Here is a 69,157-nt window from a genome sequence, read left to right on the forward strand (position 1 = left end):
TTATAACCTTCAAGGTTCTCCATTAATGAAAGAAATAAACTTACACAAACCAGGAAACTTACAAGGTACTCAAATCTCAACAACTATGGTACAATTAGCTAAAAAAACTGAAACTTTACAATATAATCAGACTATTAGCAACATAAATTAACCTCAAATGCTGCATACATCCATATTCCTACTAAATTCACCCAAAAAAATCACTAATTTGCATTTAATCAAACAGACATATAATGAGAGATCATACATAAAGGAGAAAAAAATACTCACAGTTGCGATAAAAAGATACGTGCACCATGTTTGTTCGTCTCCTTCAATGTACAGAGATTTCTGAGAAGGTAAAGGATACTGCTATATACTCATCAAACCCTAATAGGCCTTTAATGGATTCTAAAAAATTTGGGCCCAAACTTTGTTTGGGTAGTAAATTTAAATTTTGACCCAAAAGCTGGACCCATGGGTCAATATTTTCTCAAATTCATTTTCACACATATTTTATTGGAAAATTACTGAAATACACATTTTATGTTGTTTTTTTTATTTTTAATATCCTTTTCCATTTCTAAAAACCTCTAAAATATCTTATTTTTTTAATGTATTCGAGTTACATATCAATGTATTCGAACCAGTATTAATGTATCTGAGCTACATATTACGTATCTAGTTTATTTTATAATGTATTCGAGCTAGTTTTTGATGTACCCAAGCTATATATTATGTATTCGGGCTAGTCTTTAATGTATCCAAGCTACATATTATGGTTTATGTTATAATGTATTCAAGGGACTCTTTAATATATTCGAATTATATATTAATGTATTCGATTTGTGTTAATTTATAAGGAATTAAAGAGTGATAAATTATAATTTCATATTAAAATTACGTAATTTCTGTAAAATCTACTTTTTTATTTGGACATTGCTATTTAACATGTAAATTTTTTATGAAGGCATGTTATTTGGTAGTCTCCATTTGATCTTATATCTATCGGGAAAAAAATATTCAATGGATATTCAATATTAAATAATTTTGTACTAACTTGTCTTTTATTTTGATTCTTTTAAATTGGTGTATAATACTAGTATTTGATGAAGATTTTTTTGTTTTTAGAAAGGAATAGATTACTCATTCAAAATATAAGAGCAAGAGTTTAAGTTTTCATATTTCAATTCTCGAGTGTATATTTCTTGATCTTTTAATAGGTGAAAAAATCTGTTGAAATTTTTTTTTAAAGATAATTTGAATTTTTAATTTTTTTTGAAGATCATTTGAATTTTTGAGAGAAAGAAAGAGATATTTCAAATAAAATTTAAATTTATGGAAGAGTAAGTTGAATGAGTATAAGTTTCATGTATATCAGAGTTCAAATCTCACATTTTAATTGTGATGTATGAGATTTTACTTAACGTACGTGTTTGCAAATCACAGGTTATAATTGCGACATATGTATCTTATTTGTCTAGCAGTATTTTAATTACGTCCTTTCCAAAAAAAAAAAACTCTTCCTCTCACATTCAAATAGATAAATTCTATACTAAATAATAACTTATTTTAAAGACTAATAGTCGCTTAACAAGCGTTTTGATTTAATGTTACAATACAATGCAAAGTACCTTGTCCTTTGCCCTTGAGCAACATAACGAGGTATTAATTTTGTTTTCATAAATCATAGGAGATGATATTTACTTGAACATGTCAAATGTTCTTCTACTTACATTGTTTTAAATTTTTTTTAACGCAGATCCACTTAAATTCAGAAGGATAAAATTGTGTATCACTTTAAAAATTTAACGTAGAAAAATGCTTGATGTGGCATTTCAAGAATCAATCGCAATACTTGAGTTCGACATCCTCAACTTCCTATATCATGACTACTTCTCGATTTGTGCGTGTCATCCTTGCACAGGGGCCATGCTAATCTTCTCTGTATCGTTTCAATTTCATTCTCACATTTTTCTTCATGAATAACAAAAAGTTTGATTTACTAGTTGTGTTTTTTGCTATCTTCTCATAGTTTTTCATTATATATTATAAGACGTGATCTCTCTCTATCTCCACAACAAACTGTCGCTCTAAGTTTTTATGTGAATGTCATGAAACGTGACACTGATCATTCTTTTCGCCTTTTCATCTCCCTCAAATATAATTTGATCGATGTGATTTATCTTTGTCTTCACAAAATTATTCGCTTTTATAATTTTTGAATTAGTATTTGACGCCGTGAGAGCGGACATCCTTTTTCTCAATTTTGCATACTAGTGCATTTGTCAAAACTCAAAAATACAACTTAGAAATTAGTTAAGATTAATAAAAAGATAACAACTAAAATAATTTTCTCAAAATATTGTAATATCGCTTTAACCTTCGTAAATTCAAACAATTCTAATTAAGCTTTTATTAAGTAAAAGTAATTTAACTTAAATTGTATGTTACAAATAGAAAATCTTGAATGAAAAATTGTTCTAAGAAAACTAATCATACTTTTTTGTAAAAAAAATAAACGTTAAAAAAGAAGAAGAAGAAGTTATCCAAATAAATAATACTAAAACAAATTGTTTTAATAAATGCACAAATATAAGAATGTAAAATGTTCTAATAACAATAAGAACAATCGATCAAATTCTAGGGTTCCAAATTTCCAATTAGGTCTTATAATCTCAGAAATTCACTCAGAGTCCGAGATTCAGAGAGAGTTCTGCCGCCGGTTGACGCCGGTTGACGCCTGTCGCTGCTCTTATTCAGGTAAGTTCACTCTTCCTCGTCTAGTTGTTGTCAAATACCAGAAAATTGCTGATAAGCTTCTCTGTTCACCTGTTATGTGATGTATTAAGTGAGCTGAGATTAGCGGTTGAAGTTAAATTTTCATGAGAAGAGAGATTTTGTGTTCATATCTGTAAATTTGTTGAGATCTTTTCAGTTATGTGATGTACTTGAAGAGCTGACATTAGCTGCTGAAGTTCCATTTTTCATGAGAAATGAGATTTTGTATTCATATCTGTAAATTTGTTGAGATATTTTCAGTTATCTGATGTATTTAAAGAGCTGACACTAGCTATTGAAGTTCCATTTTCATGGGGCTTACCCGAGGGGAAAATTATTAAGATATAAATAAGCTTTTTTTTTCCTTCAATCATTCGTTCTCAATGCTATGTGCCACAAATGAATTGTTTTTTTGATAATAGAATTTGCTGCAACATGCAGGAATAGAAATGTTTGGCACCACAACGATATTGCCCCTTCCGGCACCGCCGTTGGATGGGAATCTGGGACCAATACCTCCTGCTCAGGTGGTAGAGGAACCAGAGGATGATAGGATGGAAGAGAATGAAGAGGACAACAATAAAGGCAACAAGGTTCCAACATCTGTTGCTACACATACGAGAACTATTGGTATCATTTACCCTCCTCCAGATATTAGGAGTATTGTTGATAAGACTTCGCAGTTTGTTGCGAAGAATGGTCCGGAATTTGAGAAGAGAATTGTTCTAAATAATGCTGGCAATGCGAAATTTAACTTCTTGAATGCCTCTGATCCTTACCATGCCTATTATCAGCACCGTTTGGCTGATGCTCGCACACAGAATCAGGCTTCTGGAGAGCAGCCTACTCAGCCAGATGACAATGAAGCAGCCCCTGCTCCTCCTACTGCTGATGGTGCTGAGGCAACTGCTAAACCTGATCCGTCAGCTCAGTTTAGACCTGTAAGAAAGGTTCTCGAGCCACCTGAGGCAGAGCAATATACTGTAAGACTCCCTGAAGGGATCACAGGTGAAGAACTGGATATTATTAAGCTTACAGCACAATTTGTGGCCAGAAATGGGAAGTCTTTCTTAACAGGGTTAACAAGCAGGGAGATTAATAATCCCCAATTTCATTTTCTAAAGCCTACTCACAGCATGTTCATGTTTTTCACTTCACTTGCTGATGCGTATTCAAAAGTTCTGATGCCTCCGAAAGGCTTGACGGACAAGCTGCAGAAGAGTGCTGCTGACATGACAACAGTCCTAGAGCGATGTCTGCATCGGTTGGAATGGGAAAGGTCACAGGAGCAGGCTCGGCAAAAAGCTGAAGATGAGATAGAACAAGAGAGGGTGCAGATGGCTATGATTGATTGGCATGATTTTGTCGTTGTTGAGACTATAGATTTTGCTGATGACGAGGATCAGGATTTACCTCCACCTATGACCCTAGAGGAGGTTATAAGGAGGAGCAAGATGCCTACATTGGAGGAAGAAGAGTATGTTGAGCCTGGAAAAGAGGTGGAAATGGAGATGGATGAAGAAGAGGTGCAGCTAGTTGAAGAAGGTATGCGAGCTGCGACTCTTGAAGAGAATGGTGGTATCAAGAGTGCTGAAGCCATGGCAATTTCAGAGGAACAGGACCCACCAATGCGGATTGTGAAGAACTGGAAGAGGCCTGAAGAGAGGATCCTGGCAGAAAGGGACCCAACTAAGTATGTTGTCTCACCTATAACCGGTGAGCTCATACCTATTAATGAGATGTCTGAACATATGAGAATCTCTCTCATTGATCCAAAGTACAAGGAACAGAAGGACAGGATGTTTGCGAAGATTAAGGAGACGACTCTTGCGCAGGATGATGAGATTTCTAGGAACATTGTTGGACTTGCAAGAACCCGTCCGGATATATTTGGTACCACAGAAGAAGAAGTTTCAAACGCGGTCAAGGCTGAGATTGAGAAAAAGAAGGAAGAGCCGAAGCAAGTCATATGGGATGGTCACACAGGTAGCATTGGTCGCACTGCAAACCAGGCAATGTCTCAGAACAGTGATGATCAGAATGATGCTGCAAATGATGCAAGAAACCTTCCTGGACCACAGGCTCCTCCACCTCCCAGACCTGGTTTTCCATCTATTAGGCCACTACCTCCACCTGGGCTTGCACTGAATATTCCTAGGCCTCCTAATACAGTCCAGTATTCTACTCCTGGGGTTGCTGCTCCGCCTCCACCTCGACCTCCTATGGTTAACATGATTCCTCAGGTTCGGCCCCCACCTCCTCCCATGCCACAGATGCCAGGTCAGCAAAATCTCATGGTGAATCGCCCTCCAATGCCTCCATCGATGGGTATGAATTCTCATAACATTCCCATTCCACCACCTCCTGGATCACAATTTACTCCTTTGGGAGCACCTCGACCCTTTGTTCCCCACCCGATGTCCCAGCCCGGAATGTCTATGGTCCCGCCGCCTCCTATGCCCCAAGGAATGCCGCCACCCCCTCCACCAGAGGAAGCGCCTCCTCTCCCTGAAGAGCCAGAGCCAAAGAGGCAAAAGCTTGAAGAGTCTATTCTCATTCCTGAAGACCAGTTTTTGGCTCAGCACTCGGTATGGATAGCTTCTTTTTTTTTCTTTTTCCCCCCAACTTTTACATAATTGTCTGGGTCTCTGAGAATTTTGCTTAATGCCTCAATTTTCTTACATCCATGGAAATTATGTTGCCTGCTGGGATTTTATTGCAGGGACCTGCAAGAATCAATATATCTGTGCCGAATACCGATGAAGGGAATCTCAAAGGACAAATTCTGGAAATTACAGTGCAATCTCTGTCCGAAACCATTGCCAGTCTAAAAGAGAAGATTTCTGGGGAGATTCAGCTGCCTGCAAACAAACAAAAACTGAGTGGAAAGGCTGGTTTTCTCAAGGACAACTTGTCTCTTGCGTACTATAATGTTGCATCTGGAGAAACACTTGGTCTCTCACTAAGAGAACGTGGTGGGAGAAAGAGATGAATGGGGAGTTATTTGGCATGGTCTTCAAAGGTTTATTTTGCTACTGTTCGGCATATCTAATCCTTGTTATGAATTTTAAGAATTCTCTATACTTCTTTCATGTTATTTGGGAGATAATACTGGTCTTGTACTTTAGTTTTTCTTTCTGCATTTAATCATCTTTATTTTTCAAGCTGATGGCTGAGTATCTACTACAGATTTTGGCATGTTGGTGATCATCCATGAGGACAACAGGAAGTTTACTAGTTCTATGTCTATAAAGATGCCATGACTGTGGGTTCACGAGTTTTGTTTATGTTACTAATTTTGTGTTTGTCTCACCACCTGCAGTTGCTGCACCCTAACTACAGCTCAGTTGTTATTTCTTTCTGTCTTCTGAGTCCAAGGCACATTCTGGAATTATAACTTTTCTGATGTCTTCTTTGCAAACATTTCTTATAATTTTGGAGGTTTCCCTTAGCAATTAATATCTCAAATTCTTCTGTGGACTTTAGGACCTATTTCTGTAGAAGATGTGCTTGTCGTGGTGGGAGACGCTTGTCCCAATCACACCTGCCTCTTTTGTGGTGCGTTTTTTGGGGCACTTGAGTCTCTACATACAAGTTACATGTAGTTTCTTTCTTTTTTTGACAATGGTAACTGTTATATGTAGATTCATTCATTTGGTTTGTTTTGATGGAGTCTGCTGTATCCCCGTGGCTCCTCTGATGTGCCTTTATTTTATCAACACAGCTTTATACCCCTGTTAGGAGATGTGATGTGTGCTGCATTTGTTGGTTGTGTTGCGAGGTCCAATCTCGATAACAAAAGCAGGTAGAGTTATTGCTCTTTTCACTGGTGTGTTCATTTTAGTGTTTGATGAGATCATGTTGGCAGATATCAAGATTCAACACTTCACTTTTTGCAGGCTTTCGAAGGATGTTGCAGACGATTGATACGTCTTTCTTCTGTAATCGTTGGAAATTCCTTATTTTCTGGTAGATAATGTGCCATCTTAGTATTCTTCTGCTATGATTCTTATAAGTTATTGGTTGATCAGTTTATATATGTTTATGCTTTTGTGCATGATATTAGCTCTAGTGACATATACATAACATATTCATCAAAAACATCACTTATTCCACATGCTGGCTAGAACTAGCCAAATATTCATCACACCAACACATCACATAATGTGTATGTACATAGTCACATATACATTATATTATTTATTATTCCACATGCTAGCTAGAACTAGCAAATTATTCATCACACACACACACACATTATTTCTTGAGAAGGTGACTTTCTATATCCTTGGTCATGGCAAGGATAACACCCAAGTGAAGGAGGGGTTCTGGGGTATCTTCAGTTTTCTTTTCGTAGTCAATTGTCCAAGTAGTCCACTGGCCATCACAAGATGTTGTAAAATTACAGTATTTATACAACTTTAATAAATCTCCTTCGATAACTTTCCATTTGATTAATTTCTGCTGAGGATCGGCCGCTTCGATTAGGTGCTTCATATACATTTCTTGTCCAGCTACAATCATATTATAAACAGAAAATACAAGAGATCGTTAGCACTAGTTCAACTGTTAAATGGAGAATTTAAACATTTACAAAATATTATTAGGTGAGAAAATTATATTTGTGATGTTATTACTACTTTCATGAGTTTTTTTTAATATTATTATTAAAGATTAGTGAGTGATGAGTAGTTATATTCCTTTGTTGAAAAGCAAAAGGATTTACTTGTACTATATTTATGAAAATTAAACACCATCGAATATATTTTCATGAAGATTATTTTCTTAGAAATAAACTTTCTTATTAGTTATTGTCAAATACCCTTAAATAGAGAAAATTTATGCAAGTAAATCATATTAAGAGAGAGATAGGGTACCAAAAAAAGGTGAGTTACCTTCATTGTATTTCCAACTAACAATCGAACCAGTCTTAACGCTTTCACCTTCGTGAATTCCAAAATGGACGATATTTTTAGGACTTATATTGGGTACCTGATTAGTATTGATGTGAAAAATATCGAAAAACGAGCCTTCTCCACACTTCATCTCCATTGAAGCTATCAACTTACCTTTTAAACCCATATTTTTTATTTTTTAAGAATAGCAATACGTTGTGAAAGAAAGTGGTGAGAAAATATTTAGAACTTGTAGTCTTTATATAGATTTTAATTAAATGTGAAATGCTAGCTAGTAAAAACATTATCCACCACATATCTACGAGTTAATACCAGTTTACACCTTAACCTATTTTTTTTTTAAAAATAATTTGTTACCTAACCTATTTTTTTTAAAAATAATTTGTTACCTAACTTTTTACTTTTATAGTAAGATTACCATTAAAAAGAACTTACAAGTTATCGTACATATTCATTTAAAGTGTTATATGTGAAACTTTCAATGTTGTATGATAGAATAAACAAATATTTTTATAAGAACAAATAATTGCCGAACGGCGAAATTAGAAATTTTATTAAAAAATGTTCAAAATTGAATATATATAACATAATTATAAACTTATTTACTTAATATAACTTTTTATAAATATAATATAATTTTCATTGTAGCACATGCCTAATGCAGAAAATAAATCATATCTATTTGTTTAATTTTCTTTTCCTAATACGGGTATTACCTATTGGCACATGTCTATTGAGTAGTGCCGTTAATATGGGTTAGGTCTGTTGGCCGGCCTGCTCTAGCCCGAGATTTAATAGGGATGAGCTACGATTTTTGAAGTCCATTTGAGAAAAGGATTTTTTTAGCCCGGTCTGAATAAGCCTGTTGATTTGTGGGGCTTGAGAAATATCGGTAGGGCCGGCCCGTGGGCCAATAAAAATTAATTAAAAAAATATAATATAATATTAAAATTTAAAATTAAAGAGAATACAAACTCAAAACAATTACGTTAATATTTCTATTTAAATATTTATACTTTTACTTGAAAAAAAACTTAATAAATATTACAAAGATAATTTTATTTGTGGATTTGATTATAAACTAGTAACATTAACATCATGTAATATTGTTTTGTCGATATTTATGATAATATTTTTAAATTATAATTTATAATTTAACTTAATAATTTTAAATATAATATAACTTTTAAATAAAGTGGGCTGGCCCGGCAAGCCTGTAGCCCACGTACTTGTGGGTTTGGCCGGCCGTTTTCTGGCTCACACCAAAAATGGACTAGCCCGGCCTGACCCGTAAAATGTCGAAGCCTGTAAGGATTAACCCAGATGGGGTGGGTTAGCCCATATTGACAGCTCTAATATTGAGTATTGAGTGAGATATAAAATTACAAATGAAGTATGTGATATCTCAACCACAAAATAATATCTTTTTAGACTTGCAAAGTATGAAATAAAATAACAAATAAACTAACACACATCTTATAATAATGGAAAAAGGGTCTGAAAAATACTTTCAACTTTGGTTGAAATTGTTGTTACGATACCAAACTTTATGGACAACCTTTTACCCCCTACACTATTTTAAAATGTATTTTAAAGGTATATATATGCCCACATGGACACATTACTATTTATAATGACGCAATATTTATGATGTCCACGTGGGCACATTTATACCTTCAAAAGACATTATTAAATAGTGTAAAGGGGTAAAAAGGTCATTTCAAAACTTAGTATCGTGATAATAATTTCGATCAAAGTTTAAATATATTTCAGATCTTTTTCCCTATAATAATAAAAATAATGGAATATTAGAATTATGGTGGTCGGTAAATGTCCATAAATGTATCCAAATATTTTATTTGTGTTGAGTAAATGTTATACTAACGGATGTCTCATGAAAGTACTCAAGTTCATAATTTCTCTCCTCTTTATATTTGTGTTTTTATTTAGATATGACCAAACCAAAAAGTGGTCAATTGAATTCAAAAATCTAAGAATGCAATAATGAAAACCATTCAAGTTCATCATTAAGACATTTGGCTCTAGGGTTGAATATATTCTCCATTGAAATATAATTACTCTTATCATATGATTCTAAAAGTTATATATATGCTATATCATCACATGTCATTTGAGAGAGCATAATTTTTCAACACCACATACGCTCCCATATAGATATATAAAATAAAATAAAATAAAGTGATAGGTAAGAAAGATCTAGATATAAATATTAATACATAGAACTTAGAATGACATAATATATACTTAAATATGTCTTTTAATTTAGCTTCAGCTGACATTTATATATGATCTCCAACTTTGGATGTACATAAATAGGTACTTAAACTTATATAAAATTGGACAAGTAGACACATATATTCTATGTGACATAATACACGTAGGACGCCATATATTCTACGCTTCTTTAATTTTTTAACAGTTTAAATGTCTAATTGTGCACATCGATAGTTAGAAGACATAGATATCAGTTAAGACTAAATTAAATAACACATTTATGTATTATGCCGTACTTTGAATTCATTTTTCCAACTTAGAAACTTTTACCTAGGGTTCCATATGTTCCTTTTACATGCAACTATAGATTCCCTCTCTAGAAAGCTCTTTTCTTGAAAATATTGGATTAGTATATCCTTTTGACTTATTAGAACTTGAAAGATAGTACATGAAAGTTTATGGGTTGATTTTACGGATGATCACTCAATTTTTTATTTCGTTTTACTAAAATTATTGAATTATCTCTTATAATATTAAAGTCACCCGATTTATTTAAGTATCATATAAAATCATTGTATAATTTATTTTTTTATAACCAAAGGTGGCTCAGTATTACCTAAAGATCATAAATAAAACATTATTAAGAAATCAATGAAGTAGGGAGTAATATTTTTTCTAATTTTGGAATTCATTATGCATAGAATTCCAATAGTATAAACTAGTGAATCCAAGGTGAAAGGTATCCAAGTAGTGTAACACTATTTCCCCCTTTTTGTCCCCTAAGCCATTTCTATATAAATCAATTATTCATCCAAAAGGCTCTTTTGTAACATAACAATCTAGTTATTATAAGTTGTGAAAAATGAAGAAGACTAAAGGAAATAATTGTGATGGAGCCAAACCAAAAGAAAGACATATTGTGTCTTGGTCACAAGAGGTACTAATTATTATTATTATTATGGTTATTTGACACTAATTAATTTGTAATTAAGACATGATTGATTGGTTGGTTATTGTTTTATTTGTTTTGGTCCTTTTTGAGTTGATTGTGTTTGTTCCATCGCATATTTGGTCACCTGATGCTAAGGAGGCCGGTCCCACTTTAGTATTCACTTTGATTCATGCAGCTACATCTTGTATTGATGTTTGTTTTGTGTTGCAGGAGGACGATATACTACGAGAGCAAATTCGTATTCATGGAATTGATGACAAGTAATGTCACTTATCCTTTCGATTTTTTTTTAGAGTTAATTTCTCGAATGATCACTCGACTAACAGTTATTATAGAAAGTCATTTTCGTTAATGACAAATTGAAATCAAGAAAGAAATATGACTTTTCAAGATAATAACTACTATTAGTTAAATTACCAGCTAAGAAATCAACCTTTGAAAATTTTCAATGATCTTAAAAAAAGGGCCATATATTTTTGGTATCTAATAAGACCAAAAAAGTTTGTCCATATGGCTATTGAAGGCTGCCACGATAACATAGTCAAAATTTTCATTAAGAGGGTTCAGAATATGAAGATGTAAACACGTGATTAAGTCGAATGGGGTTCAATATCTAAAACATATACGTAACAAATAATTTTAACCATATATATACAGTGTAGTTTTCCGCGTCCCTTACTAGCTCCGCCCTTTGAATCTAAATGATTTTTTTTTCTTCATGATGTATGATGTAGTTGGACTATCATAGCTTCAAACTTCAAGGATAAAACAACTAGGCAATGCAAAAGAAGGTTTGTTCCAAAATATTCTCTCTGTATTTGACATTTTCCATTATTCATTTACTGTTTTTTATTTGTGTCTTTTGGTTAACTAATGTGATTGTGTTTTTTTAAAAAATCTGCAGATGGTTCACTTATTTGAACTCCGATTTCAAAAGGGGAGGATGGTCACCCGAAGAAGATATGCTTTTATGCGCGGTAAAAATGATGTTATGTTGATTGTAACATTGTACATTAAGTCGCGTTTCTATTTGGGAGGTTTGGTTTTGTAATCATTTACAAACTTGTTCTACTTACGTGAATAAGGCCTCATTTGTTTCCATTGAAATTAAGACGTCTGAATCTGAATAAGTATTTGATGATGATAAATTGTGATTACAATGTACATATCTTATAGAAAAAGATTGCTTGCGCGTTTGCAGGCTCAAAAGATTTTTGGAAACAGATGGACTGAAATTGCCAAAGTGGTATCAGGCAGGTAAAACAGCATTGTATTTTGGTACTAATTGTTAGAAATTTCAGTTTTTTGTTAGGAATGTTTAGTGTTCTGAACTTTTTTTTTTTCGCGTTGATACAGAACGGATAATGCTGTGAAGAACAGGTTCACTACAATCTGCAAAAAGAAAGCAAAACATGAAGCAATGGCTGAAGAAAACAGGGTTACGTTATCAAATAAGCTCGATACTGACAGAATATGTGATGTTTCCGCTAAGAAGCTGAGGTAAAATGAATATAGCTTGGTTCAATTATGTCGCGGAGATACAAAAGGTATGTATTATATAACATACAATCGTCGTGATGCAGGAGGAGCCATACTATACAAAGCTCGGTTGATGATTGTCCGAATAATAATCAACCGGTTAGACATCCATTTGCAGTGCTTGCTCAGAATGTCAATAACCTGAAAGAGACACATGAAAATGGTAACAATGTTTGACAGTAAACGTTGTAAAGGGATAGTCGAATATTAGATGAGAGAACATATCATTGATTATGTAACGGACTTTCTATGGATTTTCCAGGAACGGTCCTTAAGAAGAATGATCGAAATATGTTGATGCAACAAGAAGAAATACTGAGCTCACTGGCACTCAAAGTTAATTCGCAAAACAGTAACCAGAGACTTGAAAATGCTTGGATGGTAAGCTATTATTTACATTACTGGTTGCAGAAGTTGTAATCTCGTTAAGGATGCAACAAGCTGTAAAAGGCGTGCTTAAGCCTTGACACGAGGCTCAAAACACATTGAGCTCTTCACTTCGCTTAACGTGTACTTCAGTGTCATCATCAAGGCTTTAAGACAAACTTTTCTTTGTGAATGAGCTTGTCCTAAAGAGGCGACACTAAACAATTGAAATTTTACTTTATATCCGAAAATAATTCTGTTTCTTTGTCCGTATGTTTGTTATTCATGCTTATAGTTGTATTCGTATGTTTTCTCCACTGTGCCTTTTGCACTTTATTTGCGTTTAAAGCCTCAAATGACCTTAAAGCCTTTTTGTGCTTTTTGGTATAGATAACACTGTCTCTGATGGGATGATCTGACTATTTTGCAGGTAGTCGATGATTTTCTTCATCGTATGAAGGAAAGTGATATGCTCAAGTTCCGGCATACAGAGATGAATTCTGTACACAATACTCATAAGAATCTGATAACAAACTCAAGTAGTAACGAAAGGAACCGATCATCTAAAAGGTATTGACTAGCACAAGCTAATTTTTCCTAGTGCAGACTAGTCTAAAATCTAGATGTACATACAGGCAACTTGCTTTATCTCAAGAGTCTGGTGACAGTTCAGAGTACAATACCGGATCAACTCAGCTGTCGCGTGCATTGAGTAATAAAACAGAAGAAAGTCAAGTTAAGACGTGTACGCGTGATCAGGAGATTCAATCTGGTTTGCAAAACTTTCAAATAGGTGATCAAACTGGAGTACAAGAGTTGGAAAATGGAATTTTCTGTGATCTATCATTCCCTCATGGTACGACGAAGAATTTCATATTACATAATACATAGTGACTATTCTAAATAGCTAAAGCTGAAATCTGAATTGCTTTATTCTCATAAAAATGATAATTTTGAACGTCAGATACTCGGTCTGTTTGTGATGAAATGAAGCACGATGATGTATCAGCAACAGATGGATGTGAATATCCTTCTCCTCTCCAAGTAACTCCGCAATTCAGATCATTAGCTGAAGCAATTCCCAGCCCAAAATTCTCCGAAAGTGTAAGCAATCATTGCTTTATGTAATGCTTCGGAACTACATCCAGCATAGCTGTGCTTTTTCATTTGAATCATATTAACTTTGGTGCAAAACTAACTGAATTTCGTATAATTTTTCAGGAGAGACAATTCCTATTGAAGACACTTGGAGTTGAGTCTACATCTCCTCATCGAACCACGAAACCTCCATCTTGCAAAAGGGCGCTCCTTCAAAGTCTATGATCAATACGCATCCTTTCTCATGACACATAGAAAAATGCAGGGCACGAGCACGAACAAACACAAACTCACAGAAATGAACATGTACCTAGTCTGTTTTCTTAATGTGTCTCATTTCTTGTGTCATCGTGGAACTCGAATGGAGGTATTCGATGTTTCCATAAGTTTTTGACATTTATTGTAGATAACATAATAGTGTAGTAGTTACAAATTGGCAACTCACCAGAGTTCACAGAGTATGTAAAAGAAGATAGTTATTTGTAGAACTTCTTCCAAAGGCTTTTTGGTGGCTAAGTTGCTCGGATCCTGTAAAAGATATTGTCGTATCTTTGTCAGATTCTTTAAAAGCTATGCGTGTTTGAAGGATTTGACACACACTCGTAAGGAATTTTTGAAGAGTCTGACCAACATAATCTGGTGTAGTTGGTAGTAGTGTTAGTCAAGTGTGATCATTATTAAATAGTAAAAAGCAGAAGGATGAAGGGAATTCAATATGAATTAAAGCTTAGTATTCAAATTTAAAGCATTCAATGTATTATTATGTACTTCGTATGTATATCATGCCTAGAATATTTACAATTGTTTTTAATGGATTAAAATTTGTGATGTAGTTTCAATTTCATTGTTCCTCTATATTGAATATCTTGAAATTACGAGGTATAATAATTGGGCCTTTGGTCATGTTTCACTGCGAAATTTGGAAATTTTTTTTTTTTTATTTTAAAGTGAAAATTGAAATTATGTTTGACCAGTATTACTACTAATTGAAGTTGTTTTTAACTTTTGTGTGTAATCTGGAGTGAAAAAATGAAAATACATTTTTTTGTTTTTCAAATTCCGTCCAAACGTATTTTTCGGAGTTCAACTGTGGAAAAAAAACTCATGGTTGACACTAAATTCTTGTTTGATAGTGTATCCGGTAAATATGAACATGCAAGCAACTGGCCCATTAGCTCAGTTGGTTAGAGCGTCGTGCTAATAACGCGAAGGTCGCAGGTTCGAGACCTGCATGGGCCACCTCTTTTTAGAATTTTCAGACCTTTTTGGAAAATCGTTTATTCTTGCAAATTACATGATTTTAAAATTTCGTCTTTTTTGTTATGGGCCACTTCTTTTTAAATTTTTCAATGCTAAAAATCGTGTATTCTTTCAAATTATGTGATTCTAAAATTTCGTCTATCATAGAGTCTCTTAATAAAGGACAAAAAACAAAAAATGATTCACGTGTGTAATAATTAGAGACAAAATTTTCACACAAAGCTCCTCGATTTATTTATTTTCAGTAATTTAAGGAGACTACAAATGCATAAAAATAAAAACATAGCATTATAACAACAATAGCATTAACAACATAATACAATAACTTAATTAATATATAGTGGAACTATAGAATCCACTATTTTGAAGCATGCTCCTTTGCTATTTGCTCAAAAAGACTTCCATCATACAGAGCTTTTACAGTTTCTTTTGTCAATTTTTCATTCTTATTTTTGCCTAAATCATATAAAGAATGCCAATCTACAAAAGCATTTGCCCTACACATATAAAAAAATTGTGTTATAATCAAATTTTAAAAAATAAGGAAAACAATCTAACAAAACAAAAAAAAAAAGGTATAATTGCACTTTGTATAGAGGTTTAATGCTCAAAAATATTGTTTGAGATCGTATATTATTATTATTATTATCTTTAAGCCATGTATTTGGTCTGATATATCACGAAAATTGAGACGGAGAGAGTAACAACAAAGAAGAAAATAAGAAACAAAGAAAGAGAGGATACCATCCATAGTAGTCCTTTGGTTTTCTATTGGTTTTGAGCATTTCTTTCACTTCATTGTAGGTCAAAGAATCTGCATTTTCATTTGCATGCTTCTTAAAGATCTCCTCAAACTTCTCTGGCACAAACCTTGAACAATAGTAAGTTAAATCAATAGACGGTGGCAGAGTCAGAATTTTCAATAAAATGAATTTAATTAAATATGAAGAAGTAAACACACGAAAAAGTCGAAAAAGGTTCAACTATATATATATATAACCAATGTAATTTTCTGTTGAAAAAAGTTCGAATGAAACCTCTAACATCTAAACCCTAGCTCCTCTCCTGACTGGACCAAGTGTAACTATACTTAGTCACTTTGGTCCACATGAGCGGATCCAGCATGTTATGTTTGAATTTACGAAAACTCATTAATTTTTACTCAATTTTTTTTTATATATTAAAATATCGATTAGATATCTATACATAACCAGAATTTAATTATTTATAAGCTAGTTATGAATTTACCTCCCTTCAGAGTCATAGGCACCAGAATCACTACCATGTATGGCATATTTAATATTTTCTACCACAATAGGGAAGAGTAAAGATGGACATTTTCCCTGTGACACACACACAAAAGAAAGCATATAAAAAATTAGAATAAATTATATTGTTGAGAACATTAGTACAAATCATATCCAAAGATGACTTATTTGTGATCCACTTTCAATTCCCTAAGTTTACTTTGAAAAATATCAATTCTAAATTACATTAGGAAATTCGTAAAAAGAAGGTACTCTGTCTGTTCATTTCATTTTACTCGACTCTTATATTAAAAATAAATTATTATTTTTATGTATTTTTTAACAAATCGAGATAAATTTTGCCTTTTTATCAAATGTGCATGTTCCTAATCTAATTACTAAGTCAATAGAGAAATTCACATTGACAACTCATATCAAATTTTTTAAAGAAGTACCAAAATTATACTATGGAACCATATATAGAAGAAATAACAATATATACTCAGTGAAATTCCATAAAGTGGGGTCTAGGAAGAACAAACTATTTCGTAAAGATAAAAATATTATTTCCAAAATACGCTCGATATATAGATAAAATAAATAAATATATATATATGAAAATTACCGGTCGAGTCTTGTAACTGAGATTAAAATGAATGAGAATAGCAGAAAACGTAGAACGGAAAATACCACGCCCCATCTTTCTAAAAGCTGAAAAAAATAATTATAAATCAGAAAATAATTAGGTCAAGTCAAAGAAAATATATATTAGTGTATTAAATAAAAGAAAAAAAAAAGAACTCTATATTTATTAAATTCACTAATAGAAACAAATATTTTTTTTCACCACAAATCAATGAAAAACTTACGCTAGAGAACATCATTTTTCATTCATTTTGAATCGAAAAATGCATGGTGAAAAATAGAGACTATGTTCTCACAATAATAATGAAATTTTTTTTAATTTTTTCATGTAAAAAAAACATATTTTTTTAATGTTGACTAGCTAAGAAAGAAAAGAAGGAAAAACCTTTGTACGTTTCTGAAGGATAAATTATTCTATCATTATTGATATCGAAGAACATAACATGCTTTTCCAAAGGAGTGAGCTCATGATTATTTGCAATTATTCCTGCACGAATTGAATATACGCAGATTTTCTATAAAATCGCTATTTGATCATTTAAAAAAAAAAGTAACTTTGATATACGTACCGTCAGCTTGACTGCAACTGGTTGAGCTAGCCATGGAAACTATATAATATGCAACGAAAATATAAGAAGAATGTGCAATAAATAGAAAATAAAGGGAGAATTCAAGCTTTTGTTGGAGAACATGATGTATAATTAATTAAATACGTAACATGTATTTTGAAGTATTTTTAAAATGTACTCTTTAATTTAGTTTTATTTGATATCCACATTTTCTAAATTTAGGTGTACATAAGTAAACATTTAGATATAAAATTGAACAAATATACTTCTTACGTAACGTAATACACGTAGGACGTGAATTGTCATGTAGAACGTCACGTAGCATACATGTCTGTTTGATCAACTTTATACAAAATTAAGTATTTACTTATGCATTGAAAGACATGAATATCAACTGAAATCAGATTAAAAAAATACGTTTACGTATGTGAGAAGAGAGGGAGAAGGAGAGAGATATAATGCACACCTTAAAAAATGATTTCATTTGATCTCAAAAAAGTATTGGATATTTATAGCCAATTTCTGTTCTGGTTAACCAACTTCTAATTTAATGCAACTTCGTGTACGCAATATGTGAAGACGATAACGACGGGTATATTGGATGGGTTTGCTCTTTTTTTAATCAAAAATTTTAGATTTGAATCTTTTTGAACGAGAACATTTTTACTCGAATATGACATTATGAATTCAAAAAAGTCGAGCTCTCAATAAAAGCAAAGTAGTTTTATTAATTTAAAATAAAATTAATTTTTTTCACTAAATAAACGTTTAGTAACATATTAATATATTAACTCTAACTTTGAACGTAAAAAGTACTAACAAACTATAATAATCAACAATAGAATAAAATAAAATTATCCAGCTATTAGGCTGACAGAACATTATTTATATTTGAAGTCTTAAGCTTTTACAAGAAATCAGCATCATATATTTTTATTTTAATTTCTTTATCTAATTTTATCCTGATACTTAATTTCAAAAAGAAATTCTTTGATTCATCATTTTAAATTAAAAATATATAAAAATATTATGATTTTGAGACATGTTATTTAAAATATATATAAAATAATATTTTTAGAAACAGACTAAAAAAAGTAATACGAATAATTAAATTGAAACATACAATAAGTCCACGTTCTATATATTTGCCTATACGCAATGTCACAAAGAAGCTACCTATATTGTTTAATTTCTTTTAATTTAAGGTTTTAATAGTTTAATTAGAACCGAAATTTACGCCCTAAGATAGGTTAGACAGAATTAGCCAAAGGTATTAGGATGCGTTAAATAGACTTATGATTTAGTTTGTCTTTTATGTTTGGACATGTGTAATTGAATATATTTTTAAATATTGTGTTTTCCGTTTTACTTGTGATTTATGTTACAAAGTATATTTAAGAGATTCAACATTATTACTCCTCCTCGTATATATGGATTATATATTTTTTAAATTGCAAATATACCGTTGATTATGTTTTTAATTATTGACAAAACCAAATAATTAAATCAGACCGAATGTATTTCGATTTGAATTGGGTTACACTTCTTCAAAATCAAATATCAAAAGTCTCAAACCGAATAGTACAAAGCCAAACCGAGAAATCGAATAAACACTCCTAAAGAAATGTAATTGATAAATCATAAGTATAATTTATTTCAAATTTTAAGTTCTTTAATTCGGTGTGTCGAGAATGTGGATCATTTTCGAGCAAATTGTTTATCAAGATACTCGAAATAACAAGAGGATTTTATATCCAAATTTTAAGATTGCTTAGCGGTGATTTTGAGTTGATCGAAATTGAATTCGCTAATTCAGATGTATAATTAGTGTATCGTTCATGTTTAGTTAAATCATATTCAACTTTTTGAACATATCATCATATATATATATTATATATATAAAATATATTGTATAGTTAGTATATAACTTGTGCACAGATAAGATATATTGTATGGTCTGTCTATATTGTCTATGACTTTTAACAAGTTATATAGTCTATTTATATTTTCTTTGACTTTTGCTTAGTTTTTATGTATATAAAAACATTATTATATTTGTCGTAAACCAAATAATTTATTATATATATTTGAAATTAGCCCAATTTTGTTATTACATTAAATATCATCTAGTAAAGAAATAAAAGGAAAAAGCACATAATAAGACATACTTCACTATTATTTATATTATTATATAATACCTAAACTTTTGAAATACTATGTTTCTTACCACTAATTAATTTTTTCTTATACATCTTACACTTGAATATATGTATTTGAGCGAAATTTTGGAGGGAAGCATGTGAGATTCGTATGTATCTAAAATACATGCGAATATGTAGGCATCTAAAGTGATTCACATGTAACTGAAATACTAGATGCATGAAAGAGCGGCGAACGAGATGGGAGAGAGGCGAGCGAGATTTGTTATGCATCTTGATAAACGTGAATCCACTTGAAAACAATGTATTTAGAACAAATTACACCAAAATTTGACTCTATGTATCTAGAGGCACCAAAATTTGGTATGAATATATAATATCGCAAACTAGAGTTTATCTAAGTGATTAACTCTTAAACTAGTGCGATTTATGTAAGTTCCCCGAAATAACCGAAATAAAATGGATAAATTGTTAGTGTTAAACTTGGGCTTTTGACCCTAATTCTACACTGAGCCCATTTCCTTTTTAGTCCATCTGACGGGTTGGTCCATCATATAAATGTGGTGAGGAAAAATCAATATCTGGTCCCTAATTATAAACTGAGCGCGAGCGAATAATTAAAAAAGGAAACCATATTTCATTTTTCTTCTGAAATTAAAAACCCTATTTTCATTTTCTTCAGAGATCTGCTGATAATCGTTTTCCGGCGACGGCGACGGCTACTCTCAACGTTAAGTTCCTGAACTGTGCAATCGTTTCTCTGGCGAAATCGAAAACTGAATGAGAAACTCTGGTAAGTTTTTGACATTATGAAAAAAAAGCAGCAGCAGAATAAACTCTTCTGTGATTGGTGAAAATCCTCATGATTTTTTTAATATGAATTCATTGTGAAGGACGTTGATTTTAGTGTTTGTTACAGTACAGTAGTTTTTTCACCTTTTTTGAACAATAACACCTAGTTGATTGTTTAAGTGTGTTGCATTTTTTTAACTTTTGCTTTTTGAAATAGAAGAATTTGCTTGAGCTTGGTGATATTCTGTTACAGATTAATTGGTGAACTTGGTGGCTGTTTTACTATGAAATTTTTTATGCATGTAGTTGAAATTAGCTGACTTAGAATGATTTAGATTGTAGAAATGTTACTGGAGAGATTTTACTTATTTGTGGTTGAGTGAGTGATTGAGTTTTCTGTCTGTTGCTTGTATGTATATATTCCTATATTGAGAAACATAAAATATGTTGGTAGGTTTTTATCTTATATTATACTTTATTGGTTTTGAAGGTGGAGTAATGCATGTATTGTTGGAGTTTCTTCTTATTTATGAAAGTTGATGTACTAAAATGATTGTAGGGATACTTGTGTCTTCTCTGCATCAATTACTAAAGTAACCAACAAGTATATAGAGAGATCATGGTTGACATTAAGATTGTAAGATGAGTTACTTGAGATGAACAGAAGATGCTATCAATGTAATTGATTGACCTCTGTTAGCTGTCACTTATGTCTCTGCACACAATGACTCAATGTTTCCAAAATACTTGGTCATCACTGCTGAAATCATTTGCACATGAAGCAGATAAAGTCTGTCCTACGTGTAGTGTGATTTGGGGATTGATTTTTTTGTGTATGGTCAGATATCTAAAGTTGTCTTGGATGACTTTGCTTTGGTTCATTCTGGTCTGATGGCTCCAGCTTGATCTTATTGTGATGTCTTCTACCCTCTTTAAAGTTGCTTTGGTTACAAAGTACAAGTTCGTGTTTGCAGAGGTGAAGATTTTCTCCATAAACATTTAGAGTCGCAACCAGTGTTTTTAGTTTATGCATTCTGGATAATTATCCTTTTTTATTTGTTGTGTTCTGCCAGTTCTGGATAGATTATTTGTAAATATTAAATAAAAATTTTAATACAAATACAAAATTTAGTTTAAGTTACTGGGTTATGCTGAACCCGAAGCTTTAATGGTGGCTCCGCTCCTAACCCATTGTAATAATTACCTCGTTAGCTTTAGTTTATGAAATATCCTTAGTCAATTATTATAAATCTTAACCTATTTCTCAAATATCTCAACTTCTTGTGTGTATAGAAACTTAATGTTTACGATTTATTCAGTTTTTGTAGTAATTTACAGATATACATTAGTTTTAGTTTCTATAACGTCATTAGTAAATAGTTGTTAGCCTAGTTCATTTTCTCGAAATCTCAGCTTCTTGTGGCTAAACTTTTGTAGCTTCTTGCAAGCTCAACACACCTGGCTCCTTGAATTATCTCTCTTATATTTCGGGTATATAATTTTTCTTAGAAGTTATATGCATCTTAGTACTTTCCTTTAGCATGCTTTATATTTTTCTAATTTAATCTTTATGCATCCCCAAGGTGATGACACCTAATAAGAGACCGAAGAAACTTGTTGATAATGGACCTGATGAAGCCTCCAAGGTTATGACACCTAATAAGAGACAGAAGCAACTTGTTGATAATGGACCTAATGAAGCCTCCAAGGTTATGACACCTAATAAGAGACAGAAGCAACTTGTTGATAATGGACCTGATGAAGCCTCCAAGGTTATGGCACCTAATAATAGACAGAAGCAACTTGTTGATAATGGACCTGATGAAGCCTACTTAATCGGGATGCAAAAGTTTTTGGATTATGCTTTTGGAAGAACAGAAGAACTATATGAAATACGATGTCCATGTGTCAAATGTTGCTACACAACTGTAGGAACACGCGAAACAATCGAGTCACATTTGAAGGTTTATGGAATAATTCAAAAGTATACTTTAGGGGTGTCTGGAAATGATTCACCAGGTGCTATAAGTGAGGGACGAGGCAAAGAACAGGATGTTAGATCTATGCGCTCTTTGTGGGCATCTGGAAATGATGTAGGATCCTTCCATCAAAATTCTCTTTACTCTGGTCAAAATATGGCAACGCCTTCTAATAGTACTAGTTCAGATGCTACCATATCTGATTATTCTGGTGAAAGTATGCCATCTCATTCTACTGGTACAAGTTCAGATCCTACCACATCTACTGGTCAAGGAATGCAGAGAACCAATAAACACCCCTTGGTTCATGACAAAGAACAAATGCAAATTGAGATTACATCGTCTCCGTCTACCAATCAAATTATGCAAGACACTCTAAATGTTGAAACAAGTATGATCTTGCAATTCTACTGTGTTACGAATTTGCATGACTGAATTATAATACTAAAGTATTTACTAAACATGAATTCAAGTATGAAGTTGGAAAGAATATATGGTATAATCATAAATTTATGTATATGGCTTTTATATTTTTGCATAACATTTCAGACATTTCTAAATTATATGCAAATGTAGGTTCATGTACTACTGGAAAGGTAAGAAGAGGTCGAGGACAGAACAAGTGCCAAGAAGTTGCATTACTTCAAGCCGGACAGAAGCTGAAAGTGACATTTTATAATAATTGAACTGTTGGAAGGAATAGCAATCTATTTTCCAGGCACTTGGGAAAATTAGTTCGTGATCATAGCATGTGTCCATTAGGAGTCTCATCATGGGATGAAATTGAGGAAGAAAAGTTAAATTACATGTGGGCAGCTGTTGAGGTAACACGTGTTCAATTTGCTTATCTGCTCTTTGCTACCTTAAAAACACTGTTTGCTTATGTGGACAACATAATTGTCAATTTGTAGGTTTATGTTAGCCAAATTGGTGTAATAGATGTGATGGTGTCATGGAGTAGGTTTAGGGCTTTATTAAGAAAGCTTTGAGGACTCTGTAGTTTGGTAGAGGCTTAGAGCAGAGTGTGCAATTGATCTTGATCTGGACCTCAATTTTGTGTTTGCATTTTGACAAATGTCCTTTAAATTTGTACTAGCCTTCTTGTTAGTGGCATTGTACGGGTTGCTACTTGGAAAAAAATAAACTAATATTTCTTACTTGGTATCAATATGCAACTATCAGATACAGTAAACAAGAATTCACCATGTTTCTTTAAAGAATATCCTGGTTGTACCACTTTTGACTGGTTAAAAGCTGCTTTACCTTTTTTTCATTTTAATAGTTACAGACTTACAGTTTCTTAAAACAAAAAGGGAGCTGATCCAGTACACGGTCTCTCTTTCTCATCTCATAAAAAAGGGGGTATAACAAGGAGCTCATCGATTGTCTTATTGCCCATATTCTTGGTTCAATCACCTTCCTAAACTGGTTATGCTTGAAGCAGGACCCTCCCCTTAATATGGAGCAGTAAGCCCAAAAATGGCAATACACATGTTTTTTCTTGTGAGGGAAGTGATTGGGCGTGATAATTTACAGTAGAGATTATTCTAAGTGAAAAAGGGATGATGCCCAATAGTCTTGATCCCTGAAAAGGTTCTTTTTTGTACTTTTTGCAAGTAGAGGTTCAGCTATTGATTTTGGCTTATTCTAATCTGGTGTTCCGGAAACAGATATCTGCTATTGATAATCTGGTTTTTGGAGTAATGCATAGATAAAATTTTAAAAACTTGTTACGTAGCAGAAAACTGGACTCTTCGCTAGATGGCACATTAGAGATACAGTCAATCTTTTTGGAATTGTGCATGTATCATATATGACACTAGTCTACATATCATCTATGTTGAACCTATGAGTGAAACAGCGGGGGATCCTCTGCTGTGTGCATCAATAATCTTGTAATTTCATCATACTTGGTATTGGCAGGAAGATGATCTCTGCAGTTCTGTTTTCATATGCAGCAAATATTTTTTTGTGTATGGATTATTTGTTTACTAAAATATGACGTTTATCTTAACCAAAACATTTGATTTATTGTAGGATAAATTTGAGAGTGATGATATGGATAGTCACCGGGGTCACATTTTGGGATGGATGAAAGAATTGTGGAACAAATGGAGAGGACAATTACATTTTAAGTATGTGAAAGGTAAGCCAATCCTAGAGGCTCTTAAGAATACACCAAAGGGCGTTGACAAGAAACAATGGGATTGGTTGATTAAAGAACATTTTTCTTCAGAAACTTTTCAGGTTTGACATAATGCCTAGTGGTGGTGTAATTTCATTGTCATTGTCTATCAATTGAGATTCTATTCATGATATTTATATGTAATGTTCCACAAATATAGGTGAGAAGCAACAGGAACTCAGCAAACAGAGCTAAGTTGAAGATGCCTCATCATACCGGTAGCAAGCCTATTAGAGAAATTATTTATCAAGAGGTGTTGTCATAATTTCCTATCCCTTTTCTCTTTTTCTTTTTGAAATATTGAGAGGTGTTATTTGAAATGAAGGGCGGGAAAAATGGCAACCCACCAGATTTAGCAACTATTTTCTTCGAGACTCGGAAGAAGGATAACAAGCTTGTCGAATGTGAGGCAGTTGAAAAACATGTATGTTCCATTTATTGAACAATGTAAGCTTACTTTTAGTTATTATGGTTCTGACAGAAATGTTTCTCTATTTATGTGTAGGCTCAACTCCAAGAATTGGTGCAATCTAAACCATCTCTTCCTAGCATAGAGATAGTGGAACAATGCTTTGGACCTCAAATTCGTAGCCATGTATTTGGATTTGGGGGTGGAGTAAAAGCGAAAGACTTGAAAGGTCCCCCTACCTCAAAGGCTGAATTACTATCTGAGTTACGTTCAATTCGAGAGGAAAACCAATCTTTGAAAGGGGGCGCTTCCTCAAAGGTTGAATTACTTCCCGAGTTACATTCAACTAAAGACGACAACCGATCTATGATGGATCGCTTGTGTGCCCTAGAAAATGAGGTGAAAGAACTGAAATTATTTTTCGCTCAACACCTTAATATCCAATTTACAACATCAGCTATTTCAGGAGAACGATAATTTGAACATACCAAAACTTTGTAACATATTAGTAAATCTCTAACTAGTCTTGTAGCATATCACTTTTCTTTCCGTTATTTTTCGAGATTTCAATTATTTGTATTTTAAAAAATGTATTTTTTGTCATATTTATTCGAGTAAAATTATAATTTACAGTAGTTTCCAAATATTAAAAGACCTAATTAGGAAAACAATAACTTTATTGGCAAGTAACAAATCCTTGTCCTATCAAATATAGGTTTCCATAATTGTAATAGTAACAAATAGTGCCAAATTATAGACTTTCGAATTGAAATTATAGTTGGTTATGGATTTGATTGTCAAATTAGTATAAATAAATCACACGACCCCTTAGAGTTTTATTATAACGTTTACTTGAGTTCTACTTTAAAGTTTTACAATATGGTGCCCGAAAACTTCGTATCCCATAGTAGGTCAACAAATTCATTCATCAAAGCAAAGCCAATTTCCAAAAAAAATAATTTGATCGGTATTCCTCCAATTGTTGATTCATATTCGTCTTCTTCACCTTATTTAAGCGTTCACTTTAACTTTAATATTCATACGAAGTTTTGGGATATACAATCCAATAATCGAACCGTACTCATACATAGTACATTTGAAGATTCAACTGGATCGTCCCAAGTCATTCTCAATCATTCTGATATTATGCTCTATAAGAGACTCGATCACGCTATATCAAATATGCTTACGCATGAGTTTGAAGATCAACGTGGTTCTATACTTGATCGTACAACTCGACAATTGACAAGACTGATGACTATAACAAAATCTAATTATAAATGTCGTCGTAAAGTGTTGGGGGCATGTGTTGATGTAACATTAGTGATTAATCACTTTTGCGATAGAGCTTTACATGAATCAGAAGAGTTATTCAACGGGATGGTGCCGGCTAGTAAATCATCAATAAACTTGCTAAATAAGATAGAAGTCGATGAAAGAGATATCAAAAATGAGTGTATAGTTTGTCTAAGTGAAATCAACAAGGAGAGTGAAGCACTATGCATGCCTTGTTCGCATATATTTCATGGAGAATGTATTATTAAGTGGTTAGAAAAAAGTCATTATTGTCCGCTTTGTCGCTTTGCGATGCCAACGGAGTAATAATTTAATGTCAACACAATTTTGTACTTTTGTCATTATTAAAGTACTATTTAGAGATTATTTAATTTATTTTCGATATTCCTTTTTCTTTTTAATTAAGATCAAGTTTTTTTTTCTTTCAAGTTTGTGTAATACTTTACTTAAAAAATAATAATAGAATTAATTATGAAACTTGTTTACTATTAAAGATCATAAACGGAGTAATTAAATTTGTCTTACAATTTCGAAAAGATAATACAAAGTAACATAAAATAACAACAACAGAATATGACTTTAGTTTGATTCGAACATTGGTCACGCAGGTACTCCTAGGTTTCTCATAGGTGCTCTGTTAATTACTCCATATCCTAATTTCTTTCAGTTTTCTGAAGTTAATGGCTACACGTGCATCCCCAACTTTGCATGTGGGTTTGACTATGCTGATGACATGGCTAAACTCAAAATGTGTATTCACTTAGGAATTGTTTTACGTGAGGTAAAATATAGGATTATCTTGTCCCACGTTTGGTTGAAGGTATTAGGTTGTTCTTGGATTATCCTGAGATAGCTTATCGCATAAGTATTTATCCTCGATAACTTGTTTCCAACCAAATGACCTTTACAGAGCGTTTGTAGCTATGCATAGGGAAGTGTCTTGTGGAAATTATGGTCTTATTAGCCTGGAAGAGTCATAGTGAGAAGAGCATTGGTAAGTAACAGTCTGCAAAAAAAATTTAATTACTTTTCCATAAATAAAAATTCAAATAATATATAAGTTTCCAATTTATGTACTACTTTCCAAAACGTGTTCTTTTCCATAAATAAAAATTCAAAATATTAGTTACCAAAAAAAAATAAAAAGGTATTTAAAGTTTCCAATTTATAAAATATTTCCAAAACGTATTCTCTTTTCCATAAATAAAACTACAAATAATATTAGAAGTTTCCAATTTATGTAGTATTCCCCTAAAAACGTGTACTTCTCTAAATTCCCCCCCACGTATTTCCTTTTTTATTATATAAACTCACTAATCCTATTCCTAATCAGTGTAGGTTTGATAGTAATATTATAAATAGACTTGAAATGGAGTAAGTTTCCCATTAGTAAAAAAAATATTGATTTCTTCTCTCAAAAATTGCAATATGTTTCCAACAGAGTTTGTATGCCATGACTGCTCCAACAACTCTTTTGTTAGGGTTGAACCAATTGTTTCTTCTTCTTCTTCGTCGTTACCCTATTTAACCATTCACTTTAATTTCAGTGTACTACACCAATGTTGGTATATAAGACCTAATGATCATGAATTCGTACACCTAGGTGGAACGTGGGACCCTTCAACCAAGTCGACCCAAATTATTATTCATCTTTCCGATATCATGTTCTATGAGAAACTCCATCACGCTATATCACAACTGTTAATGGACAAGTTTGAAGATCAACAACACGTTATAGTTGAACAAACAATTCGTAAGTTGCAAGGGATTGTTATTACTTCTGAGATGTCAGAGGTATGTGTGGATGTGAACTTACAGATTGATCATTACTGCGATGGTAGAATTTTGTCAGCATTGGAAGAATCATCGTCCGAGGATGGAATGGTACCGGCTAGTGAATCATCAATAGAGTTGCTAGAGCCAATGGAAGCTGATGAAAGAAATAGCAACGATGAGTGTTTGGTATGTCTAGATGAGCTAGGGGAGGAAACTGATGTACTGCGGTTGCCTTGCTCTCACATGTTTCACGCTGAGTGTATTACCAAGTGGTTACAGAATAGCCATTACTGTCCGCTTTGCCGCTTTGAGATGCCAACAGATTAGACAACACTGCCTAAAGGATCAACTATCTAAATCCAAAAACAATTTGTTGATATTCTTTCATATATAATGTATGCAGTAGTACTACACTGAACCAAAAAAATGGTGTATAATGAATATTTGTTGGAATAATCTGTTATTTTGTTTGAATGGTTTCAAATTGTGTAATTAATTAGTCCTTTAATGTTAGTTAGTATTGTTTCTATTTTATAATTATTACTTAAAGTTACATTATTATCTCGTCGCATTAAATTATTGGAGAAATAATACGATTATTTTATGAGTGTATTTTTTTTTAATCCAATCGACAACCAAATTATTATGAATCAAAAGTAAAAGGAAAATCAAAAATCGATAAAAGTATCTTATTCAGTATAAATATTGATTGAATGTATTTCAAAATCAAAATAAATAAATCAAATGAATAATACATAAAATCGAAATACACCCTTACTCTATAGGCCTATACTATTAAACCATTGATAATAAGTTAACAACCATCTAAATGTTAACCATTCAACTAAACACCTAATTTGCTTAATTAGATAATGAATGAATTGAGGGCTTCTATGCAAGTGTGGAGCTACTCGGAATTCCGGTAGAGATGGCTTCGTCGGCGAGTGCTACGGTGGCTCCAAAATTGACCCTTATTTTGTCAGTTATCAGTTTCGTTGGGGTTAGCAGGTTTCATCTTCGCCGTTGCAATAGTGAAAACAGGCTTAGAAGCCCCAGATCGAGCCGGTTGAAGCTTGTATGAGATTTACCAGAAGAAGCAAATGAAGTTCCGGCCACATCTAGTACAATGTAAGACATTCTTCATTTTTAGTTCATTAGCTACAACGGTTTTTCAGTAGAGAAAGGAAAAAACTATCCATGCAAAAGAATGATAAATAGGAATGTAGTAAATTGCCTTCCCTGAAATCTTATAACTATTGGTAGCGGTATCGAATGAGTCGATTGAACTGAATTTGGGCTAGTAAAATTGAATTCAGCTGATAAATCGACACTTTATTGACCCGTCCTAAAGCTACTTGGGCTAAAATAGGTTTGGCTGAAATAGTGTAATATATTGCCTGAAAGAACAGTCATTTATCCCTTGATGTATTTGTTTTGCTATGAGTAGGGAAGGGGTGTGGGCAACTCAGTTGTAGCAAACAATAAAATGGTTATAGTGATTTCCTCAACTCAACAATAAACAACAGAGAACAAACTAATAAGTTTTGATTCATACATAAATGAGCAATTACAATATGAAGAACACGAAAAATAACAGTAACTATAAAGGAGAAGGATATGAGGGGACTAAGAGAGAATTGGGGATGACAGGCACAATCTTTGTCTAAGCACAATCATAATTCACATAAACCTATTTTGCTCTCCCAAATCTCTATTTATCAACCCGGATCCCACACATAACCACTTAATTCGGTGTTGGGCTGCTTTGCCAGTACTGATCTAGGCCCATTCATAGCATCAATTTACTTATGGAGGTGTCTTGAGGGCGTGCACTAATGTGTAGATGAAATAATTTATTTACAAAAAAAGTAGAAAAGCTAAGGGAAAATCCATGTGGGTATAGTTAGATGTGTCTTGTGCATGTTATGATTATCATAGTTTGTGTATGCATGCTGGATGTCAATGCAACTTCCCTCTACTTTTGTTTACGTTGTATCTTTCACTTACTTTAACTTCTGCAGGGACAAAAAGAAAAAGTTTGCGGCAAATTATTATTATTATTTAAGAGAACAATTTTCTATTTTTTGGCATATCATAAGTTAAATAAAGCTCTACTTCAGAAGTAGAAAAAACATGACTACAAGCAAGCATTGCTAACCAACGAGATTTGTGATCTGTTACTACTTTGAGTTATTAGCATTTCTAACAGAGTTCCAAATTTGGACTACCGATTCTGCAACACTATGGAGAACTTGAAGAAGGCCACCAGAGGAGGTTAGCCTGGCTTGGAGTCAACTTTCATGTCAAGGCTGAGCAGTCAAGCTCTGATAACGTCGACTTTTCTAGAGGTTTCAGACGACACATTCCTATTATTGTTGCGAGTCTTGTCATTTCGAGAAGTGTTGATCACCCTGGAGATCCTCAATGACCTTAAAGGAAGCTTCTTGGAAGTCCATGCCTTGTGATTCATTGTGTGATACAAGCTCTCTCTTGCGTGCTTGACATCTTTCTCGTCACCTTCTTTTTGCTGCTCTCATTATTATTACTGGTTGTTTCAGTATCAATCTATTTTATCTCATCCTTCCCATTTTGAATTTGTTGTGGTGGTTTCCCCATTACCTCTTTATGTTTTCCCTTGGGTTCTCTCTGATTTCCACAGTTTCAGATTAAGCCTGCCAAGACAATTGCCAAAAAATTGGCTGGAGATTTTGTGACTGTAGCATTTGCAGCAAATTAGGCTGCATATTATCCTTTTGGTGTTGATGGAACTTCCTTTCATTGAACACTCTGGGACACTTCCACCCATTCTTGTAGTGAATATTCAGGTTCCTTTTAGTTTAGCTTTAAGCGAATAAGTGTATTCAGGTACCATACAAGCTCTGGCTCATTTTATATTAAAATATTCACTCATTTGAGTAGCTAAGATGCTGTTTTCTCTTTCTTTTTTACAAGTACCATTATATCCTACTGCAATTTTTCAGTGTGAAACTGATGGTTAAGGAATGAGTTTTGTCTTGTACTTTAAGCTTTCCAAAAGTTGTGCAAAAGAACTTCCTCCTCATTTTCAAAAGAACATCAGAGTTAGTTCTAGACTTCTAGTTACCATGTCATTGGTTCCTTGTTTCTTTTTTAAATAACCTGTTTGTAGTTGTATATATCTCATGTTGCTTCTTAATTGCTTAATCATGTTTCTTCATGTTCATCTTTTTTATTATGCCTCTTGTAACATTTGTTTCTCTTTTGGTGTTTACATTTTTCGCATTCTGTTAGTTTTTGTATACATTCTTTTGTAGTATTGTGCTTGTTTCCCATTATTATTCAGGGTGTATTCACCTCTTGTTTGTTTCTTGGTAAACTCTTAGAATCAGATTTCTTACTGAACAATTTTTTCTCACTCTTTCCTATTGATCAGAGAGTAAGGGATAATGAAACGGATGAAGTATAGGCTTTTCAAATGGACGGTATTTTTCCCTTTTGGGAAAGGTTGAAGATATTAGGTCGCTAGCAAATGTGGAGGACCTCCAGTTAAATGCAGTAGAGACGAAGCTTATGCAGGTATACAATGAAATACCTGTTCCTTCACATCCTCAACATGAGTTCTATAAGGTATGATTTCCAGATTTGGTTATCGTTACATTTGAACTTGAATTTGATAAGCAACTTATATTTTATGTTTGTGTGGTCGTTAGTATGAGTTGCTTCTCTTCTTAGAATAGAATAGAATGCACACTTCGTTTTATAGCTTATGCTTGTTACCCGCTTAATCGCTTATGCTTGTTACCCACCTAATCGCTTATGCTTCTTACATGTCTTGCCCTGTCAATTTTACTCAAGCTGTCGAATTTGTGATTTAGTTTTGGAGATAAAATGAAAAAGGCGTGCCTTGTCTTTTAAAAAAAAGGGATAATTGTATATAACAACAAACTAATAACCTAAAATAAATGGAGTAGCTACTGTTTGATTTAATTGTGCCCCATAGCAAACGTTTGCCAAAGTTTGTCAGTCGCCTCTCTCCCAAAACTCTCGCTCGCCACTCTCCCTCCGCTTGCCTCTCTCGCTTTATACAAAAGAAGTGTATAAATTGTTGTATAAAGCGAGAGAAAATTGTATATACCAATGCAAAAACATATATCTTCGTGCTATAAACTTAATTATACAATTTACAAATATTTTATTTCGATTCAATTATATACAAATGCAAATTTTATACAAATATTGTAGCAAAAAAGGTCAGCGAATTATACAATTGCAGTGAAATACAATTTTTTCTCGCTTTATACAATAGAAGTGTATAAATTGTGTTTCTGTTTTTGTATAAAGCGAGAGAAAAACATATATCTTCTTTCTATACACTTATAATTATACAGTATACACACATTTTACTTCGATTCAATTGTATGCAAAGCAAATTTTATACCCATATTGCAGCGAAATAGGCCAGCGAATTATACAATTGCTCATTATACAATTGCAGCGAAATAGGTCAGCGAATTATACAATTTAGGCCAACGAATCATACAATTGTATATGTATAGTGAAGTCAGCGAATTATACAGTTGTATATGTATAGCGAATTATACAGTTATATGTTTGTTATGGGGCGCAATTATGCAAACTTTGCTATAACATACAAATATGAAATTTTTTGTTTGATATATGTGAAAATTACCTAAAAAAAAAAGTTTTTGATGTAACTATATCTTTGAGACTTTGACTTGCTATATTTAGCTATGTGCGTGTAAGTTGACCTCAGACATCGCAGTTATAACAATGCAACTTCTTTTAAGATTTCAGTAATGAAATTATGGTCTTATTAGCCTGGAAGTCACAGTGAGAGCATTGGTAAGTTCAATCAACAATTTCTTTTTTATTACTTTTCCATAAATAAAACATACAAATAATATTTGAAGTTTCCAATTTATGGAGTATTTCCTAAAATGTATCCTTTTCCATAAATAAAAATACAAATAATATTCGAACTTCCCAATTTATAAAATATTTCCAAAACGTGTTCTCTTTTCCATATATAAAACTACAAATAATATGTAGTATTCCCCTAAAAACGTGTACTTCTCTAAATTTCCCCCCCACGTATTTCCTTTTTTAATATAGAAACTCACTAATCCTATTCCTAATCAGTTTAGGTTTGATAGTAATATTATAAATAAACTTGAAATGGGGTAAGTCTCCCATTAGTAAAAAAAATATTGATTTCTTCTCTCAAAAATTGCAATATGCTTCCAACAGAGTTTGTATGCCATGACTGCTTCAAGAAATCTTTTGTTAGCGTTGAACCAATTGTTTCTTCTTCTTCGTCTTTTTCTTTACCCTATTTAACCATTCACTTCAATTTCAGTATACTACAACAATTTTGGTATATAAGACCCAATGATCAAGCATCTGTATATCTGGGTAGAGTACGGGAGGACTGTTCCACCAAGTCGACCCAAATTATTAATCATCTTTCAAATACCATGCTCTATGAGAAATTTGATCACGCTCTATCACAAGTGTTTATGCAATTCAAAGACGAGTTTGAAGATCAAAAACATGCTATAGTCGAACTAACAACTCGTAAGTTGCTAAGCATCACGACTACTGAGATGTCAGAGGTATGTGTGAATGTGGAATTACAGATTGATCTCTACTGCGATGGTAGAATATTGTCAGCATTGGAAGAATCATCGTCTGTGGATGGAATGGTACCGGCTAGTGAATCATCAATAGAGTTGCTAGAACCGATGGAAGCTGATGAAAGAAATAGCAACGATGAGTGTTTGGTATGTCTAGATGAGCTAGGTGAGGAAACTGATGTACTGCGGTTGCCTTGCTCTCATATGTTTCATGCTGAGTGTATTACAAAGTGGTTACAGAATAGCCATTACTGTCCGCTTTGCCGCTTTGAGATGCCAACCGATTAGACAAAACTACCTACGGGATCAACAATCTAAAGTCAAAAACAATTTTGTAGTAGATTATGTTGCTGCTGTTACTAATATATGATATATGGTAGTTTGTTTGAATGATTTCAAATTGTGTAATGAGTTATATGGTTTTATATCTTATGAAGTTTATAAATATTTGTTTATTAGCATTCAATTCGTTCTAGTTCGTTTATTTGTGGGGCATATTATAGAGTACTTTTCATGTTAGTACTCTTTCTATTTTATGATCATTAAGGTAAGTCACATTGTTACGTTGTTCCGTCAAATTATTGGAAAAGTCATATAATTATTTTATGAGTTTTGTATTTATGATTCTTAAAATCGAACGGTTAGAAATCAAAAGTCAATAAAAATATCTTATCGATTTAGTTATCGATCTTAATATATTTCAACATCGAAAATTAATAAAGTAAATCGATAATACATAAAATCGAAACAATACAAATAATATTTTAAAAATATTTATTTGAAGTTTCCAATTTATATTTCCCCAAAACGTGTACTTTTCCTTCTCCTATTCTAATTTAAAGTACTTGTATTACTTTTCATAATTTTCCCCCCACTTATAATAATTCCTTTTTCTCAATCAAATTAGGCTTCCCACTCACTAATCCTTTCCTTAATAAGTTTTGGTTTGCTAATATATTATAAATATACTTGAAGGTTCTAATTTTTTAAAAAATAATTAATTTCTCCTCTTAATACTTGCAATATGTTGACCTTTGTATGTCATAGCTGTGTCAAGACCTCTCTTGTTAAAATTAAACCAATTCCCAAGCAAAAAAAATTGATTATCCCTCCAATTACTTCTTCATATACTTCTTTTTTACCCTATTTAAACATTGAATTTAGATTCATCATAATGAAACGATATTGGTATATAAGACCCAATGATCAAGCATCCGAACGTGTGGGTAGAACATTGGAATGTAAGGCCAGTTTATCTCCAATCGTTATTCATCTTTCTGATATCAAGCTCTATGATAGACTCGATTCCATTATATCAAAATTGTTAAGGGATTCTAAGAACGAGTTTGAAGATCAACATCACAATATAGTTGAACAAACAAGTCGTAAGTTGGAAAGCATCATGAGTACTAATGAGATGTCAAAGGTACGTGTGGTAATAGCATTAACGATTGATCAATATTGCGATGGTAGAATTTTGTTAGCATTGCAAGAATCATCATCTGTGGTTGGAATGGTAGCGGCTAGTAAATCATCAATAGAGTTACTAGAGACGATTGAAAATGATGAAAGAAGCAACAACGATGATTGTATGGTATGTCTAGATGAGATAGGGGACGAAACTCAAGTACTGCGTTTGCCTTGCTCGCATATGTTTCATGCACATTGCATTACAAAGTGGTTACAGAATAGCCATTACTGTCCGCTTTGCCGCTTTGAGATGCCCATAGATTAGATAAGATCAACAATCAAATGCCAAAACTATAACTAGGTGACATATAATTATTTTTTTTATCGTATACGTTTTTCATGTAATTATAGCTTTAATGTATAAATTGAATTAGTTATTAATACGAATTTATTTTAGGGAAACTTTCCCATTAGTCATTCGAAAATAGTTTGATTATGCTTCATAACTATAATTTGATAACTATGATTTGTAGCTACATGTTATAGGAAGGAGAGTTACGAGCGAGATTGAGAGAGGTAAATTATATATGTATGTCGATTAGACAATTGTATATATGTAACTGATATACATATTGTATTTGTATATCTGACGAACGAGATTGGGAGAGGGATAAGAGACGCGAGCGAGATTGAGAGAGGAGAGAGGCGAGCCGGAGTTGGTAATAATTTGATAATCCGCATCTCGTTTATCTGGAATTATACAAATATGATAAATTCAAAATAACAAATTGTTACAAACATAAACATTATGAACTTTAAACAATTATACAAAATTCAAAAATCACAGATTTATACAAACTTTAAATAGATATATACAAAAATAATGAACGAACATGGTGATAAAACTGAAAATCAAACGAAATCATCCCTTATGAAGGGAACAATCCATGAAGATTCAAATAGCAAAATTGGTAGCCAATGGACTTTACAAAGAAGCCATTAACTTGTATTCCCAACTCCATTACTCTTCTTTATCTCCCACCAAATTCACCTTCCCTTGTCTCTTCAAAGCTTGTGCAAAGCTAAAATTTATACCACAAGGTCAAATTCTTCATAGCCATTTGATTAAACACGGGTTTAACACTGATGTATATGCAGCTACATCGCTTACTGACATGTACATGAAATTTGGCTCAGTGGATAGTGCCCTGAAGGTGTTCGATGATATTCCTCAACCAAATATTGCTTCGTTAAATGCAATCATTTCTGGGGTTTCACAAAATGGGTATCATGTTGATGCTTTTAAGATGTTTGGGTTGTTTAGTGGTTTATTGATTAGGCCGGATTCAGTTACTATAGCTAGTGTTTTGTCAGGGTGTGTGAGTATTGATCATGGTGTTCAAATGCATTGTTGGGGTATAAAGATTGGTGTGGAAATGGATGTATATGTAGTTACGTCGATTTTGAGTATGTATTTGAATTGTGTTGATTGTGTTTCTGCGACGAGGTTGTTTGGATTGGTTAAGAATAAGAATGTGGTGTGCTGGAATGCGTTTATTTCAGGGATGTTGCGAAATGGGGAGGAGGAAGTGGTTTTGGATGTGTTTAAGAAGATGTTACTAGACGAAGAACCGAATGAAGTGACTTTAGTATTGGTTCTCTCTGCTACTGCTAATCTTAAGAATGTGAAGTTTGGTAGGCAAGTTCATGGACTTATTGCGAAAACTGAGTTACAATCGCGTACAATGGTGGGAACTGCACTTGTAGATATGTATTCGAAATGCTGTTGCTGGTTATGTGCATATGAAATCTTCAAAGAGCTGGGTGGCAACGGGAATTTGATAACATGGAATTCGATGATTGCCGGTATGATGTTGAATGAGCAAACGGAGAAAGCAGTTGAGCTGTTGGTGGAATTAGAATCGGAAGGATTGGAACCAGATTCAGCAACATGGAATTCAATGATCACTGGGTTTTCGCTGCTGCGAAAAGAGAATGAAGCTCTTAAGTTCTTTAGGAAAATGCTTTCTGCCGGTGTCGTTCCCAGTGTGAAGACTGTTACTAGTCTTCTGATGGTGTGCTCATCTCTGTCCTCACTCCGTTTCGGCCAAGAGATTCACGGATATATTTTTAGAACGGATAACATTGTTGATGAATTTATTGTTACCGCAATCATTGATATGTACATGAAGTGTGGACAATTTCCTTTGGCCCGTAAGGTTTTTGATCAGTTGGAAGTAAAATATGATGATCCTGCTATCTGGAATGTAATGATTTCAGGGTATGGAAGGAACGGGGAAGGTGAAGCTGCTTTTGAGATGTTCTCTTTGATGCTAATGGAGAAAGTACAACCAAATTCCGCAACTTTGAATTGCATGTTGTCTGTGTGCAGCCATATCGGAAAATTGGAGAAAGCGTGGCAAGTTTTTAGCTTGATGATCACAGATTTTGGCTTAATCCCAACTCTAAAGCAGCTTAATATTATGGTTGATCTACTTGCTCGATCTGGTCGTCTGGATGAAGCTAGAGAACTACTACAGCTCATTCCCGAGCCTTCTGCATCTGTTTTTGCTTCTTTACTAGCAGCTTCTGAGCAATTCTCTAATGCTAAGATGGGAGAAGAAATGACCAGAAAGCTCTCAGAATTGGAGCCAGAAAACCCTGTTCCTTTCGTGATTTTGTCCAACCTTTATGCTAGACAAGGAAGATGGGACGATGCTGAAAGAATCAGAGAAACAATTGATGAAAGGGGACTCGATAAACTACCAGGATACAGTACTGTAGGAGTGACATCCTGTATATGTTAAAACTGGTAGAACAGACTACTATTGCATCTTATGCCTAGTCTGCATGAACTGGCTCTCGTTGCACGAGAAAATCCAAAATCGATGTTAAAGAAGTTGGTGGTCCAAAGATGAAGCAACGAATGAGATCTCTGAGTGCAAGCATACAATTGACTTCATTAACCTTGCCACTTATCGCAGATCCTGTGAACTAACTTGAAAGCCATGCAGTACGAAGAGTTATTTCAAGCTCGCGTGTGACAATCTTCACGGTCCATCTGTTCCCTAAGCAGTTGTCTGTGAAGTCCTTTCAGGTCAGCTTCCTTCAATTAAGATGGTCAAATTTGAATACTGACACAGAAACTAAAGTGTTGGACAAATCGATTTTACTGTCTTTGTTTTCGTATAACAGCCAGTGTTGTTAAAAGTCATCGCGTTGTCACTTAAAGCAATGAAGCTATGTGAAGGAAGGGGCACCTCATAGCCCATAGGTGAAGCCATGGGCTTGAAGAAGCATGTTCTTCAAATAATGACGCAAAATCATCCAGACAAAAAGGTTAGTTCTTTAAATCTCAATTTTGAGGAGTTGGATTAATATTGGCCTTATTCTATATTGCATGTTGAATTTAGTTATCCTAATTACAATTTGATTATCTTAGTACTAAATCCATATACGTTAAAGTATTTTTTTGTTCTTAAATTTTGCATCTCACTTTAAGCCTCATCAACATTGTTACCTTTTTGTGTGCTTCACTTTTAAATACTAGGTTGTGTTCTAATCAATTTGCGTGCGCTTTAACTTTTCCTCGGGATACTCATTCTCTACCACCAGGGAATTCTGTCAAACGAGGTTTAGACAGATAAAAAGAAACCACGTAGCTTTGTGGCTTTTGTGAAATTTGAATTCACACATACGTATAAATTTTTTGTAATTACTTTTCCCTAAATAAAAATACACTTAATATTTGTAAAATAGGTATTTGAAAGATAATTAATTTGGGCCTCAATGACGTGGGAAAAAAAGAAAACAAAATTTTTATGAAATCATTCACCGTCATAGAAAAAAATTTCAATCTTGATGGATTTATATCAAACTAATCTGATCATCTATGCTCTTTTGATAATTTTTTTTGCCATTATTAAACTCCTTCAATTTGATATATTTGCATTTGACTATGAAAAAATTCTGAAGAATATATATATGATCTGGTCAAATATATCGTCACATCATCTTTCCTATATCCTCTCCAATCGATGAAAAATGAAAGAATGAATATTTTCATCCAATTTGTTCAAACTTGACAAAATTTAGTGAATAATATTATATTTTTCTAGAATTAAATTTTTATACCCTTGTAACTATCTTTAAAATAATATAAACAGTATAGTAATGCTTCTCTCTTCATGATGAGCATGAAATAATAAGCTCTACGTAAATAATTGTCAAGTCTCTGCTAGGGAAACTTTAATTACTAAAAATTAGCAAAAAAGTTGCAATTAATTATCGGTTTAAAATTGCAGAAGGAAAGGTTTTTCTATTTTAGGAAGTTGTTGAATGTTACATAAAATAAAATTAAAAGGGTGCAACTAATTAAGTTTGCTTGCAACTTATTAGTGGTCAATTAATAGAACGTAACGTAATATTATAGAATAAAGTGTATTAGTAATACTGAAATTATTTTTTAGTCGGAGTTTGATTTGGTGTATTAAGAATAATTTTATCTTTAATCATTTTTATTCATTTATGAATTATTCTTGTATTTATGAATTATTTGGTAGCTGAATAGAATATGTAGATATTAGTAATATATGAATTAGTTTCGATCAATTTTTTTATATTAGTTTATGCCGTGATCAGAGGATTTAGTTATTTATGTATTAATTATTTTAGTTTTTACCCTATATCAAATTATACATAAATTCTCTAATAACTTATACATGTATTGATTATTCAGATTTCTAAATTGTATATCAAAAACTATATTAATATTATACATATATAATCCTAACCAATTATCAAACATGATATTACTTATGCAGAATCTAATACTCGTATAATATTTCTCCTAACTACTATGTTAAAAAATACTACCTCACAAATACTCCTTTTATTTCGTATATGCGATTTTGTGAGGTAATACAGAATTAAGAAAAAATATTCAAACAATAATTTGAATCATATTTTTCATTATCCCAAATCAAACACCATATTAATTTTACAGACAATTTTAAGCACTTATCAAATATAATATTACACATACATAATATATTTCCTAACCAATAATCAAACGATCCCTAATTGTACTTTAGTTAAAATTACAACCAAACAAATAAATATAGTAATTTGTCTAAAGATAAAACCATAAAACAAGAATTTCTTAAATATACGTGGCATTATTACCAATCTAATTTATTTATTTTTTTGTGCTTCTTTCAATTATTTATATGATACATGACAATATTAACAATCCCTAAATTCATGGAGAGAAATAAAATTGAGAAATTTTCGTTTAGTTTTTAACAAATTCATGCTAAATTTTCTTTGCGTCTATTACTCCATTTATTTAGTTAAAAACTCAAACTAATCAGCGTAACAACTGCTAAAATAAAATACTCATAACTCTGTTTTGCTCTGTTTTATTCTGTATTGCTCTGTTTTACTCTGTATTGCTCTGTTTTGATCTTCATCAATTCAATGGAATTGATCAAGATTCAATCTTTTTCATTTCTATTCACAATCTTGATTCTTTCATCATCTTCATTGCCTCACCGTCATCGTCACAATCGTCGTCATCATCGTAGAAACTCACAGCTTATTCCGACTATATTTCATCCACCTTTTATACCATCAAATGTAAATGGTGAATGGGTACTTCTACATGAATCAATTGGTGTCTCCGCAATGCATATGCAGCTTCTCTACAACAACAAAGTGATCATTTTCGATAGAACGGATTTCGGAGCTTCTAATCTCTCACTTCCACAAGGAAAATGTCGTTTCGATGATGAAGTTCTTGATGTTGATTGCTCTGCTCATTCTGTTCTTTATGACATTTTATCAAACACTTACCGTCCACTCATGGTTCAAACTGATGTTTGGTGTTCCTCTGGTGCACTCAACTCCGATGGTACATTAATTCAAACCGGTGGATATCATACCGGGGATCGTAAAATCCGGCTGTTTTCGCCGTGTGATGGTGATGTTGATTGTGATTGGACTGAATTACCGCAAAATTTAACGGTTCAGAGATGGTATGCTTCTGATCATATACTCCCTGATGGACGTGTAATCATTGTTGGTGGAAGAAAAGCTTTCAGCTATGAATTTTTCCCCAAAACAATGGACGAAAATGGTGGGGTTTTTCAGCTTCCATTCTTAGTGGAAACTACAGACCCAATTGAAGAAAACAATCTTTACCCATTCTTGTACATTTTACCCAACGGAAATCTCTACATATTCTCAAATCAACGATCAATTGAACTAGATTATGTTAATCACAATGTTCTCAGGGAATTCCCCATGATTCCCGGCGAGAAACGGAGTTATCCGGCAACTGGGTCTTCGGTAATGCTTCCGTTACGTTTACTTCAGGGTCAGGAACCGGTGGTGGAGGTGATGATCTGCGGCGGCGCGTGGGGTGGCGCGTATGTTAAGGCATTGGAAGGGGAGTTTTGGCGGGGTTCAAGTTCATGTGGGCGAATGAGAATAACGGATCCGGATCCGAAATGGGTCATGGAGGAAATGCCTTCGGGTCGGGTCATGCCGGATATGTTGTTGTTACCTACAGGAAATGTGCTTATACTAAACGGGGCGGCGAATGGAGCAGCCGGGTGGGAGAACGCGATTGACCCGGTATTAAACCCGGTTCTTTACCGACCCGATGAACCCGACCCGAGGAGAAGATTCACTGTGCTCAACCCTACTAAAATTGCAAGAATGTACCATTCATCAGCAATTTTACTGCCAGATGGGAGGATATTAGTGGGTGGTAGTAATCCGCATTCAACGTACAACTTTACGGGCGTAAAGTACCCGACAGAATTAAGCTTAGAGGCGTTTTCACCACCTTATTTGGCTACACAATACGCGCATCTAAGACCTTTAAACCAAGCCGTTGATGTGGGGCAAGTTATATCGTACGGTCAACAGTTCTCGATCACGTTCACTCTACCGTTCCCGCAGCCCGATGCAGAGTTCATGGTGAGCATGATTCCACCTTCATTTACTACACACTCATTTGGGATGAATCAAAGGTTGTTGTTTTTGGAAATTGTGAGAGTAGAAAGGTTTTTTATGTTTGGTTATAGAGTTATAGTGTTTGCACCTCCAACAAGGAATATTGCACCTCCAGGATATTATATGGTATTTGTAGTTCATCAAGGTGTTCCTAGTCATAGTGTTTGGGTGAAAATACAGTGACCATTATAGCAATTTTTTACTATATTGTTTTTGAATTTAGATCATATGTGAGATATTTTGCTAGGTGCATCATATTTTTTTGTATGGAGTTGGAATAAAAAAAAAAAAAAGGATTTGAGTAGTTGATTATTTATATCACCATGTTTAGAGTGATTGTGTAGAGTGGAATGTCTTATTCCTTGTGGCAGGCTAATATTTTACGGTATATAACATAAACGTTTCTTTTATTTTGACATTAATTAGCATCTATGCGTTTTAATTTAGATCTGTATAAGTAGGAATTAAATCTCGTATTGAAAAAGTAAATATATATATATCCTATGTGGTAATTTCACACTCTATGATAACATGTCACATAAGATATGTGTGTTTACTTATTTAACTTTACACAAGCTTAAATGTCTTCTTGTACATATTTAATACCTTTTGCGTAGACTTATAAACTTCAAATTGTGAATTTATCTCTCGTGTCTTCGATCTTAATTGCAGTTGTCCATAGTTAGCAGAATTATGATCTAGCAGTTCATCAGTCAAACAAATCGACATCAGAATGTTATTATAGTTACTGTACTCCACAAGTGTGTTACTATTTACTATTTTATGGAATAGGTTATTAGATATGTATCTACCACTTAAGGAGTTTGCTTTCTTATTTATCTAGTTTGGTTTAGTTCCACGGTAGAAAGTACTCTCTGATAGAGATTTCATATTATCAAAATATTCATGAATACACATATGAAAAATTGATAAAATCACCTAATTTCTTTAAATTGGCTAGTAAACGGCAAAAATAAAACTCTAAAATGGTGAGATTACATACATTGCTTCTCCAACTCCCTACAGAGGGTTCGGTTCAGGTTTCACAAGAAATCATCCGAAAGTCATATTATTAAAATATTTATAGGTTAATATACACAAAATTGATAAAATCGCCTAATTCTTGTAAATTGGCCCCTAAATGACCAAAATGGACTCTTAAAATGGTGAGACTATACGTATTGCTCCCCAAACTCCCTACGAAGGGTTCCACAAAGGTTTCGCAAGGAAATCATATGAAAGTCATGTCACTAAAATTTTCATAGGCTAACACACACGAAAATTTAAAAAATCACATAAAATTTTAAATTAGCTCTTAATTACTCAAAATACACTCAAAAAAAGGTGAGACTGTATGTATTGCTCCCTTAACTCCCTACAAAAGGTTCCATAAAGGTTTGCAAAGAAACCATCTAGAAGTTATGTCACCGAAATATTCATGGGCTAACACACGAAAAACTGAGAAAATTGCATGTTTTCTATAAAATTGACCACTAAATGCCCAAAATGGACTTTGAAAATGGTAAAACTATATACACATTGCTTCCCGACTCCCTACAAAATATTCCATAAAGATTTCACAAAGAAATTGTTCCATTGTCACCAAAATATGTAGGTCTAACACAAAAATTTGAGAAAATCACCTAATTCGTGTAAATTGACCCCTAAATGTTCAAAATGGACTTTGAAAATTATGAATTGTACGTACTGCTTCCCCAATTCCCTACGGAGGGTTAAATGTTATACGAGGGAATCGTCTATAAGAGATAGCACCAAAATATTCATGGATTAACACACACGAAAAACTTAGAAAATTGCTCAATATCTTTAAATTGGCTATTAATGTCAAAAACGGACTTTGAAAATGGTGATACTTCATTTATTGCTTCCCCAACTCCTTGCGGAGAGTTCCTAAAAGATTTCACAAAGAAATCATCATGAAGTCATATCACTAAGATATTAATAGACTAACACACAAGAAAAAAAAATTAAGAAAATCGCTTAATTCGTGTAAATTAGTTCCTAAATGCCCAAAATTAACTCTGAAAATGACGAGATTTTACATACCACTTCTCCAAAAAAAAATTATTTATTTTGTTCATATATATAAACTTGCTCAAATTACTTATAAGAGACATTTGTTGAGCATTGATAACCTTAAGCTTGTTATTTGAAGATGTGAAACAACAAAAAAACCTATGAATACAAACTGAAATCAACTCTTTATCAATTGATCAAAACCGGATAGATATCCCCTTTTCTTCGTCTAGCTAGCCCTTTTTGGCTGTTGCGTGGACAACGCCCACGCAACTCATCAGACGTATTTACAGTACAAGGATACATCAGTCTGTATAGTTTAATCTACATACATATATATATATATATCCGCGCTGTCACTTGTTATCCTTGAGAGGATACTGATGTGTACTTGTATTTTCTTGCCCAATACAAATAATGTACGAAATTCAACGCGCTGAGTATGCACATTAACCAGTAGAATCTCTCCAAATGGAAATGATTCAAGTTTTCGCCGGTTAGCCATGGTTGATGCTTTGAATCTCCTGTAACATTATTGACAATGGATACTATCACTGTGCTTAGATAGTATCCAATTGCTAATGAAGCCCAAGAGAGTGATGTTGCTAATGATCTCATACTAAATGCTGCTTCTGAGAAACAGAATTCTAAGAGTCCAGCTAGAGTGAACAAATCAGCTGATCCAAGAAACAAGTACTGAATCGCGATCCAAAAGAACGTTATAGGCAATGGCTTTGAAGAATCGAGTAGTGAGGAGTCAGTAGCTACTCTTTTCCGTTTGATTTCAACGAGAGCTGCAATTGCCATAGCTATAACAGAGAGGAACAATCCGATCCCTATACGTTGGAGGTGAGTGATTCCCATTTCTGTTTTCGTTACCTTACGAGCAAATGGAATGATGAAGTAGTCGAAAATTGGTGCCAGGATCATGATGAAAAGTACAGGGAATATAGGAAGTGAAGCTGGTGGTACTTTTAACTTTCCAAATTTTGTATTCATTGTTGCTGCTTGTTGAACTGAGAATGTGGATAGTTGAGCTAAGCAACAGTTGAGCATAATAGTACAGCCGAAAATCGGGAGGATTTTCACCACAATCTTCACTTCTTCAACTTCCTGTACCGAACATTGTAGCACACCAGAAGCTGCTGCTGGTTTCTTTACAGCTGCTCGATTAAGAAATCTCAGACTTTTTGATTCTACTATATGTTTGTTGTTTCTAGTAATCTCCTCATCTTCATTTGATAGTACTGGAATTGTCGAAGGGCTTGATCCCAGACTTGCTATTACACTACTTGAATTTGTCCATGCACACGAGTTTACCATTGCAGCAATAAGAACCTATAGAAGCATAACAACAACAACAACGTATTAGTCAATCTAAAACTACGAATAGTTAACTCGTTGTTATGTGTTCACAGACCTTAGATATAGTAGTTAAAGGACTTCCGCGAGGTATTTTGTTCCTATAGAAAGGAGAACCAGCAAGGAATATTGGGATCGATAATAATATAGCGAGAGTTGAAATCCCAAATCCCCATTGCCAACCTTTATTGTCTTCAACCCATACAACAAATGTGACAGCAATGAGGCCACCACATGAGAGGCAAAACACAAAGTAATTGAAGAAAGTTGATCTTTGTTTCCTCCCTTGTGGTGTTTCGCCGTCAAATTGTTCAGCTCCATGGGGAGGCAATGATCCCTTTATACCTCCAACACCCAATGCCACTAAGTAAAGTCCTATAAACAACATTGCAGCTTGTGCACCACGGACTTGTTCACAAGCCATCTCTGGCTTGCACTTTGATGGTTTCAACGAGTCCGATCGAGCTTGTATTGTGAGTATCACTAGACCCTGTGTTCAAATCAAGACCTTAAAATGGTGAATATATACAACAGAAAACATATATACACAAGATTTCATTCGATTTGTCGTGGATTGGGACCATGGAAAAACCAATGCAGGTTTGTTTCTCTCTCTTTAAATTAGATATACACATGCATATAGTGTTATTTGTCCTCTGTTTATGCAGTGCTTATTATTTATAATTTAGTTATTTCATCATCTATCATGCACAACATAATACACGAATTCTCCCATAACTTATATATGTATAAGTTATGTAGGTATCTGAAAAGAAATCCAAACACGGTATTAGTTTTATATGGAATAATTTAACTCCTAATAGATATCAAAGATGGAGTAGTACTTATGCATAATTTAATATCTACATAACTCACATCTAAATCGATCCTTAATATTGCACTCTAACGGGACGTTTGGTAGATAGATAAGAAACAAGTTCTGCATATGTAACTTATAACGATATTTGGTGTGTAGATAAGAAATAATTTTATTCATGTATAAAATTAATATGACGTTCGGTTAACAACATAAATTTAACATAGCTAATACATATATAAATTATGAGAAAATCTGCATATTATTTTATACATAATAGAAAGATGAAATAACTAATACATAAATAACTTGTACGTACATAAAATAATATATAAATTCGCCAATAACTAATTTCTACATTATTTACACTTACATAACTCTAATCAGCTATCAATTTCGCGGTACATACCATGAGGACCCAAAAATGTTCATGTCATGCAACAAAGACAAAATAAAGATATAGTAAAGATAAAGATTGGTCTAAGTAGGCCATATATCTTGGGCCACAAGACCCTAGGGGTCATCTCACTAATAGAAGGCTTGGCCCTTCTGCATCGAATATAAATTACTTTCTCTGTTTTAAAAAATGAATGACCTAGTTTGACTTTACATAAAATGTCATAAAATAAAAAATATTTTTCAATCTTATGGTTCAAAATATATTTTATAAATTTAACCATGTTGATTAAAATATTGTCAAAAACGAAAAAAGATCATTCATTTTTAAATAAACTCAAAAGATAGTATGGTAGGTCATTCTTTTTTAAACGGTGCGAGGTATTGTTTTGGACACTTCTAGTAATTTGACAGGTAGAGACATTTGTTTTTTTTGCCTGCTCAAAATGGAATGATATATGTGACTATATTTCTACTAATGGAGAATTTATACTAAATTTAATTAGGTAATTGTACCATTGATATGATCCTAATAGCCACACACTTGTTCCATGAAGATATTATTCTTTTATCACCATATTTAGATAATATATTATCTTAGGCCAATAGTAATAAATAGCACAAAATATAATACAATTAATATTGCAATTGGATATAAATGAAAAAACATCAATTAATATCAACAAAGCAAAGTCAAAGAGAAATAACTCTTGTTGTGAGTATATAATAGGAAGTGTGAATGGGTAACATGCAGATAAGATACTATATAGTTATACACTGTTACAGCCTCGACAATAGCATTAAAGTTGACAAACACATAAAATTAATATGACATATTTAATGATTTTTTTTAAAATTATATTTAGATATAACAACATAAATAATGTTATGTAATGTTTTTATTGTAAGTTTCTTAATTATTTCTTAAATTATATTACGTAAAAAGTTATATGTATCGTTAACTCGATAATTCTTGTTTATGAGAAATAAAAGACGGACTCAAATAACTAAAGTTGAAGCAATTACTTTTGAGGTAATATAAAAAAAGAAAAAAATTACTGGATGAGTCAATGGGTTAACGTCTAATAGTTTGAGTTGAGTTAAGTTTGAACAAATAAAAATAAACTCATGATTAATAAAATGCGTGGATTATTATTCGATCTATCAAATTAATGATTACTTTAGTTAATTAAATGATCAACATGCAATAATGTTGCTTTGGAACATATAAGCATCATCAGTGTTTTTTTATAATTGTAGTATATGTTAAGAAAACTATTTTTTTTTCATATGGTCGATGTGACTATATTGGAAAACAAAAAGAAACATAAAAAGGGAGATAAAAAGAGAAATTAAAAGCAACCAATTATACATGTATCTTTATTATATGCTGCAAAACTTTATAGCTAGGGATTAATCAATTTGCTTCACTTTGCAATTTGCTCCTTATTAGTGGAATTCAAAAGTGATAATCACTATGTTAAAAATGATTCCTAATTACTACATGTGTCTTCTCATTATGGATATTCATATGTTATAACTAATTAAGTTAATTAAAGTTTCATGATCAAGACAAAATAAATAAAACTAATACTAGTAAGAATTAGACCACCTTTGTTTTAGGCTGACCATCTAGAAGCATTTAAAATAGGGAATTATTTTATTTGATTTTTTAACCACTAGAACAATTTACAATCTCTATCTCTGCTCTTTGAATGAACATTCGTGGTAATCTATTCATTGTCTGATAGGCTGATCATCGCTTGTGAATCACACGAGAAATGTAAATCAAACTAAGCAAGTCTAATACGATGAATTTATAACTGAATAGCAGATGAAAGCTAGATTCGATTCTAGATCTCCTAGAGGGAAAATCCACCTCCCAACCACTCAATCATGCCTTTGCGGGTAATAAGAAACTATTCCCTCCTTTCTTTTTGACTAGTCCGATATTAATTTTAGCTGGTTGTATCTAGAATTTTACTTTATTGATGAGAATTAGATTCTATTCCACTATAATCACTTTTGTATTTCCATTTTCCCAACCGCATTTATAAAATTCAAAATAAAATAAAATGGTCTTGCTCTTTCCTTAATAAGTTTTTATTTTACTTCATTACCCCATATTTTTTTATTAATAGGCAAATAGTTGAATGACTATAGTTTTAAATTAGAAACTTAAGATTCTAACATTTTATTTGACGTGTAATATTTTAATGAGTCAAAACATTTAAGTCGAAGAAAGGGAAATAAGAAAAGAAAAGTATAAAAGTGCATAAAAAAGTGTGGTGTCCTCACTTGCTTTAATCACACTTTCCAACTTCTTTGATAGAGAAATAAGTAGCAATTATTGCTAGTAGTATTTTCTCATGCTCTTCTTCCTTCAATTTAAGTGAGTTTGACAAGATTTTTTTATTTATACATTTAATCTCGATAAATAAAATTATTCAATATATATATCGATGAGAACTAACACATATTCATAAAATTTAGTTGAAGTGTATACAAGTTGATTCAATAGACGAACTTTCAAATATGATAAAGCAAGAGGAAAAATAGACAATCGGGTTGATATTATATATATATATTGATAAAAAATAATAGATGCATATAAAATTTAGTTGAAGTATAAAAATTGATCTAGCGGACGAACTTTAAAGGTACGATAAAGCAAGAGGGGACCAAAAAATAGACAATCATAGGATTAGAAGGTTGATATCTATATTGATGAAAAAAAATAGTTATATACAAAATTTAGTTTTACTCATAAGTTGATCTAGCAGACGAACTTTCAGGATACGATAAAGCAAGAGGGGACCAAAAAATAGACGATCATAGGATTGGAAAGGTTCGATATCTATATTGATGAGAACTAATAGATACACACAAAATTTAGTTGAAGTACGCATAAATTGATTTGAAAGATGAACTTTTAGGGTACAATAAAGCAAGAGGGGACCAAAAACTCATAGGATTAGAAGGGAAGATAATTTACCAGAAATTCAATGAATGCACTGATCAAATAGATGTGATAAGTTGTGAAGAAAGCATCAGATAAGAAGCCACCAAGAAGTGCAAGTAGAAAGGCTGTGCCCATAAAATTAGTCACACAATTTGCTGAATTGGTTGGTGAATAGTGCATGTACTCAGACAAGTACATCACCAAGTTACTTGCATTTGCTAGATATGCCAAATTTTCCAACACCTCCACCACTGAAATTAGAAAGGAAAAAAAATTTAACTATTTCTTCCGTTTTAATTTATGTAATGTAATTAAACTTGATGACACGAAACTTCAGAAAAAAAGGCGTGTCTAAAACAAGTTATTGATGTATAATATTGATATATAGAAATGTGTCATAATTTTGAGAACTGAATAAAAATGAAAGTGAATCATATAAATTGAAACGGGACCAAAGATGTACTATTTATCCTCTAAAATTCATCAAACTAATCTTGATTTTTTTTTTTACATATTTATGATAAACATCCCAAAGTGAGTTTATCTCTACACTATGAACAATGATTTTTTCTTATTTGTCTAAATTTTGATGGATAAAATTTACAAATAATCAATAAAACAAAATGCGTTTAAGCTGATCCAAACATTACTATTATTTTAAAATATACAAATCATGAATTTCATAAAAAAAATATGATGGGGCAATCTTCCACTACCTATATTGATAAAAGAAATATGTAAAATATAAATAAATTGACTCGAACACTGTGATTATTAAAAAATGATTTACCTAAGACAAAGGATGAAGCCACCAAGCCACCATGTCTATTGATAAGTGCTGGCCTATTTCTCCAATCAACATAGCCTTCCCAATTTGTGCTAATTAGTTTGCTTTGGCTTTCCACTTCCTACAACACAAATCATGTAATTAGTGAAACTACTAAGTAAAATATATGTATACAAAAAGAAGAAAACAAGAGTTATTAACTCACCATTTATTTATTTATTTACTGGCTTTTCCTATAAGTTTAATCTCAATTGGAGTACAAAGGCTATAACCTCCCCCTAATAGAAAAAAAAATCAATTTTTTTTTGTGTAATTTGCCATTTGATGAACTTCTTCCACTTTTTTAGAAGAGAAGATGAATAGATGTGATATTATCACCTAAAATTTGGTAGATTATATATAATAAGAACATCAACTAGCTAGTAGTAGTTGTTAAGGAGGGGAGATAAATTAAAGGAGGGAGATAATAATTATAAGAAAGAAGAGAAGGGAAGAAGTGATATTTTAGGTAGTTTATTATTTTGTCTTGTATTGTTTGACCAATGACCTAAAACAATAAATGTAAAGGTTGATAACCCCACCATCCCATTTAAGATATGTTTTTTTAATCGGTATTCAAATAAATTTAGATTCGCATCAAAAAATTGAATAAGAAGGATAAAACGTTTTCTAATAAAAAAAATTGACTTTGTACCTCTCTTTCAAACTAAAAATCTCTTTAAGAAGTATATTATCGGTACTTATCACTCTACCATAATATATTGTTGTTGGTTTGCTATGTTGTTTTATTGACATAATGTATAAATATGACGTAAGTTGGCAATTATGACTTTTAATTTTGGTGTGCATAAGTAGACATTTAAATTTATATAAAATTGAGCAAATTAACACATTTGTCCTACATGACACCTTATATGATAATTTTATGTCCTACATGGCGTCCTACATGTATCGTGCTATATAGGAGATTTATTTCTATCTGTTCCATTTTATACAAGTTTAAATGTTTATTTGTGCCACAATCAAAATTCAAAGACATAATTATTCGTTAAAGTCAAGTTAAGGATTATATTTATGTATTGCGTATGTTTTATTACATACCAGAAATGTTTTCTTTTTTTTTTCTTCTCCTTTAATTAATTAGAAGTTTTTCTTTTTCTTTTTTAATTCCACTTGTTGCTTTTTGTAATATATTATATAATATATAATAAATATGTAATGAAATAAAGAATTGATTCTTTTATAACCTTGAATACACGCGTTGCAATGGGATCAATTTAGGCTTCCATGGGAATCCATGCGCTTCTTTTCTAATAAATAAAATAATGAAACTCATATAAAGGCGGTTCAATGATAAAAGAAAAAGGCAAAAAAAAAAAAATATTTTTAAAAAAATTATCTTAATTGTCGCTAAATATTTTTATAAATATTAACTCAATTATTGCTAAATATTTTTCTACGTCCCTTTTATTATAGTGATCACTCAACTATCGAATGCAAACATATGTTTCTCGTTGTCTATCTTGACCTCTTAAATATGTTATGTAAAAATATACGTATTCAAAAAAACTACTAGAAATTGACATGAATTGAAATTGCTTTTAACACAATGTTCCCTTTATATATTATTCTAAAAATATTATTTTCGCAAATATTTTTTGATCTGATTCGATAGGGTTTTGGATGGGGTCCTTACTAAAAGGATGTGCTCTTAAACATTTACTTGAACAATATTTCCATACATGAGATATTCTTACCATCCATATGCATATTCTTACGGTTAAATTATTGACGCGTCTCTTTTTTTACAGTCAAGTAATTGAACGTTTTCGTAAAATAGATAAAAAAGAATGAGATTTCTTCATCCAAAATAGTATAAACACGCATGTAGTTGCAATGGCTTTTTCAAGTTTCCGACATCAAATTAAAAGCACCCTCAATGCAATTGTCCTTTCCATAATTTGATGGATGTAGATATACAATATGCTTTTCTTTTTTTTTTTGATTTGGTGAAATGTTATGAAAGTGTTTGTCCACTAAATTACTGCCACGTATAGATATATACATATCCTTTTAATAATGTTTCCTATTTAGAAGGACAACATATGATTTGTTGAAAGAAACATATGGATTTTATTTATCCTGAAAAACTTGTGTACGATTTACAACCCCTCATAATCTACCACCATTTCTTCCTAGGACACGTCGCTCTTCACGATTTTCTATATATTTTTCGACAAATAGTGTTTGACTGGTCATCCTTTTCTATATATAGTTATGTCGCGCACACTTTCAATGTCGAAACTAGTAGGCATTTGGAGATTATGTTTACTTTGTTTTCAATTTATTTGTATTAATTTGATTTAACATGAAATCATAAAAAGAAAAAAGTTAAAGATAAAAAAAATGGATTTGAGTTTTTAAACTAAAATTAATTATTTGAGTATTATAATATCCTTTAAATTTATGATCAAGGTATAATACTTCCTTAAAATTTAATATTTGAATTAAAAATTAAAGAGAAGTGGGATCGAGAGTCGAGTTTTCAATCGGGTTCGAGACTTGAAACCTAGGACGCGGAGCAGGAGTCGGTACTTAGGATACGGGTCAGAATCAATCGAGAGTCGAGACTTGAGACCCAGGTCAGGGTCAGGGATCGATACTTGAGACTCTGGTTAATGATGGGAGTCAATCGATACTAATTGGAACTAGAGACTCGAGTTAAGACCTAGGACTCGGGCCTGGGTAAGGACTCGAGACTCGAGTCGGTAGGGAGTTGGGTGGTGATGATTAAAGAGAGTTTTTGGAATGAATTCCTCAATAATCTATAAACTATATATGTTTGTAGATGTTCTATTAAAGTTATTAACTCATAAAATAAATTATGTTTTTCTTAGTTATATGATACCGGTAGGAGTCTTATCACCTCTTGTGATGTAAAAAGATGTGAAAACAGCACAACTTAATGCATAAGTTAGTGAATATATATTTTAATATTTTCTAGACAATTGTCATCAAAAATTCATTTCTCCATCTTTCTATCCCCACTTTCTCTTCATCTTTTATAAGTAGATAATATACTAATTAGGTTTGTATATATTGACCACTTTGACTACTTTTTGGATTTCTTCAAGCATTTAACTAATTTATCCTAAAAGAAAGTAATTAATTTTTACACTTAAATAATCACTATTCCATGAATTAATTTACTAGCTTGAACAATAAGAGTTGTATGTGAAGCCAATGATAAAAGAGAAGAACCAACAGATTTTAAGATTAAAAGTCTTCGAAAAGAGGTGCACATAACATCTTAATTAGGAAAGTAAAAATTTTATAAAATTAACACAAATTTACAAAATATTTACATGCACTTTTGGGTTCGATAAATTAAAGATATAACTTGATTGGAAAAAATTATGAGATCTGTTGAGATCGAAACAAACAATATATGTCACATATTTGAGTAACAATTATTTTTTTTTGTGAAAATGTTTGTCAAATTTAACGGCATGACGTAGTATATATAACAAATAGATGAGAAAAGAACTTGTAGATTGCATCATTTTGAAAAAGATAAATTAACTTATCCATAGCGCAAATAAACGTAGAATAATAAATAATTTTTTTTAATAAAAAAATCACCAATAAATAAATAAATAGAAAATTGTTTTGCTAAGTGGAGTTAGATTTTATTTGTTGTGGATGATGTAATAAAAAATACTAGTGGTTTGTTACATGCTCTTCGTGGAAGCTTGAAATATTCCAAAATTTCTAAAGCATGAAATAAATTAAATTCATTGAGTTGATATCTTGATATTCTTATGATCAATAATTATTATTTCAGATAAACATAGTTTAAAATCTACAAACTTAAAATAATTAAGTAGAGCACGAAAATATGTAAGGCTGGCCAAAGATAGTTTTATATAATTCTTACGCTTCTTGAGCTATTTTACTTGAAAGTGGAATCATTTTTATTGTTCTTTTGGTTATATTTTCTAATCGAAGAAAATTAAAATTAAAAAAATATAATTAAAATATTAACTATATATTTAACGAGTGACTATCTAAAAAAAATCAATTCCAAATTGGTAGGGTCAAATCAAGAGAAAGGACTAACACTAAGATGTGACAATACCCAAATTTTGTACCACACTAAATTCACCAATTCCAACTTTCAATAAATTGGAGAAATCATATAGTAAAACTAATTGGATTTTCATGTTTATTAAAATCTTATTTAAAAAGTATCCTCTTTATCAGGTCTTTTACAGTATGAAATAAGTCTTCATCAATCAAATTGGGGTGACTTTAGCATGTGAAAATTAATAATTTTATAAACATATGAGACTCGTGATACACTAAGGTACATTCCCCCTAGCAAACATTGAATTGATTAAATGTAGTCTATTTAAATTTTGAAGTGTGAAAGATAAATATCTTTTCGGTCAAATATATTAGAAAATATTTTATCCCATCTTTCGTCCTTTTTAAGAGTTCGAAACTTTAATAATGGATGGAAAATAAGTAATAGTCAAAATAACGTGTCCAAACAAAGTTGACAAAAAATTTTCCGTGCCGAATCAATAAATGAGAAGTCATAAGAAAATATTTTTTTAAAAAAATGTCAGAATGAGAGTAACTATTTCACTCGTATTCTGGCTTGATTGTAATAATGGAATGAACTGATATCCTACATGATCTTATGATTTTGTAGAGATCTGTGTTTTTTATCAATAGTCACTCGAGCCTAATCATTGGCAAACTCCTTTTGTGAGGGGGCACCTCTTTTCGCGCCCTTTGATATTATATACGTACTCACATTTTTAATTTTGACCTTATAATTTTTTATTTTTTTTTAGAGACCTTATAATTTCATATCATGATTTTATCTCTATAGTCAAACGGACTCTTAGAAAAGCTTAAATAACTTGGGCATATTGAAAAGGGTAAACAATAAGAGCAAACTACTTCTCTTCGTGCTAGTTCTTGGATATATTGGATAAATATATCTGATGCTTTCAAATATATGTATCCTAAATATATTTAAGTCAGATACATAAAAAAAAAGAAGTGATTAATTAAGAACGTAATTGAAATGTATAATTTAAGGAGAAAATCACTATTTTAACAATTTTTAAAATTTTGAGCATCTCCAATATCGCAACTCCTATTTTTTTTTCTATAAATTTGAATTCCTTTCCCTTTTTTTTTTCCAAGCAACAACAAATTAAACAATTCATGTATTTGAGCTTGTTTTGCCAAATATCTATTGTGTATCTTAAATATAACTAATTAATTAATTTAGATACACATCACATGTTAGAACTTAATTAATTGGGCCAGGAGTTAGATGGGCTTATGTGGGCCAAATAAGAAGACCAATGGCACAACTGTTCAAGGCCCATGGTTCATCTTGTCGATCCTATTTAGAATTGGGCTTTTTACCGAAATAATATGGGAAACTTACGTAAATATACTATAATAAAAAAATATTTATCATTTATAGCAATAACCATTTTTTTTTTCACTTGACCACTTTTAATTCATTTATAAGTTTAATACATATTACAAAAAATAATATTATAAAATAGTGAGTATTTAAATGAATATAAATAGAATCTCGTGTATCTCATCGTTGTAATTCTATACACATAAAGAAATATATATTTACAAGCTATATATTGTAATTTTTTGATGAAAAATATTGATAGACTCTTCTTAAGTATATGTGATTCCGTCACTATCCATTCAGACATTCCGGATGTTCCTAGATGGATCATTCCAGATTTTCGGTTTCAATACAAACGAGACGCTTCCTAATAACTATTTTCGATTAATTCATGATTTGTTTATCAATATGGCATCCAAAACTCCTTTAATTTTGATGTATTTAGCATCACATTAATTTAGGATTATAAAATCGAACTTTTTTAAAAAAGAAATGCTTAAACTATGTATCAACTCAAACTAGACCATTTTCTTTTAAACGATTTTTTTTTAAAGTTGACACGTGACAATTTATATTAGTAAAGTCAAATTGGATTTTGGATTGTATTACAAGTTCAATGAACTCTCATGAATTATAGTTTAAATTAATATTTGGGAAATTGGAATAATTGTGAGTCATCAAGTCCTCCAGAAAGAGCTCCACTTGAAAATGTTTTGACTTTTTATATATATATTAATTATAGTCTTAAAATTAAAATACTTATATACATTAATATTTCTGCTTTTTAAGAGACTAAAATCTTTATAATTTTCTAATTTTGGGGACTAGAAGTCCTATGTGATTTTCTACTCTGATTACTTGATTCGATGATATAAAAAGTTCACTATTTTATTAAATTTGGCTAAAGGAAACAAAAGGTGACAATCTTTTCATTATAAGTTAAAGTCAGTCTAATAGATATTTAAATTATTTGCTAAAATCAAAATATTATTCCTTTTAAAGTATCATATAAATTTCTCTTTTAGAACAAACATGATTTGTAGAATAAGGTTACACAAAACAAAAGGGTGGAACTTAGGAAAAACTATTTGATAATGTAATGTTTGCCCTAAAAGGGATAGCCACACAAGTTTTATGATGTTTCTTCCAAACGATAACTTAAAAGATCCGTTTGATTATTTATCGTGACTTAATGATATATTCAACCTTAAATTTTATGATGATTAAAAAAAGTTGAAATTTGCATACTTTCTCAAAATTGAGGGGTAAATTCTCGATCATTTTACATAATTTAAGAGTATATCTGATCTTTTTCTTTATAAAAAAATTATTTGTCAGAAAGCTTTTGCTATACGAATAACTAAATATTTAGAACAACCTTAACGATACTTTTGACTTTAACTTGTTCATTTTAGTAAATCATCAGTGTTTTATTACTTTTTCATACTATGATTACTATTCTCAGTATTTTTAATAGTTTCTTTCGCTATTTTTTTTATATGTCACAATTTTTATATTCAAACGTCTACTCGTAGAACGGAAGGAATGAAGATATTTTAGATTATGAGAGTGTAGTTTCACATCAATGGGGCACAAACTCTTTTAATAAGTTAAGGGCTGTACCAGTTGAGAGATACTTTGCAGATATACATGTGATCAAATTGACCACCCAATTCAACCAATTAAAAACCTTTAAAATATTTATTTATTTATTTATTATCAATTTTATTAAAAGGGTTCTTTAGCAATTCAATGAATTAGGCATGGGCACAACAGAAAGGTGGTAAAAACACTTTGGATTGGAAAGCTACAATATGTTTTTTGGGTTTATTCCGCGATATTGATATTTGTATTAAAATTTATTATTTTCGATTCAGATTGTTTAGAGCTACATTCAAGGTGAATGATGAGAATATTTTTATTAAGTATCTTTTCATATTTATATCTTAAATTTGAGAAATAACTTTATCTACTATATCACTTCTATTCATGTATTGATTTTTTCTTAATTACAAATTATTGATTACAAATACAGATATCTTGGACCCTTTTTTAGGTACCTAATTTTTATCTTTTGAAGTTGCCCTTTTTATCATGATTTTCTTAGGCCTATGCAACTTTTTATCCCTTCCCTTTTTCACTTTTTTTTTTGTTGAAGTTGTCAACAATAAATCTCTCTTAGATGAGATGAAAAGAATAAGTAAAATAAAATATGTAATTTTAATATAAGATCTACTTTTTTAATACTTGAATAGATTTTACTGAAATGATATATATATCTTGTTTTTATGGTTGGTATCTATTATATTATACTATTAGTTTAAATACTTATTTTGGTTTTTACTTAAATTTAATTATATCATGTCTTTTAAACTCGTTAGATAATAATAAAAAGTCTTATTTTATGATGTGCTCGCAATTTTGCCTAATATAACAACCTCACTATTTAACTAAGCTTTATCATGTATTTTATCTTTCTCAGTGTTACTCAAATTGTAAATATGCGACATTATAGAACGACAAAAATAATACAATCTATCAAAATATTGTATTCATTAAAACACGTTAAGAAGCAACAATAACAACCATCCACACAAAGTGTCAAATTTTCAAGTGCAAGGGCATAATAGTAAACTCACATCAAGCTCCTCTTGTCATTGTTGGGCTTTGTGGAGGCTTGTGAGCCGGCCCGACCCATTACTGAAACCCTAGGTTAACCATTTGGCTTTCCTATAAATATGATCCTTGTATTTGTAATTCCAGAGTAGCACAAGTGAAATAAAATCCTCCTGTTACAGTCGTGGAGTAGGGAAACCGAACCACGTTAAATTCTTGTGTGTCCCGTTTGTGTTCCGTTTCTCTTTTCTCTAGATTATTTGTGTGTGTTGTGTGTTTAATTCCCAACAATTGGTATCAGAGCGAGGTTTCAACAACATTGTAACACAAACTGTGAGAAATTGTCACCTAGGGTTCTTGTGTGAAGAACTGTGTGCAGGGAGGAGTAGCCGCCGTTACCGTGTGGGTAACCTCAAGCAGCAGCCGGCTAGGAGAACCGCGCAGGGTGCGAACAGCCGTCGTCCGTGTGCTGTCCGTCGCGCCGTTCCAGTGGCCGCCGCGTCGAGGAGCCTCAGATCCAGCCGCGAGCGTCCAGATCGTGAGCATCGTCCAAATCGCCGCCCGCTGTCTGTAGACGCCGTTAAGGGAATTGCCGAAGTCCTTTGAGATGGCAGAAGATGGGAAGTTCCGAATTGAGAAGTTCGATGGTACAGATTTCAGTTGGTGGAAGATGCAGATTGAAGATTTGCTGGTTCAGAAAGATTTGGACGTAGTGTTGGGTGACAAGCAAGGAAAATTGTCTGATGCAGAGTGGGCAGTTTTGGATCGGAAAGCTATGTCAGTTATCCGACTCTCGTTGACCAAGAATGTTGCGTTCAACATTCTTAAGGAGAAGACAGCGAAAGGCATCTTGGAAGCCTTGTCTAACATGTACGAGAAGCCATCTGCAGCAAACAAAATTTTTCTGATTAGAGAGTTGGTGAACACAAAGATGAAGGAAGGCAGTTCAGTTACCGAGCACATCAACTCATTGAATTCGATCTTAGCCAGACTTTTGTCAGTTGGCATTAAGTTCGATGATGAAGTTCAAGCTTTACTACTGTTATCATCATTGCCTGACAGTTGGTCCGGAACGGTTACAGCAGTTGCCAGTTCAGTGGGACCTAATGGATTCACCTTTGAGAAGATTCGTGATCTCGTTCTTGGCGAGGATGTCAGAAGAAGGAGTTCTGGAGAATCATCAGGTGATATGCTAAACGTCGTCAGAGGCAGAGGAAATAACAGAGGTAGTGGGAGCAGGAACCGAAGAAGGAGTCAGTCAAAGGCTCGGGATGGCTCAGGTGTAACATGTTGGAACTGCAAGGAGGTGGGGCATTTCAGGAATCAATGCCAGAAAGACAAACAAGTCAACATTGCAGAAGACAGCGTCAACGAGGATTTGTTTATCTGTTGCGCGGAGAGCAATGTGGATTCCTGGGTCATGGATTCTGGTGCTTCTTTTCACGCTACCCACAGCAGTGAAGCATTGCAGAATCTGGTTATTGGAGACTTTGGAAAGGTAAGGCTTGCAGACGATAGAGCTCTTGATGTTACGGGCATGGGTGACATGGTGCTGAAGACGCCAGTCGGTTTCTGGACCTTGAAGGATGTCAGAGTTGTTCCAAGCTTGACGAAAAGTTTGATTTCTGTTAGGCAGTTGGATGAACAGGGACATCATGTGAAGTTCGGAAATGGGCAGTGGAAGGTCGTGAGGGGCAATCTTGTCATGGCTCGTGGAACAAAAAGAGGATCGTTGTATATTGTCGGATTACCGTCTGAGGGAGTGACCGTCCCAGTTCAGAAGAAAAACAAAGTCCGGTTCACAGAATCTCGTGGGCAGAAGAAGGTTGTCTTTGCAAGAAAGAAACCCAGAGCCACAGGTCAGATTCAGGATGAACGAGCAAGGAAAGGTTCAGGAAGACCAGTCAGAGGCGTTCGTGGCAGTGGGAGCACCGGCCGTGCTTCAGCCAAGGCTCCTAGAAGACAGTGGGTCAAGAGAACCAGTATTCCAGCTGTTGATACGTCTCCAGAAAATTTCTTGCTGAGTATGGAGAGTGTTTGTTCTCAGGGAGTTCTAGGATCCGGCAGTTCGTGTCTCAAGTGGGAGCCGGTAGGGACCGAGGACGAGTCAAGGGCAGTTTCAGCCGTGACTGATGTGTTGAAGCTTCGGGGAGCTTCAACGGGCCTTTCAGTTGACTGATGAGAAGGCCGCTGTAGCAGGAGAGAGTTGAAAAAGATTACTAGACATACAAGTGTTCTAAGTGGATGACAGTTGAAATTCTTCAAGCCTCCAAGTGGGAGATTGTTGGGCTTTGTGGAGGCTTGTGAGCCGGCCCGACCCATTACTGAAACCCTAGGTTAACCATTTGGCTTTCCTATAAATATGATCCTTGTATTTGTAATTCCAGAGTAGCACAAGTGAAATAAAATCCTCCTGTTACAGTCGTGGAGTAGGGAAACCGAACCACGTTAAATTCTTGTGTGTCCCGTTTGTGTTCTGTTTCTCTTTTCTCTAGATTATTTGTGTGTGTTGTGTGTTTAATTCCCAACACTTGTCACACTTCTATATAGTTATCTTTTTATTAACCTCCTTGTAGCCCTCAAAAAATCTCCTCTCTATTTTTTCTCTTTCTCTATGTTGAGTTCTCATCTTCCTTGTCTACTTCTACTTCTTTTTCTCAATATTAAATGTGATCCTCATTTATAGTACTCATCACAAACTTTCTTAGTAACAATTCAATAGTCCAATTTTCCTTTTCTTGATCCTCCTCTCAACTCCTAATACCAAAAAAAATTTAGAGGATAATATGGAGGTAGCAAGAGTTCATGAAGGTTCTAACAATGGCTTTATACTTCCAAATGAAATTCTTCCTCCTACTTCTAATTGGATATCTAATTCTTCCTCTATTTTTCATGGTAAGGTTTCTTCAACGAAAAATTATATTATTTATACATGGTAAAAATTGAATATTGTTTATGTATGTATAGTTATTGAACTCCTTTCAGTTAGTTCGTGTGTTTACTTTCACATACTTTCAACTGAGTCAACGAAAATTCTGATTTCACCACTGATATGTGTGTGATCCTTCGATAATCAAGAGATTATGATCATCAATTATAGACCTAAGGTTGTAAATATTGACAAGGAAATGATTGAATTTTCTGTTCAATTTTTAGATGCCTTGTGCCCTACTTATGTTGTTTTTATTTCAAGAAAAAATAACAAATTTTATGTATATGTAGTTGGCTTTTGTTTTCACATGTTAATATAAAAAGCTCTTAGTAGCTGACTATCTGAACTTTCATCTTCTAATTGGTGAGTGTTTGATTTTTCACCCAGTAATCTCGTCGTGCATTTGTGAAATTGAAATGAACCAAGATTTGTGAACTTCATTGCTCTGTTTCAGGCTCTGTATCGATGGTAAATTTCGATCAAGATCGAGTACAGAAGTCTAAAAAGAGGTCTTTTTTAGCACAACTTGATCAAGACGACAGTAGTAGCAATGATGACAATTACAATTATCATCACCAAAGTGAAAAGAAAAGACGATTGTTACCAAAACAAGTTGAGTATCTTGAGAAAAGTTTCGAGGTAGAAAACAAGCTTGAACCTGAAAGGAAAGTACAATTAGCTAAAGAAACTGGATTGCAGCCTAGACAAGTTGCTATTTGGTTTCAAAATCGACGAGCACGATGCAAAACGAAACAACTTGAGAAGGATTATGATGTCCTTAAAGCTAGCTTTGATAAATTGAAGACTCAATATGATTGTCTCTTCAAAGAGAATGGAAGCTTGAGAAATGAGGTAAATTTAGTCAAGAAATCATTTATACATTATTTGAATTATATCAATAATGATACTTATTAGAAGTGTACAAAGGTAGATTTTTTGAAAACATTTATGCTACGTGATATCTGTTTAGCCGTGAAATTTGAAATGTGATTGGGAGTTCTACTCACAAAAATTTCAAATTTTGTCCAAGTAAATGTATATCCTAACTCCTAACACAAGTTCAAAAACCACAATTTGTGCGCGTTTGACCATGTTTTATTGATTTTGGTCAAACATGTCTTTCACAGTTCAAACTTTGTATAAAGTGAAAAGATTTTGCGACCAAACATCTTAAATTTCTAAGTTTCAATTTCAAAATCTACTGTCTAACATGTGCAAAATCGCAAAATATGATCTAGGTCTTCACTTTTTTTTCCCCTTTTGTGTTCAATAGGTACATTTACTCAAAGAGAAGTTGATCAACAGAGTAAAAGGGAAGGAAATTTTAGAATTTATTAGTCCACTTGATCATGTAGAACCTCAAAATCCTTCTATTGGAGTTGATTCAAGTTTAGCAATGGTGAAATGCAAGCAAGAAGATGCAAAAAGTGATGTTCTTGATTCAGACAGCCCGCGTTTTACTGACGGAGATTACACTTCATATTTGAAGCCTGCTGATTCTTCAAATGTATTTCAGACAGAACACTCTGATTTTTCTCGAGAAAATGACACATTATGCTTCCCAAAACTTGAAGAACATCATCATCATGATGATTTACCTGTTAATTCTTGTAATTTGGGTTTTCAAATTGAGGATCAATCTTGGTTCTCACATTATTGAGGATCATATAAAGGGAAAAGAAGCATTTGTGCTACATTTCCATTTTTAATTTACACCAATAATATGTTGTATGTATAGGTCCATTTGGAATGAGATGAAGATCTTTGTTATTCCATTCGGTGTCCGTATTGCATGGTCAATTCAGGGGTGATGCTCTCAACAGAAATTTCTCGATACCTAGGGTTTGAACCTGCATAAATGATAGTTTGATATTTTATACACCCCTAACTCTTTTATGGACCATGTTAAGCTATGTGTTTCACTGTAATAACTTTGTTGGGATCAATGAGAATAAAAATGAAGAACAAAATATTTTTATGTGAAAACATCCAACTGATCATAAGGATGAAAAAAAAATTACGATCTATATCTTTATATGATTTCTCCTGATTTATAAGCCTCGACAAAATATAGATTACCACACTTACAATCTAGGAATTGACTCTAATTACTACATTACAACAAATATTCAGATCCTTTATCCTACTTCAAGTTTAAACATAGACTCAACATTGTTTCCTCGATTTTCTATAAATCTTTACTTAATGCAAATTTACCTTTCAGACAAAAAAAAAAGTGGATTATAAATTTACACAATATACACATTTTTGCTCTATTTTCTACAAATCTTTAGTTGATACAAATTTTCCTTTAAGACAAAAAAAAAATTAAAAAAAGGATGTTGAAATTTGGCTTTTATTTAATTTTGTAAAATTTGACATTGTGACACATCCCCATCGTTTTTAAATATTTTTATTACAGGAATCAAGGATTATTTTAAAAACATGAACATCTTGCTGATGCATTGATTGTTATAAAATGTCTCATTTCTAGACTTTTAGTGTCCCTTATAAACATATTTTAATAGCTAAAATCTTCCTAGAAACTACTATAATTTGTTCTTTAATAAAAGATTCTATCACTTCTAGCACGTAGCCTTGATGGAACAAATTAAATTATATATATATATATATATATTCCAAGTCCATTAAGAACCAATACTTCTTTAAATTAATTTTAATTTGAAAATAGCTTTGGAACCTTACCAAACACTAGTTATAGCCACAAGTTCTTGAAGGGAATCAAGTTTTCATATTGTTACCAATGATTAAGAGACAAAACCAAGATCATAGTAGTTAATATATAATTTTTCCATGTAACGGTGTCACAAATATATTTAGCGATCATTGAATAAATGTTATTACATCTAGAGTCGCTAAAGTTTTTAACGATATTTATATGAAACATTGGTTATAAATACTGATACTTATTATTATTGTTAGATTTTTTATTTATGGTAATGTCATGTCATGCTCTTTTTTTCTACTCTCATTGACTCGAAGTGTAAAAGAAAATTCATGTATTTTAGAAACGTTATAAACTACCTAATCTTTATTATAATATTTAAATTAGAAGAAGATGTGAATTTGCAACAGCAAATGCACCACATTATATATTTATTTATTAAAATATTTACATAGGACTAAAGTATATATACATTGAATAATGAATATAGTCATGATATCCCACAATTACTTACATAAAGCTTGGATTCAATTTTTTATCACAATATATACATGAGTAAATTATGAGTTCAACTGAATTCAATTATTTTTAAATATTAAAATTAGTTATAATTTCAAAAATATGTATAATAATAGGTTTAATAGTGAATGTTTTAACGATTTCATCGATTTATTTAAATTTTGAATAGTATCGAGACAGGTCCTAAGTTAACTAACACTTGCAAGTTGCAATACAATGTACCACCTGCGTTACAGATTGGACATGATCAGTTTTATATGTTCGACAAGGTATTTGGTGTATCAAAAATTTGTGTCCCAAACCTCAACATGCACCGAATAGTACTCGTTCATTGAAAAGTTTCACGTTGAAATTAAAGTATTTTCTAATAAAGATGACTTCGTATTTAGAGGGACGTAAACTTATGAAAACAAAAGTTCTATCATCACTACGAGATCATTTAAGCAAAAAGTTATTGAAATTTGTTTTTATAAATTATTCGATAAAATTTTGATTAGATACGTGTCCAATTTAAGAGAGTAATTTGACTTAGATATGTTAATTAGGACATTGAAAGTGTGTCATTCAATTAGGACATGAAGAATAAATTAATAACAGTACTAATAATAAAAAGATTCTTTTTACTTATCTCATTACTTATTGTCATGAGAATTTTGTACTTAAATTATTGATAGCCTTAGAAACATTTCTTAACTTAACTAACTAAACTTAGATACATTGTTGATATGCAACATGGCATATCAAGTGATCTCAAACTCTTGTAAAAGTATGCGACTCTTAATGAAAAATTGAGCACTGTGTTGAAAACACCTCTAAATTTGACGATAATTTAGAGGTGGATTTCATTCATGTTCCAAATTCGAATGTGTATTTCAGTTTTATTAGTCAAATAAATGAATGCTCTTAAAATTGTCAATAATTTAGAAATAAAATAAATAATCTACCCTAAATTTAAAAATATATTAATCATAAAATAATTATCCCAAACTTTACAACCAAATAATAACTTAAAAGATATACTACAAAACTATAATTTATCCATCATCATAAAAACACAAAAAAAATCTTATAGTGAGTAGACAAATGCCACGCAAGCAGAGTATCATATACCACAGAAGCTCTTAAGCCCATGGGCCCATTTATAAAAGCGGGCCCATTGATAGTGATGGGCTGTGTTAACGTGGCAGAAAGTAAACGGTGTAAAGAAAAAAGTGGGCCTGCGGGCCCATAACATCGCTTTCATTTACTCTTTTCAGATAAGATTACAAAATTGGGGGCCCAATTACGGACCTTTAAATGGGCTGGGCTTTGGGCTTGAAGCATAAGTGTCCAAAATTGTAACACGTGGACAATCGTTTTCATGGGGCACCACTGACCACGTGCGTACCATGTATGCATGTCTCATTATATCTCAACCAACTATATATCCTTTTCAGTTCGATACTCGTATTAAAGTTCGATTATTTTTAATTTGTATTGTGTAGAATGTTATTATCGTTTTGTATCAATAGTTTTTCTACCTTCAAAACACTAACCTTAACCGTTTATTTAAGGTAGAAATAATCTCATCTGTTGCACTACGTTCGTTAATGATTCAAGGAACAATTTTAACAATAGTTATCCCTTTTTTAGTTACACCAATGAAATTTACACCCTAACATTTAATCGTTAGGTTTTTATGTTTTTTATTTGACTTATTGAATATCAATTTGTTAGACATGTTAAATCGTTATCGAATTATTAAGATATCTAATGATTGAATATTGATACTTTATAGCATAATCACAGGTTTGAGGCAGTTAGAATGAAAGTATAAAACTAAATCTTGAGTAAAGAATTCCATATATTGAATGTCATAAATATAATCTATTAATTTATTATTGTATTATTAGTTAATCGGTTAAAAAAAAACTCAAATCATTAAAAACTAAAGCTTGTAAAGTTACCTTAATACACTGTAAAGATGAATTGTGTCGAGTAGAGTTGTTCAAAATAAAAAAAAAATATTAATGATTTATCGATTTTAATATTTTTCATATATGTTTCTATACACAAAAATACCTTTCAACATTTCAAACTTTTGGGCTCTTCACTCCCAAACCGAATGGTTGCCACAAATTTATTTCAAAGCCCATTTATTCAAAATCTAAAAAGGAGTCCATACTAAAGTCAAATTGGCCCATTAAAAACAAAATCTACGAACAAATAAGCAAAAACTCAAGGAAACATTCAAAATAACAAATATTATATTTTAAATAGGATTTTATAGTTATAATTTACTTAATTATGAATAATAGCAAAATATTAGGGGAGGAGGAAAGAATTGGTGAGTGATATCTGTGAGAAAGAGAGAGAGAGGAGAAAGTGTATTTTTCTTTACAGATTTTGGAGAAAAAAAATATAACTACAAACTAATTTGTATCAAAATGAATACATATTAAGATGAGAAAGGCGAGTGAGATCGAGAGAGGGAGGAAAGAGGCAAACGAGATCAAGAGAGGGGGAGGAGAGAATATTGTATATTATATTTATTTTTGCATTGTATAAATTTATTTAGTACCTATTGTATTTGAAATACAACGAATTATATTTTGTATTTATTTTGCATTATATTATTTACTTATGTCAATTATATTCGAAATACAACGACTACAATTGCATTCATCTTCTCATTGATTGGAGACAAATGCATTTGATAGAGAAAATATTGCATATTATATTCGTATGAATACAAATATATACAAGAATATAAAAAAAAAATCGAATACAACTGAAATAAAATACAAAACTCTCATATATATATATATATATAGGAGATAATATATATGAAACAAGAGAGAGGGGAAATTTTTGCAATAAAAACAACATATTACTCTTTTAAATAATATTTTTAAACTATAATTATTTTTCATAAATAAATTGCTAATTTTGAAGTTGCATAAATAAAATGGAGGAATAAATTATAAGTATTGACTATTGAGAATCACGTAGTTGGCTTAATTTGCAAAATTGGTCAAAAGGAATAAAGTGAGGAGCATTTAATCACAAGAAAAAGAAATAGGACTACCACCCATTTGTACAATGTGCTGGCCAACCATAAGATATATTATAATAAACCTATTATAATGAACCAATAATTCATTCTATTTTTTTAAAAAATCGTTCGATATTTATATTAGAATTTGATTATCGATTTGTGCGTAGGGGTTTATCCGTGGAGAAATGATTATCAATGTATTTTTTTATTCTCAAGACTAGAACTCATCAAAATATCTGATTAAGAGAGAAATAACTTTATTTGCTGCACCACATTCGTAAGAGATAATAATTGTGTAAATGAACCAAACTCACAATCACATCTTTTGTCTAAAATTTTTCACTTAGTAATATGTATTCTTACGTCAAGTTATATGACTTAACCATTGTAACTAATTATTGAGAAAAAATATACATATTGCACCTTATGATTATTCAAAACACAAATTATATATTTATAATTTTAACTAATTAGACGATCTAATTTCCATGATAGGGTGGCATACAAATCATTGTTGTATTTCATTTCTAAAAGCAGGAGATCGATAATACTTATTGATATTAGGTGTATTTAGATATTTATTTTATGATATTTATTCACTATTGATTTTCGATAATTCTTAATAAATTATATATAGAAGTATAATTTTACTATATCAGACTTTGAATATACATATCTTATTAAAAAATAACTATAACTAATCACACATTCATACTCAAGAAATATAGAGAGAAAAAAAATCACAACCAAACTACTAAAAGAAAAGAAAATGAACTAAATTTCAGAGTTCTAAATGATTCTTTTGGAATTTAATAGCAAAAACATAATTTTACGATTTTTATAAATCTAATTCATTGAAATGTCACTATATTATTTAGCGATCACATGTGCTTGCATGTGCATTTGAGAGCAACAACATCTGATTATTAATTGAAGCAAATAATATAAACTAATGCATTAAAATTATGTGGAAAATCATTTTTTTTTCTTATTTTGTGTATATTAATGTTGCTAACTGCTGCACCCACTGCTTTTAATTTTCTTCTTCTTTGAGGCATTGCGTTTAAGTTGTAATTAGATGCCATTTATTTATGAGTTATAAATGTAAAATTAATGAGAATTAATATATATCTAGTTTATGCATTATATTAAAATTTCATCATGCAAGTTTAATTTATACCAACTGCTTTAATTAATGGAGAAGGAGTTAATTAAGTTTCCTAGCTCTCAAAATTCTTAGATTATTAGTAACTTGTTAAATTTTCTTTGTAAATAAACAATTAGGAGCTAGGCAATAATTTGGAGTAC

The 69,157-nt window shown here is 32.2% G+C and overlaps 12 protein-coding genes, 2 non-coding genes and 1 pseudogene across 23 annotated transcripts in view; 10 read left to right on the plus strand and 5 right to left on the minus strand.

The window, feature by feature from the left end:
* LOC107018162 (40S ribosomal protein S9-2-like) overlaps positions 1-418 on the minus strand; it is a 2,614-nt gene extending 2,196 nt beyond the window's left edge. The window contains exon 1 of the mRNA XM_015218566.2: positions 271-418. Within this exon, the coding sequence (XP_015074052.1) occupies positions 271-298 (28 nt within the window). The 5' untranslated portion in view covers positions 299-418. The remainder of the gene's footprint in view (positions 1-270) is intronic.
* Positions 419-1,860: 1,442 nt separating this feature from the next.
* Positions 1,861-1,967, minus strand: LOC114077022. The gene has a single exon (XR_003578117.1). It is a non-coding gene; the product is annotated as a U6 spliceosomal RNA (small nuclear RNA).
* A 582-nt stretch (positions 1,968-2,549) lies between these two features.
* LOC107017700 (probable splicing factor 3A subunit 1) lies at positions 2,550-6,820 on the plus strand. Of its 8 annotated transcripts, XM_027916107.1 has the most exons (7): positions 2,550-2,742; positions 3,202-5,348; positions 5,483-5,782; positions 6,083-6,138; positions 6,247-6,318; positions 6,405-6,565; positions 6,660-6,820. In XM_027916107.1, the coding sequence occupies exons 1-3, from the start codon at positions 2,565-2,567 to the stop codon at positions 5,750-5,752; spliced, it is 2,595 nt and encodes an 864-aa protein (XP_027771908.1). In that variant the 5' UTR covers positions 2,550-2,564; the 3' UTR covers positions 5,753-5,782; positions 6,083-6,138; positions 6,247-6,318; positions 6,405-6,565; positions 6,660-6,820. The 8 variants fall into 8 exon arrangements, with proteins under 8 accessions (XP_027771908.1, XP_027771906.1, XP_027771907.1 ...); XM_027916105.1 differs by having other exon boundaries at positions 5,950-6,318; positions 6,485-6,565; XM_027916106.1 differs by having other exon boundaries at positions 6,083-6,318; positions 6,485-6,565.
* A 28-nt stretch (positions 6,821-6,848) lies between these two features.
* On the minus strand, positions 6,849-7,890 carry LOC107017702 (kirola-like). Its single transcript, XM_015217932.1, has 2 exons — positions 7,656-7,890; positions 6,849-7,274 (listed from the first exon to the last, which is right to left on the minus strand). The coding sequence occupies exons 1-2, from the start codon at positions 7,840-7,842 to the stop codon at positions 7,018-7,020; spliced, it is 444 nt and encodes a 147-aa protein (XP_015073418.1). The 5' UTR covers positions 7,843-7,890; the 3' UTR covers positions 6,849-7,017.
* Positions 7,891-10,905: 3,015 nt separating this feature from the next.
* Positions 10,906-14,567, plus strand: LOC107017701 (transcription factor MYB124-like). The gene is made up of 11 exons (XM_027916346.1): positions 10,906-11,123; positions 11,598-11,654; positions 11,768-11,840; positions 12,065-12,120; positions 12,220-12,363; positions 12,447-12,565; positions 12,665-12,783; positions 13,199-13,338; positions 13,404-13,624; positions 13,733-13,872; positions 13,990-14,567. Exons 1-11 carry the CDS (start codon positions 10,906-10,908, stop codon positions 14,089-14,091), a joined length of 1,389 nt encoding a protein of 462 aa, XP_027772147.1. The 3' UTR covers positions 14,092-14,567.
* A 464-nt stretch (positions 14,568-15,031) lies between these two features.
* On the plus strand, positions 15,032-15,105 carry TRNAI-AAU. Its single transcript has one exon. It is a non-coding gene; the product is annotated as a tRNA-Ile (tRNA).
* A 286-nt stretch (positions 15,106-15,391) lies between these two features.
* LOC107017343 (probable peroxygenase 5) lies at positions 15,392-17,726 on the minus strand. Its single transcript, XM_027916753.1, has 6 exons — positions 17,588-17,726; positions 17,404-17,505; positions 16,999-17,084; positions 16,375-16,469; positions 15,871-15,996; positions 15,392-15,623 (listed from the first exon to the last, which is right to left on the minus strand). Exons 1-6 carry the CDS (start codon positions 17,619-17,621, stop codon positions 15,485-15,487), a joined length of 582 nt encoding a protein of 193 aa, XP_027772554.1. The 5' UTR covers positions 17,622-17,726; the 3' UTR covers positions 15,392-15,484.
* Positions 17,727-20,345: 2,619 nt separating this feature from the next.
* Positions 20,346-25,714, plus strand: LOC107015861 (annotated as a pseudogene).
* A 2,121-nt stretch (positions 25,715-27,835) lies between these two features.
* LOC107016394 (E3 ubiquitin-protein ligase SDIR1-like) lies at positions 27,836-28,535 on the plus strand. The gene has a single exon (XM_015216873.2). It carries the CDS (start codon positions 27,836-27,838, stop codon positions 28,508-28,510), a length of 675 nt encoding a protein of 224 aa, XP_015072359.2. The 3' UTR covers positions 28,511-28,535.
* A 427-nt stretch (positions 28,536-28,962) lies between these two features.
* LOC107016184 (E3 ubiquitin-protein ligase SDIR1-like) lies at positions 28,963-34,282 on the plus strand. 3 transcript variants are annotated; one of them, XM_015216674.2, is made up of 3 exons: positions 28,963-29,311; positions 30,393-31,789; positions 33,540-34,282. In XM_015216674.2, the coding sequence occupies exons 2-3, from the start codon at positions 31,746-31,748 to the stop codon at positions 34,102-34,104; spliced, it is 609 nt and encodes a 202-aa protein (XP_015072160.1). In that variant the 5' UTR covers positions 28,963-29,311; positions 30,393-31,745; the 3' UTR covers positions 34,105-34,282. The 3 variants fall into 3 exon arrangements, with proteins under 3 accessions (XP_015072160.1, XP_015072162.1, XP_015072159.1); XM_015216676.2 differs by having other exon boundaries at positions 31,596-31,789; XM_015216673.2 differs by having other exon boundaries at positions 28,963-31,789.
* A 558-nt stretch (positions 34,283-34,840) lies between these two features.
* LOC114076806 (E3 ubiquitin-protein ligase RING1-like) lies at positions 34,841-35,605 on the plus strand. The gene has a single exon (XM_027916347.1). The coding sequence runs from the start codon at positions 34,841-34,843 to the stop codon at positions 35,549-35,551; it is 711 nt and encodes a 236-aa protein (XP_027772148.1). The 3' UTR covers positions 35,552-35,605.
* Positions 35,606-36,045: 440 nt separating this feature from the next.
* Positions 36,046-38,690, plus strand: LOC107016133 (pentatricopeptide repeat-containing protein At2g02750). The gene is made up of 2 exons (XM_015216622.2): positions 36,046-38,323; positions 38,422-38,690. The coding sequence occupies exon 1, from the start codon at positions 36,174-36,176 to the stop codon at positions 38,031-38,033; it is 1,860 nt and encodes a 619-aa protein (XP_015072108.1). The 5' UTR covers positions 36,046-36,173; the 3' UTR covers positions 38,034-38,323; positions 38,422-38,690.
* A 141-nt stretch (positions 38,691-38,831) lies between these two features.
* LOC107016135 (aldehyde oxidase GLOX-like) lies at positions 38,832-42,468 on the plus strand. The gene has a single exon (XM_015216623.2). The coding sequence runs from the start codon at positions 40,705-40,707 to the stop codon at positions 42,427-42,429; it is 1,725 nt and encodes a 574-aa protein (XP_015072109.1). The 5' UTR covers positions 38,832-40,704; the 3' UTR covers positions 42,430-42,468.
* Positions 42,469-44,443: 1,975 nt separating this feature from the next.
* LOC107016063 (protein NRT1/ PTR FAMILY 4.6-like) lies at positions 44,444-51,078 on the minus strand. The gene is made up of 5 exons (XM_015216538.2): positions 50,813-51,078; positions 50,611-50,728; positions 49,854-50,071; positions 45,704-46,135; positions 44,444-45,621 (listed from the first exon to the last, which is right to left on the minus strand). The coding sequence occupies exons 1-5, from the start codon at positions 50,813-50,815 to the stop codon at positions 44,647-44,649; spliced, it is 1,746 nt and encodes a 581-aa protein (XP_015072024.1). The 5' UTR covers positions 50,816-51,078; the 3' UTR covers positions 44,444-44,646.
* A 10,166-nt stretch (positions 51,079-61,244) lies between these two features.
* HZ24 (HD-Zip I family transcription factor HZ24) lies at positions 61,245-63,380 on the plus strand. Its single transcript, NM_001353495.1, has 3 exons — positions 61,245-61,570; positions 62,062-62,459; positions 62,881-63,380. The coding sequence occupies exons 1-3, from the start codon at positions 61,462-61,464 to the stop codon at positions 63,265-63,267; spliced, it is 894 nt and encodes a 297-aa protein (NP_001340424.1). The 5' UTR covers positions 61,245-61,461; the 3' UTR covers positions 63,268-63,380.
* The last annotated feature ends 5,777 nt before the right edge of the window (positions 63,381-69,157 follow it).

The sequence above is a fragment of the Solanum pennellii genome, chromosome 4 (genome assembly GCF_001406875.1).
Source record: "Solanum pennellii chromosome 4, SPENNV200".
Classification (NCBI taxonomy): Eukaryota; Viridiplantae; Streptophyta; class Magnoliopsida; order Solanales; family Solanaceae; genus Solanum; species Solanum pennellii.

Coding starts and splice junctions, on each gene's coding strand:
- LOC107016135 (XM_015216623.2), top strand. CDS start 40,705: ATGGAATTGATCAAGATTCAATCTTTTTCATTTCTATTCACAATCTTG.
- LOC107016133 (XM_015216622.2), top strand. CDS start 36,174: ATGAAGATTCAAATAGCAAAATTGGTAGCCAATGGACTTTACAAAGAA.
- HZ24 (NM_001353495.1), top strand. CDS start 61,462: ATGGAGGTAGCAAGAGTTCATGAAGGTTCTAACAATGGCTTTATACTT. Junction 61,571..62,061: donor TTCTTCCTCTATTTTTCATG/GTAAGGTTTCTT, acceptor GCTCTGTTTCAG/GCTCTGTATCGATGGTAAAT. Junction 62,460..62,880: donor ATGGAAGCTTGAGAAATGAG/GTAAATTTAGTC, acceptor TGTGTTCAATAG/GTACATTTACTCAAAGAGAA.
- LOC107017343 (XM_027916753.1), bottom strand. CDS start 17,621: ATGGCTAGCTCAACCAGTTGCAGTCAAGCTGACG. Junction 15,997..16,374: donor GCCTATGACTCTGAAGGGAG/GTAAATTCATAA, acceptor CTATTGTTCAAG/GTTTGTGCCAGAGAAGTTTG. Junction 15,624..15,870: donor CCAAAGGACTACTATGGATG/GTATCCTCTCTT, acceptor TTATATGTGTAG/GGCAAATGCTTTTGTAGATT.
- LOC107017700 (XM_015217925.2), top strand. CDS start 2,565: ATGCACAAATATAAGAATGTAAAATGTTCTAATAACAATAAGAACAAT. Junction 2,743..3,201: donor CTGTCGCTGCTCTTATTCAG/GTAAGTTCACTC, acceptor TGCAACATGCAG/GAATAGAAATGTTTGGCACC. Junction 5,349..5,482: donor AGTTTTTGGCTCAGCACTCG/GTATGGATAGCT, acceptor ATTTTATTGCAG/GGACCTGCAAGAATCAATAT.
- LOC107016394 (XM_015216873.2), top strand. CDS start 27,836: ATGTTTCCAACAGAGTTTGTATGCCATGACTGCTCCAACAACTCTTTT.
- LOC114076806 (XM_027916347.1), top strand. CDS start 34,841: ATGTTGACCTTTGTATGTCATAGCTGTGTCAAGACCTCTCTTGTTAAA.
- LOC107016063 (XM_015216538.2), bottom strand. Junction 50,072..50,610: donor GGCTTCATCCTTTGTCTTAG/GTAAATCATTTT, acceptor TTCTAATTTCAG/TGGTGGAGGTGTTGGAAAAT. Junction 46,136..49,853: donor GTGCATTCATTGAATTTCTG/GTAAATTATCTT, acceptor ATTTGAACACAG/GGTCTAGTGATACTCACAAT.
- LOC107016184 (XM_015216673.2), top strand. CDS start 31,746: ATGAAATACCTGTTCCTTCACATCCTCAACATGAGTTCTATAAG. Junction 31,790..33,539: donor CTCAACATGAGTTCTATAAG/GTATGATTTCCA, acceptor CTTCAATTTCAG/TATACTACAACAATTTTGGT.
- LOC107017701 (XM_027916346.1), top strand. CDS start 10,906: ATGATTGATTGGTTGGTTATTGTTTTATTTGTTTTGGTCCTTTTTGAG. Junction 11,655..11,767: donor ACTAGGCAATGCAAAAGAAG/GTTTGTTCCAAA, acceptor AAAAATCTGCAG/ATGGTTCACTTATTTGAACT. Junction 13,625..13,732: donor TGATCTATCATTCCCTCATG/GTACGACGAAGA, acceptor TTTGAACGTCAG/ATACTCGGTCTGTTTGTGAT.
- LOC107017702 (XM_015217932.1), bottom strand. CDS start 7,842: ATGGGTTTAAAAGGTAAGTTGATAGCTTCAATGGAGATGAAGTGTGGA. Junction 7,275..7,655: donor TAGTTGGAAATACAATGAAG/GTAACTCACCTT, acceptor ATATGATTGTAG/CTGGACAAGAAATGTATATG.